The 59,767-nt window shown below is 29.6% G+C and overlaps 9 protein-coding genes across 9 annotated transcripts; 3 read left to right on the forward strand and 6 right to left on the reverse strand.

The window, feature by feature from the left end:
- Positions 1-12,065: 12,065 nt before the first annotated feature.
- Positions 12,066-13,169, reverse strand: OCT59_029932 (uncharacterized protein; the record flags this gene model as incomplete). Its single annotated transcript, XM_066146318.1, has 1 exon — positions 12,066-13,169. One exon carries the CDS (start codon positions 13,167-13,169, stop codon positions 12,066-12,068), a length of 1,104 nt encoding a protein of 367 aa, XP_065994974.1.
- A 155-nt stretch (positions 13,170-13,324) lies between these two features.
- OCT59_029933 (uncharacterized protein) lies at positions 13,325-14,326 on the reverse strand (the record flags this gene model as incomplete). The annotated part of the gene is made up of 4 exons (XM_066146319.1): positions 13,325-13,758; positions 13,826-13,910; positions 13,986-14,115; positions 14,202-14,326. The coding sequence occupies 4 exons, from the start codon at positions 14,324-14,326 to the stop codon at positions 13,325-13,327; spliced, it is 774 nt and encodes a 257-aa protein (XP_065994975.1).
- Positions 14,327-16,217: 1,891 nt separating this feature from the next.
- OCT59_029934 (uncharacterized protein) lies at positions 16,218-20,425 on the reverse strand. The gene is made up of 16 exons (XM_066146320.1): positions 20,222-20,425; positions 19,932-20,081; positions 19,097-19,862; positions 18,970-19,031; positions 18,882-18,899; positions 18,759-18,800; positions 18,538-18,682; positions 18,265-18,457; positions 18,170-18,178; positions 18,048-18,103; positions 17,892-17,990; positions 17,573-17,714; positions 17,172-17,498; positions 17,034-17,104; positions 16,637-16,966; positions 16,218-16,554 (listed from the first exon to the last, which is right to left on the reverse strand). Exons 3-16 carry the CDS (start codon positions 19,535-19,537, stop codon positions 16,519-16,521), a joined length of 1,971 nt encoding a protein of 656 aa, XP_065994976.1. The 5' UTR covers positions 19,538-19,862; positions 19,932-20,081; positions 20,222-20,425; the 3' UTR covers positions 16,218-16,518.
- Positions 20,426-20,544: 119 nt separating this feature from the next.
- OCT59_029935 (uncharacterized protein) lies at positions 20,545-23,795 on the forward strand. Its single transcript, XM_025320989.2, has 9 exons — positions 20,545-20,743; positions 20,828-21,056; positions 21,195-21,678; positions 21,761-22,016; positions 22,105-22,238; positions 22,313-22,375; positions 22,461-22,525; positions 22,597-22,709; positions 22,793-23,795. Exons 1-9 carry the CDS (start codon positions 20,548-20,550, stop codon positions 23,461-23,463), a joined length of 2,211 nt encoding a protein of 736 aa, XP_025170079.2. The 5' UTR covers positions 20,545-20,547; the 3' UTR covers positions 23,464-23,795.
- A 5,897-nt stretch (positions 23,796-29,692) lies between these two features.
- On the forward strand, positions 29,693-30,090 carry OCT59_029936 (uncharacterized protein; the record flags this gene model as incomplete). The annotated part of the gene is made up of 2 exons (XM_066146321.1): positions 29,693-29,816; positions 29,909-30,090. The coding sequence occupies 2 exons, from the start codon at positions 29,693-29,695 to the stop codon at positions 30,088-30,090; spliced, it is 306 nt and encodes a 101-aa protein (XP_065994977.1).
- A 10,616-nt stretch (positions 30,091-40,706) lies between these two features.
- On the reverse strand, positions 40,707-41,330 carry OCT59_029937 (uncharacterized protein; the record flags this gene model as incomplete). The annotated part of the gene is made up of 1 exon (XM_025329404.2): positions 40,707-41,330. The coding sequence occupies one exon, from the start codon at positions 41,328-41,330 to the stop codon at positions 40,707-40,709; it is 624 nt and encodes a 207-aa protein (XP_025170078.2).
- A 516-nt stretch (positions 41,331-41,846) lies between these two features.
- On the reverse strand, positions 41,847-43,016 carry OCT59_029938 (uncharacterized protein; the record flags this gene model as incomplete). Its single annotated transcript, XM_066146323.1, has 2 exons — positions 41,847-42,249; positions 42,658-43,016. 2 exons carry the CDS (start codon positions 43,014-43,016, stop codon positions 41,847-41,849), a joined length of 762 nt encoding a protein of 253 aa, XP_065994978.1.
- Positions 43,017-43,046: 30 nt separating this feature from the next.
- On the reverse strand, positions 43,047-43,421 carry OCT59_029939 (uncharacterized protein; the record flags this gene model as incomplete). Its single annotated transcript, XM_025327682.2, has 1 exon — positions 43,047-43,421. One exon carries the CDS (start codon positions 43,419-43,421, stop codon positions 43,047-43,049), a length of 375 nt encoding a protein of 124 aa, XP_025170077.2.
- Positions 43,422-58,552: 15,131 nt separating this feature from the next.
- On the forward strand, positions 58,553-59,001 carry OCT59_029940 (uncharacterized protein; the record flags this gene model as incomplete). The annotated part of the gene is made up of 2 exons (XM_066146324.1): positions 58,553-58,555; positions 58,801-59,001. 2 exons carry the CDS (start codon positions 58,553-58,555, stop codon positions 58,999-59,001), a joined length of 204 nt encoding a protein of 67 aa, XP_065994979.1.
- Positions 59,002-59,767: the final 766 nt, after the last annotated feature.

Consider the following 59,767-nt stretch of genomic DNA (forward strand, 5'->3'; position numbering starts at 1 on the left):
CTCCGTAGTTTCGGCATAGTTGATCATAAGATTTGCATATAATTACGCCAAGTTACACCAATTAATAATATAATTTAGATGATCAAATAATCTACAGATAAAAGATTAAACTTCAATATTTTACCGTCATTTTAGTTCTTTTAAGCTTTATCTAGTGTTAGAATTTTCATTTCTAACTCCCATATTAATATTATGATATTACACGTTTTTACAGTTTTTTTTTAAGGGACTTATATTCATTAAAGGAAACTGCGTAACATGCATTTAATAAACCCAATTCCGTCATCTGCTTTAACACTGAACTAAAGTTTCTTTTACTTTCTTCCGTTTTCTTAATAATAATATTAATAATAAACTGTTTCAAATGACTGATCACATAGAAAATTCACCCATTAAAATGAAAAATAGAGGAGGTCGGCCACCTAATAGCATTTGGGAAGATATTAATAAAGGAGAAGCTGTTGGTTCTGGCAAATTTGCCGCCTCCTGCAAGTACTGTAAGAATACATGGTCACGCGATAAAGTTTCAAAGCTCGAAGAGCATCTTTCAAACCATTGTCCAGATGCGCCAGCAGCAGTTGTTAGAAGGTATATGACTAAAGTAATGGAACGGCAAGATAAGTCCAAGTCATCCAAAAAAGAAAATACTCTGAAGGTCAAAGTAACATGGATGATTACCGCGATTCAACAGAGCTTAACGAACAAAGATGTACACGAATTAATCGTGCATTAGTTAAATTTTTTATTGCGTGCGGAATTGCGTTTAGAGTAGTGGAACATCCCTTTTTCATCAATTTTATAAAAAAGCTTAATGCCGGGTACAATACACCAACAAGGGAAGTATTAGTAAATCAACTACTTGAACGTGAATTAGCTCAAGTGAACTTCAAAGTTAATTCTGAGCTTGAAAAGGAAACGAATTTAACGTTAGGTTTGTTAAATTAAATAGGCTATCATACGTCATTTATATTTAATCTTACTTACTATATAATATTAATTTATAATTTAGCTTTTGATGGTTGGACGTCTGGTATACATCGTTCAATTTGGAACTTCATTGTAATGATTCCGTCACGTAAAGAATATCTTTATCAACTTTCTGATTTGTCTGAAAATTCGCACACTGCAGAATATCTAGTTACGGTAATTGAAAAGGTTATAGAAGGTATTGGAGAAGATCGAATATGTGCTGTAGTTTCTGATAATGCGGCCAATGTTCGTAATGCACGAAAAATTATACATGAGAATCATCCAAAGATTGAGAATGTGCGATGCGTTGCACATTCTATCAATTTAATTGCATGCGACATCGTCAAGGAGAAGTTTGGGGAACGTTTATTAAAACGTGTTAATATTTTGACAACCTTTTTTAGAAGTTCTCATCAGGCTAATGCAAAACTTGCTCAAATAATTAAAGAAAAAGGAATTAGTGGAGGAGGATTAAAATTATATTGCAAGACACGCTGGACTACTGCTAGTGAATCCGTAAATTCAGTAATAAATTTGGAATCAGCACTAGAAGAAATGGCCAGCGATCACGATAAAGTGCTAACAAATGATAAAATAAAACCGATTATTCAATCGAGAATTTTTTTTCAAATTTACAAGTTCTTGGATTTGTTCTGGATTCTCTAAGAAAAGCGGTACTTTCATTAGAATCGAGAAGAGCTACACTTGCAGATTGTTTCCTGAGCTTGGCAAGACTTGCAGCTACATTAAAAAAGTTACCCAAATCATTAAATCCTGCATTCCGAAGTCATTGTATCAAAGTAATAAATGAAAGATTTGATGAGTTCAATGATGATAAGTATATTACTTGTTTTTTTATGGATCCCAGATTTAGAAACACGCCACTTAAAAAATGCGCCCTCATGAGAATTATCAAATGTGCAGCTTCAATCGGGAAAAATTTAGGTTTTGACCGTTACGAAGCTGAAACTTTATGTGATCAAATACAGAAATATATTAATGAGCAAGAGCCATTTGACCTAGATATCAGTTTTGCTAAAAATAATCCCGTGAATTGGTGGAAATATATTAATACTGAACCAGAACCAGATGCCCTGCCAAGAATTGCAAGTTATCTATTTGCAATATGTCCTAACTCAGCAACTTGCGAACGTGGATTTTCAACTTTAGGATGGCTATTTCATAAACGTCGCTTAAATCTTAATGTGGATAAACTAGAATCCATGTGCAAATTAATTTTGTATTGGAAATCCAATTCAAAAACTGAACTTGGATTTTATGGAATTGATCAAAAAAAGAATACTCGTCTTAGTGATGATGAGATCAATATACGTATTGCAGAAGCTTTTGCAGAAGATGACGATGAGGAATATAATGAGGAGCAAGCTTCTACTCAGAGATTAACTACAAGCAGCGAAACAATACCCGAAGACAATTGCCGTGTAGTAATCGAAAGTCTATGGATTGATCAATTTGTTAATTTATCGCATGATTCAATTACTAGTGAAATTGGCGATATTCCAAGAGATATATTGGATGATTCAGATGAAAATAATGCGGAAGATGATGAAGTTGATGATAGTGGTAATAACAAGAGACCTGGAAAAGGTGACTATGATTATGATATAGATGATGTATTAGGTATGGATGACGGTGATAATAATGACGATAATTATGATGATAATGAGGAATAATAATAATGAGAAATAATTACAATAGTTAATCCAATGAGAATTAATTCTAATATCATGTGATTTAAATAATGATACTATTTAGGAAATAAATGATGTAATTATGCAGGGCAAAATATTCGTGATCAAAGTCCAGTTAACATATAATTATGCAGGCAATGCAGGCAATTGTAATTTTATATTATATTTTAAAACATTGCAATTTAATTAAGGAATAAGGATAAGCATATTATATTTTAAAAATAGTGCAATTTAATTAAGGAATAAGGATAAGCATATTATATTTTAAAAATAGTGCAATTTAATTAAGGAATAAGGATAAGCATATTATATTAGAATCAATAAGTTTTAAGGACTTCATTAATTAAATTTATTACATTAGATCAATAAATTTTAAGAACTGCGTTACAAAAAAAATTTAGAACTGCGTTAATTAAATTTATTATATTAGAATCAAAACTGTGTTTATTTTGTTACAAATACTTTAATTATGTAGAATGTTATTATGTTCATCAGTTCATGTTTTAAACATTATAACGAATTTTAAAATTATTATAAATATTATGAAATTTGAATTTTTTTTTCGCAATTCAAAACCAAATTGTATTTTAATTTTCAAATTGTATTTAATTTTCAAATTTCAAGTTACGAAAAAATCATAAAAATAAAAAATGGCAGCATTAGTACCTTTTGTCCCACCGCCACCACCAGTATTCCAATGGACGATTAACGCAGCTAGGCAATTAATCGCGGAGCGGAGAAACTTACATCAGCAATTCGAAAGAATTGCAAACTGTCATCATGTAAATGCATGGACAATAATAGCAAATAGGATGTTCGTTGCAACGGGATTTGCAGCGACACCCAGGCAATGCCAAACAAAATGGAATGCCCTCAAACGAGGTTATGAAAACCTCAGTAGGATAATAAATAATAATGATGACGACATTCCTATTATAAGCCCAAATAGTTTCGATAGAGCGTGTTTTGCTGATATGAACGATGAATTCTGGTTACAAACCAGTAATTATTATTAATTATTATTTTAAATTAATTTTATTTAGGCAATTCATTCAATTCATTAATATTTTTATTGGATTTTAGATCTGTTTAGACGAGAGTATCAACGGCAGCATGCTGCGCATGATCGACGTCGATATGAATATAGATTGTGAAGGGAAAGAAGAAGGTCGCGATCTAGGTCTCGATCAAGAAGTAGATCAAGAAGTAGAGATAGAAGACGAGATAGAAGTAGAGATAGAAGACGAGATAGAAGTAGAGATAGAAGACGGGACAGAAGTAGAGATAGAAGAAGAGGTAGAAGCAGGTCCCCGCATAGAAGATAAAGATATTATTAAATTTTAATTTTTATTATATTTTTAATCGTGTATTTTATTAGTTTAATATTAAATATTATAAAATAAATATTTACATACAAAAAATCATATTGTCTTTATTCTTATAAATTGTTTAAATGCCGAAACTCTAATTAAATCATATAGAAAGTATTGCCGAAACGCCGAAACAGTTTCGGCAAGTTATGGCAGTTTCGCGATTTTGATAGGTTTCGCAGTTTCAGCATTTCTTGATGATTTTGCGAAACTAGTTTCGGCAGTTTCGCGTACGCCATTCTGCTGAAACCCTCTAGTTTCGGCAAGCAACCTTAGTGACGGGTTAATGTTGGGGATTTTGAAAGTCAATATATACATGTATATGCATTTATATCATATTATTTTGTCTAGAGGTAATCCTATTTGCCTCATATAATAGCATACATTAAATAAGGTAGCATACTTATTCTCCTATATTGAACACGCATTTATATCTGACTTTTTTACACCCATAGTAATACTTCCTATCCATACCCATTTTTTTTTACACTCATAGTAATACTTTCTATCTATATCCGAATTTTTTTTTCATACTATAGGTGTAAATTTTTATTATGTCAGAATTATAATCAGGAAGGCGCGCAAAGGTAAGAAAACAAATTTATGATTTAGATAAGTAAGAAGGGCTGGAGTACATTATTTGTCAACTATCATTCTTGAAGTTCTCAGGCGAAAATAACTTGGTCTACACATACTTACTACTAGGTGTACATTTTTATTATATCAAGATTATAATCAAGAAGGCGCGCAAAGGCAAGAAAACAAATTAGTAATTTTATTAAGAAAGAGGGGACTAGAAAACATTCTAAGAATACGAATTTTATTGATATACTAGAACTATATTTTGAGAGCCCTAGAATGGTGAAATTAATAGGTATTCATTTTTAGCAGCAGAAGGATTCTGAAATACGAATTTTAATAACTTTCTTTCCTGGGGTCCCAGATTAAGATTACTTGGTCTGCCCGCGCCTTCTGCTGCTCGAGATATAATACTGCATATAAGTATAAAGTATACAAATCTTCACTATTTAAAAATACCGTGTATATAATATGGTGTGCAAAATACTGAATGTATATCGTATGTGAAAATACTGTTAAAATACTTTAATGATACTGTAATGATACTGTTCGCAAAATACGGTAATACCGTATGTTAACCGTATCCATATTTTTTATAGGGTATAAGAGTAATGGAATAATTTTTTATCCTTTTACGATTACTGGCTGATAAGTTATTCAACAAAATGTTAAACATCGGCATTATAATATTTCTTGATTTACGTTTACTGCGCCATTTAACATTTTGCCAAATTTCTTTGGTATCTAATAATTATAAAAAGACGATTAATAGTTCATTGGAATCGCCCTATCAAGGCAAATCGAATGGTGGTAAGTTCATCTTTCTGTGATCAATATTGACAGAGTTACTACTTAAAATTATTTATTATTTTTTAATTTCAGAAATTGATCTAGTGATTGGATTTTGGTGTATTTTATATCATTAGATTCGTCTCATCAAGACAAATCAAATGGTAGTAAGATCGTCTCTCTAGAATTAATATTAGCAGAATTATTACATAAAAACCATTTATTATTTTTTAATTTTGGAAATTAATCTAATGATTGGATTTCGATGTATTTTATACCATTAGAACTGTCTCATCAAGACAAATCGAATAGCGGTAAGATCATCTCTCTATGATTAATATTGGCAGAGCTACGATACAATAAAGTTTTAAGCATAATTCTGGCCAAAATTATGATATACAAATATATGAAATTTTTAATATAGTCACATCTCTTTATAATCACCAAATATGGACTATCACTGGTCAAAATTGGTGCTATTGGGTACATATCGGGTACCTAATATGTGTAGTATAAATGTAAAAAAATGGTGACACATCATGTAAACATCATATACACATCTTACACATATCGGGTAGTCAAATATCATTGACATATCTTATAGATATCATACATTTAACACACACATATCGGGTAGTAAAATATCAGTAATATATATTATAGATATCATACATTTAACACACATATATCGGGTAGTAAAATATGTAAAATATTGGTAATATATATTTTTATTGTATACGTTTGACAATTTCATATTAAAACTAATAGATTTATATCTCTTTTTATTTATTTTAATTTGGGCTAAATGAAATTCAATTTTATTAAAATTTATAAATTTATTTACATAAAAGTAATAATACAAATCTTACACTATCTGTTACGTAAAAATCAAATAAAGTTGAACATAATTATACTATGTAATATGTAAAGTTCTACTGAAAGTAGCAATAATAATAAAATTACCTCTTTGCTTGCTTTTGTTATATCTGTTTATTATTTAAAAGAAATATTAGCAACAATATTAGTAAGTGTATTAATTAATAAGAGAAAAAAGGAAATGTTAATAAAAACGTTAGTGGTAAATATAGAAAATATTAGTAAAATGTTAGTAGGAAAAAAGAAAAGTTAGTAAAATAGAAAATATTAATAGGAGAACGTTAATAAAAACATTAGTAGTATTTAATATTAATAGAAAATGTTAGTAATAGAAAACATTAGTGGGAGAAAAAAAAATATTAGAACGTCAATAGAAAATATATATATAAAAAGAAAAAAACAAGTATAATGAAAATATACCTTTATGTTTATTTCTAAATAAAAAATAAAAAAAAAATATTAATAATATTATTTCATAATAACTAAGTAAAGAGTTTGTTTAGTTTGTTTTAAATAATAAAAAAGTTTAAGAGAAAGGTTTTTACGACGGAAAGAAAAAAAAAATAAACACAGTGCGAAATATAAACACTTAAATCATGTGATCAATTGCCTGATTACAATAACAAATTCTGATTGGGCGATTGGGCCATAGATTTTATGTCAATCCGGATTAATAAAAATGCATTTAACGTTCATGCAAACTTTGTACTACTCACTATGCTATTTATACTAGAATTACACTGCAAGTTAAACTCTTTATCACTTTAAATAATACAAAACCCTACTTATATATACCATTACACCCATCCACTAACCATTTAATTTAGGTTTTTTATTAATTTAAAACCTATAATAATGCATAAGATATAATCCTTTATAATTTAGTTAACAATTAATAATTTTATGATGGAAAAGAAATGAATATGTGAAAAAGGGATGAAGTGAATAAAAGTGAATTAAAAGGACAATGTGAAAAATGAAATTGGAGTGAAAGGATGATGAAAATGAAATAGAAGTGAAGAGATGACGAAAAATGAAATAGGATGACAAAAAACAAAATGGGAGTGAAATGAAATGATGTAAAACAAAATAGAATGATGGAAAATAAAATGGAATTGAAGGAGATAATGAAAAAATAAAATGGGAGTGAAATGGGATGATGAAAACAAAATGGAAAAGAAATGAAATGATGTAAAACAAAATGAAACAATATAAAGCGAATTGAGATGATAAAAAATGAAGTGGAATGTTGCAAAACGATATGAAGTGATAAAAAACAATATGGAATGATATGGAGCGATATGGAGTGATGAAAAACGATATAGAGTAGTGATACCTGGCTAAACTCTTTTTGCCAAAAATTTCGGTTTCGTTACCAATTAGTTTCGGTTTCGTCATTGACTAAACTATATAGTAATATTTTTTAAGTTTAAATTTTATTTATATAAAATTATAATTTTATTATAAAAATATATTAAATTATATTATACATAAAATAGTTTTATAAATTCCTTTAAAAAATATTATATTTTAATATAAATTTATTATTTTTTTTTTATAAGTAATTATTATAATTAAAAATCCATGGAAATCTATAAAAAATCCATGGAAATACTATGGAATATTGAATTTCAGCATTTCGTCTTTTAATTTTAAATGTCTAAACTATTTCGGTTTAGTCAAATGACTAAATATTTCGGTTTTGCCCAGGATCTCTAATATAGAGCAATATGGAGTGATGAAAAATGATGTGGAGCAATATGGAATGATGAAAAATGATATGGAGTGATGTGGAGTGATGAAAACGATATAGAGCGATGTGGAGTGATAAAAAACGATATGGAGCGATGTGGAGTAATAAAAAATAATATGGAGCGATATAGAGTGATGAAAAACGATATGGAGCGATGTGGAGTAATGAAAAATGAAGTGATAAAAATGATATGGAGCAGTATGGAGTGATGAAAAACAATATGGAGCGATGTGGAGTGATAAAAAATGATATGGAGCGATATAGAGTGATGAAAAATGATATGGAGCGATATGGAGTGATGAAAAATGATATGGAGCGATATGAAGTGATAAAAATGATATGGAGCAGTGTGGAGTGATGAAAAACAATATGGAGCGATGTGGAGTGATGAAAAACGATATGGAGGGATATGGAGTGATGAAAAATGATATGGAGCGATATGGAGTGATGAAAAATGATATGGAGCAATATGGAGTGATGAAAAATGATATGGAGCGATATGGAGTGATGAAAAATGATATGGAGCGATGTGGAGGGAGTGATAAAAAATGATATGAAGCGATGTGGAGTGATAGAAACAATATGGAGCGATGTGGAGTAATGAAAAATGATATGGAGCGATATGGAGTGATAAAAAACGATATGGAAGCAAAAGGGACGATAATAAATGAAAAGGATAATTAAAAACAAAATAAGAACAAAGTGAATCATGATAGAAAAATAAAATGGAGGCGAAGGGAATAATGAAATAATAAAAACAAAAGGAGTGAAAAAAAATAATAGAAAATAAATGAAAAGAGAGTGAAATGGATATAGAAAATGAAAAGGGAATAAAGTGGATGATAGAAAATAAAAGAAACTGTTAGTATTATTTTCAATAAAGAAAACAATAAAATAGCAAAATACTAGTAATAAAAGTGAGTCTTACCTTAAACTCTTTGAAGTTATTTGAAATTGTTATTTTCTGAAAAACAAGTTAACAAGTTAGCATAAAGAAAAAGAACATTAAACTAGCGAAGTAATAAGAAAATAAAAAAATCTTACCTTAAGAAATTCCAGAAAAAGCTGGCCATTTTGGAAATAATACTACAAGAAAGCAAAAAACTAAATATGTGCTACGCGTTTGTGTAATATGAAATCATCTGGTGAATTTTACTGGGATAAATTTAAAAATTTTGATTAAGGTGAAATTCACCGGAGTCCGGAGAGGCAACGCGAAACTAGGTTCGGTAAGCAACTGAAATCGACACTGCTATATTCGGTTTATCATCATATAAAAAAAAATTCATTTTTTTTTATATTTTCTTTTATTTTTTTTTTGTAGGTCGGACTTTTATTTTTTGTAGAACGTCGGACCCTTAGAGACCAGGACGAACTGTACCTACACAATAAAGGTAATGTGGGAGAAGGAGGCCGGGTTACTGTTTTGTAATTAAGAAACATTTTTAACGTTTCTTTCTTTTTTTTGTAAAACTAGGACGCCGGACTCTTGAAAATAAACCCAGATTTGGATAATGTAAGGAATAGGGAATGGGAATTTTTTCTTTAATATTAAAGAAACGTATTAACGTTTCTTTCTTTATTTTTTTTGTAGGACTAGGACGCCAGATTCTTGAAAACGAACCCGGACTTGGATAATGTAAGGAATAGGGAATGGAAAATTATTTCTTTAATATTAAAGAAACGTACTAACGTTTCTTTATTTTTTTTGTAGGACTAGGACGCCAGACTCTTGAAAACAAACCCGGACTTGGATAATGTAAGGAATAGGGAATGGGGAATTTTTTCTTTAATATTAAAGAAACGTACTAACATTTCTTTCTTTATTTTTTTTGTAGGATTAGGACGCCGGACTCTTGAAAACAAATCGAATCTGGACTTTGAATGTAAGGAATAAGGGAAGGTGAGAGTGGTGTTTTGTAATTATGAAACATTTTTAACGCTTCTTTCCTTTTTCTCTTGTAGGACGCCGGACTCTTACGAATCTGAACTTATGCAGCAAAGGTACCGGGAGAAGGAGAATTCTTTTGATATTAAAGATGGAAACATACTAATGGTTTTTTTTTTTGATCCTTGTAGGTTTTGGCTTGCTGGAACGACACTTTGAATGGGCAAACATTTCTTTAAAGGTGGTGTTTGAAATTGACTTTGAGAAACGTTTTAACGTTTCTTTTTTTTTCTCTATTAAGTTTTAATAGTTGTTTATTGGAATCGAACCAACTGGAACATTGTTCCAAACCATTAACAACAAATTAATGTAAAATAATAAATGTATTCAAAAATAAAATGTATTTAAAATAAATATAAATAATTTTATAAATTGTATACATAAATAACATACTATTGGAGTTTTTTTTCATGTAAAAATTTCAGGTTACCTGATTACCCGAAGTGACCTGAATTAACCTGAATATTTTCAGGTCAGACGGGTCAGGTCAGGTCAGAATAGGTTACCTGACCTGACCTGACCCGTTCGGAGCTCTCGCTCACTCCAAGGAGTCCGGCAACCTAAAAAAACAAGAGAAAGAAACGTTAGTAACATTTCTTTAATATTAAAATAATCACCTTTCCAACTTACATTCTAAAGTTTGAGATAGTCCAAGGAGTCCAGAACCTAAAAAAACAAGAGAAAGAAACATTAGTAACGTTTCTTTAATATTAAAATAATCCGCATCTTTCCAACTTACATTCCAAAGCCCGGGTTCGTTCAAAGAGTCTGGCAACTTAAAAAAATAGAGGTAAGGATATAAAAGGAATATGAAATTTTTTTTATTAAAAATAGATTGATCGACCGGTATGACGGTTAATCAAATTTAGATTATCAAATTCTACTAATAGAATATCGATATCGATATATCAAAATGTATCATACAAATATTAGTACCCGATATATATTAGAAATATATATCATATCGGCTAACTATCAAGATTGGGCCTAATTTTATATAGTAATTTTGATCAACGTTACACCATCACAAATAGTAAAAAAAAATTTTTTTGTGATCAATTTAGCGAACGCACCCTGAAAAAAAAAAAATAATATATTAAAACACGCGTCAAACCGATGAGCACAACCCAAAACCGATGAGTTTGAGTAGCGGAAGACTAGTAATTGGCAATTGGTGTCTCGCGCTTTTGAATATTACCAGTTATTAACTGTAAATAAAGTTAGTTATTGCAAAATTACTTTTTATTTTTTAAATAATATTAAAAACATGTTTATACTTTTTCAGATTTCATTACTACTAATATGTCAAGCACTAATACAAGTTTTGCTTCACTTACAACGTCTTTTACTACATCTACATCAGAATTTATCTGTTCCACTTGTCAAAAAAGATTTAAGAAACAAAGTGGGCTTTCACGGCATTTAAATATTGTGAAAAAATATAATATTCCGCGTAATGACTTGGATAATTTGTCAGAAACAAACAATGAAAAGTTTAGAAGTATTCTAGTTTACTTAATTCACCGCAAACTTCCACATGGATTTAAAAAAGGAGGTCGTCAATTAGTGTCTCTTGCTGTACCGAACATCAGTTTTTTAATATTTTTAAAGGACATATTCATCATCATCATAGTAATAGAAACGTCTACAAGTGTGTTTTCCGAGGATCTTCTGGATATCAAATATTAAGTGAAATCTTGAATAATCCATTATGGGGTCGAAAATTTTATGACAATGAACAACAAACTTATGTTGTTTTATTTAGTGATCCACCTCAGCATTTAAAAAATAACCCATTAGCCATTGCAACTCGTTGTATTACTGAAGGTGTAAACACTAAAAGGCGCAAATCTAAATATAATCCTGGAGAAGTTGTTGTTGAATGGAAAATTAAGGGTGAAAGAGATGCAAAGGAGAATTATTGTGAAGCAGGGTTTATATATATACGTTTTTGGGTAAAACAAATTTAAAACTTTATTGTAATAGAAAAAAAAAATTATATACGTCTATAATAAAGTGTTTTGATATTTTTTTCTATCTAAATATTAACCAAAGATAAATTTTTAAAATTATAAAATGTGAATATTTTGAGGTTTTGGATAGGAAAGTGAGACATTATTTTGAGTATAAAATAGAAGTCGGTTTTCATGTTCCAAAATTTCGCAGATTGCTGATGTTTTATTTTGAAAATTTTCACCATTCTTGAGAGTTTTCTTAAAAAAATAACAAACATGATTGTGGTTCTTTTTTTCGACAGCACTGCACGAAAATGCATTTAATCCCCACCTTTTATGGATAAGCATAAATTCCCAAACATGTGATACTAAACATAAATATATGGGGTTACATCTGATGATCGATAAAGTTTGTTCTAAAATATTATTAGTTTCAGGATCTATCACAGTTTTTTTCAAAAATAATTCATACCATACTTTTGCTTTTAAACGAAAATATTGTGGATCTGTTTTTATTTCTCCTAAAAGGTCATATAACTCAGCAAATCCATTCCACAAACTTTTAATTAAAGCAGCACGTTCTGGATCAAAAAGTTTTGCCAAATTAAAGTTCTGAAGAACACGAAGCTTATCATCCCCCATTAAAGAGGTGTAATCCCAATTCTCAGTACCACGAATTTTCCAAAACTCAAATCGGATTTTTAATTTTTCCATCTCTTTGATTATAATATTCCGAGATATGTCATTAAATAATCCCTCGTTTTTGATTTCTTGTAAAACTAACTCCCACAAGCGGTCAGTTATACGTAACATTATGTGAAGCTTATCAGGAACATGATTTTTAAGCGAAATCATATTGAAAAGTGGTGGTAATTTATGACCTGGGTATGCTATTGGATTTTCATTTAAAATACTCATTGATTTACTAATCACCCAGTCAACTTGCCCATTTCCACGTTGGTTTTTAGTTATCTCACACCATGGACAGAAATAATTGGAGTTTGCGGCATTAAAACCCAAACAGATAGCGAGAAACTTCCAATCTGAGCTAAAAAAAAGCTCAAAATTCCACAAAATATTGTTAATAATCATTCCATTATTACTTAATTCTTGCAATTCTTGAATTAGGGCATTTACTGCAACTGTTAAAGTTGGATAATTTTCTGTTCCTGGAAATAAAACGGTTGTATAATGACAATCAGGCTTGAAAAGATTCATTGAATCATCCAATAGGTGCTACGGTAATCATCACATGCTTCACTTTTCGTCCTACGTTCCGCCCATCACCAGATATTCGAAGATGAATAGTTGGTATTGCAGGATCTAATACTCCTTTTTTAATATAAGATGGTATTATATATTCAAGAATTTTTTTAACACTTTGGTAAGCACTTTCCTGTTGCACTAACAACTTGTTCAATAATTAATGGATCGGTTATATCAGGTTCTTCCAATGGTCCTTCTTGTACAATAGTAGAATTTAAATCAATAAAATTAATGGGTATTAATTCTCCCATACATGCATTAATCTCTTGACGGGTTTGAGAAATAGCATATTCTCGTGGTAATGTTGATTCTACAGCTGCAAGATGGCGATATGCATTACAAGGTATATTTTCTATATCTTGTACATATGCCATTGATTGTAATTTTTGTTTTTTTTTAACACTATCATCATCTTCAAATGTTACATGATATTCTTTATTTTCTATAGTAAAATCCAAAGTTCTTAAAACTACACGATCTTTAGGATTGTAAAAGTTTTTAATTGAATTTTCAAAGTGTATTTGTTCTTTTTTCGCAAGACCTTTTGCACGTTTAATTTGTGTAGTTTTGCTTAATTCTTCATGTAGTTTCAATTCACGTGGTCTTACCTTTGCGATATCTATCAATGCATTTTAATTGAAGTCCAAAAAGATAAACTCCAGAAACAGCAGTCTTCTTATCTGGTGTTATAATCTGATAAAATATGTATAAATTAAAATATATTCTTTTATGATTTTTTTTTAAAATAATAAATGTATAAAAACTTACTTTGTGCAGTTCAACAGAAGCATCAAATGGTGATTGAGCCGAAACAACTTGATATTGTAAATTATCTCCAAAACAAATTAGGTAATGAGGTTTTTCTTCTGCGTAATAAATAGAACATTGAATAGTACGACTTACTATTTCGACCCGACCCCAGGTAGTTTTAATAATATAATTATCAGGTATAGGAAAATAATTAGGTGCTTCGGTATGATTTACAGTTGGTGGGTAGGTACCATTCGAATAACAACATAAGTAAATTTTCGGTCACCATAGTATATTATTTCAGATGAAATAGGGTAATTTTCTTTTTCAAAAGGTTTTTGCTGCTTAGAATTTGACATTGAAAGTAACAGTTTTTTTACGCGTTAAAAAATAGCAGGCATATAAAAAATTGTACAACAGATCTATAAAAATGCGATAAGTATAAAAATTTCTGGTTATTAAAAATTCAATATGAGTCTTAATACCATATTTCTTCTACCACTTAACTTTCGTAACAGTAACAGAAAAATTTACATCGTATGTATAAAAATTTTTTGGCGTCATTAGTGGCGTCATCAGTGTTACCACATAATGTCAGGTGATTTGACTATCGTTATGATTGGTCCATAAAATTTGGGGTTATCTCAAAAAAATTAGGGTTAGGGTATAGATTAGCGCATATGTATATCTGATTATATAGGTGCCCGAAATATACCAGTATATATCAGTGACATATTGGGTACCCGATATATACCCGATATATGTAAATACCTGATATATATCTGATTAGTCACCGATATATAGGTGCCCGATATATACCCGATAGCATAGATTTTGACCAGTGTATCCCAAATGTGTGACTATAAAGAGAGTTGACTGTACTACAATTTTATTGTTAAATATTATTATAAAAATTCTACTTATTTATAACTTATTAAGCTTAATAAAGTAAAAATTATATATAAAATTCTTTGCAAATCTTACTATAATGAAAATTTTATATTACATTATTAAAATTTTTTCTTTTTAGTTAATTAACCAATAGAATTAAAAAAAAAGTAAGGTAAAAATCATTAATAAAAGGCTAATTTTCTATGGTAATTTTTATTATAAGTAAAATCTTGTATTATATTAAAAAATTACTTATAAATAATATTTTTTATATTTTTTTATAAATTTTATAATATAGATCTTGTGATCTACCAGATAAAGACATTGGGCTAGCTATATATTAAATGGTGCATTTCCATATGTTATCTACTTGATTAGTTATTATAACTACCTAATAGTACACATATAGGATTCTGTAGAAGAATAGGGATTAGAACTAGTTAAAGCAGTTAACCAGTTAAGATAATTTAAAAACAGTTAACTGGTTAATTTAACTGGTTAAATTAACCAAATAATTAACCGGTTAACTTAACTGGTTAAATATGAAATGTTGTTATATCAGATAATTTTTTAATTCAAAACTTCTGATATTCCTATATTAGCTAATGGCTAGCTAAAAAAATAAATTGATTGAAACTTTTTTATTGCTCAATTTTTTACAAAATTTTTTTTTTTTATTTTTTATATAACATGGATGATATTGAGTATTGACTATAGAGACATATAAGAATCTCAATCTGAGTCATCAAAACAGCAATTTTCTGTTTATTAAAAATAAATTCAAAGTATTTAAGTTGCTAGCAGCCTAGCACTAATAAGATAAATAAATATCATAATTAATTACTTGAAATGTTATTTATAAAGTCTTTTTAGAGAAAATAAGATAAGAACAACCAATCATTTTCATTATTTCAATTTTATCATTATTACTAGTATTTATATTTACATTATTTATATAAATTATGTATTTACAATTTATCAAATAATTATAAATAAAGTTAAAAAATGTGTTTTTATTATAAATGAAGCATAATTTTAAGAGTAAAATTGTGATAGATTTATCAAATATTCAAATGGGCAAAATAAAACTTATAAATGTGTTAAACATAAAATTTATATCTTTAACCAGTTATTATCTGGTTAAACATTTTGATTAACCAGTTTTTAACTGGTTAAAGTTTTTTTGAATGGTTCCAATCCCTATAAAAGAATAATACAAATTAATAATATTAGCATAATTATTTAGTTCTTTACTTATGTATAATTACTAACATTATTCTAATAAATTTGTAAATGTACTGTGGTTATTAAAAAAAAAAAAATTAAATTTTATAACTAACAAGATTAATGTAAAAATTTCTGTAATAAAGATGTATTTTATTATAATTATATACAATTTTTTTCAAATATACTAATTTGTTGATAATTAACAAATATTTAGATTAAAGATGATTATAAAATAAAAAAAAAATATATAAAGGGTTAAAATTGCATATGTAAAATATAATAACAAAATTTGAAGAATTTAAAATAATCCTAATTACTAGCTTTTTATTTTTTGTACTTTTGTAAATAAATCACTTTTTTTTGAGAACTGTATACATTCCAATATTCCATTTAAAGATCAAAATACAATGTTAAATATTACTATTACATTTGCTTAGAATTTTGAAATATCTCTACCAAAAAGAAATCGCTATAGAAATATGTATGCAAAGGTTAAATTAATACTTGTTATATTTGTTAAAATAAGTAGATTAGTAATTTATTTTAATTACCTTTGACCAATCTAGAGCAAGTAAAGCTCTTGTTCTAAATGAAACTTGTTCACTAAGATATACACTTCTCCATAAATAAACAGCAGACATACCTCCCATCCAAGTCCATCCCGTACCAAAATCAGCTACAGCAGCATTACCAACATAAGCAAGTGAACCAAAATGTGCATATGAAAATGGTGGTAATAGATCATCAACATCGGGCTCAGGTTTATCGGTATCAGTTGAGTAATCCGATGAAGGTGGGTATATTTTTGCGTTATGTGCTGCTGCAATTTGATTTAATTTCTTACCTAAATACTTACCTTGTTGATGGGCTACTTGTGCAGTCTTAATATTTATATAATGGTCAATAAATAATTTAATTTATAATATACAGAAATTAGAAATATCATACCGCTGGTAAAGATGTCAGTTTTTTGTCAATATCTTCCAACATGGCATTTAATTCTTCTAATTCAATTGTACCTAATCAAAAAATTTATTAAATATCTTTTTAAAGTAAATAAATAAAAAAAAAAACTTTTTAGCATACCACTCTTGTCTTTATCATAACTTGCAAACAGAATGTCAGCTTTTTTCAAATGGCTTTTTGTAATAGGATAACGCCTACTAATTTTTTTGGCTAAAACCTGAAATTCATTATAACTCAAACGTCCATTCTTATCTTCATCCGCATCAACAAAAAATTGCATCAATTGATTAACCAGTTTTGGGTTTTCAATGGTTGAACAATCTCCTATCGCATACACCGAAGAGTCAGGCACTCCCTTAAGACGGAGCCTATTATCCGTAATAAGAGCACGTGTATTTTTCTGATCTTCTAATTTTTCCGATATTGTTTTTGTTAATGGATTCATAGCTAAAAATCATAAATATAGCTTAATATTTTAAACTTCATAACGGAAATAATTTATAAATTAATAGTATTCTCACCAATTCCAGTAGACCATAATACTAATCCATAATCATGCTCTTTTACTTCTCCATCTTTCATTTTATACACAATATGATTGGGTTCTATTTTTTGAACTCTTGCATTTGTTATAACATTAATATTGTCTCGCCTGAATTTTTTCTACAAAAAATAGTTATCCTTAATTAATTCAGGTAAAGAAAATTTCTAAATTGACCAAATATGATTCATATTAAACATCAACCCAAACATTATCATAACCTTAAATATTTTTCCTAATGAACTCACTAAAATAGCCCGTGTTAACATATTTCTCTAAACGAAAAAAATCGTATTTACCTCAGCAAAATCACTAATTTTCGCATCATATGTATTCAAAATATGGTCTTGGCCCTGAATAATGCTAACGCGCACTTCATTCCTAAGGATTAACGGAAACTACTATAAAGTGAATATTTTCTTAAGCTTTATATTTTTTTTTGCTAACAAACTTACATATCTAACAACATCTTCTGTTAAAAAGTCATATAATTCTGCTGCAAATTCAACACCTGCAAAACGGGAAAACATCTATATTAAAAATTATAAATAATTCTAGAAAAATGTAAATTCCTTACCGGTAGGTCCTTCATTTAATGAAATAAAAATGAAATTGGTCTTAACTAATTGTTTTTTCACACCATAATTATTATTAACACAAAATTAACCTTACCGCCTCCACAAACAATGAAACTTAAAAGCCTTTTTTTTTCTTCTGGTGAGGTTGTTGGTAAGGATGCCTTTTCAAAATTGTCCATAATTTTTTTCCTTATCCTGCGGGCATCGTTTATTGATTTTAAAAAGTGACAATGTTCAATTCCTTCAATTCCATAAGTAATTGACAAAGACCCTACGGCAATCACAAGCTACAATTAAAAAAAAAATACAGATGATGCTTAAAATAAACTATTGATATTATTTAAAAAGTTATATAATAAATTATTACTTTATCATATGGTAAATAAAATGGTTCGCCTGAATCTGGACTCAGCTCAACTAATTTTTCATTAATGCAAATGTCTGTAGCTTTAGCCTCAAGAAAATGTGCTGATATGCCTTTAATAAGACTTCGAATAGGTTCTAAAATTGACCTACATTCTCAAGTATCAATCTCATAAGAAATTTTTTTGAACATACTATATATAAATACATTGATATAATTCATACCTAGTTTCAAGTGTGCCTACGGTTGCAGAAGGAAGAAGGGGTCTAAATATAATATAAACGAACCAATTTTAACATATAACATCTATTTGAGTTTGGTAAAATAGCAAATAAACAAAATTTTACGTGAAAAGAAAATAATTCCTACATAATGGATTAAAATTTGTGAGCAAATTATTGTAAATATTACTAAATTTGAATAGAGTACACTTACTGCGGCGATACTAATGTAATGTGATACTTGTCTCTCTCCAATGCCTTTATGACTGATATAGCCTGAAAAATTAAACACTAAATAAACTAGAAATTTTCGGGAAAGATTAACTAACAGAATCACCTACCCCCCAACCAGAGCCAAGAATAACTAATCGTGGTTTATTAATATCGGAATCATCTTCATCTATCAAATGATCAGCAACCAGCAAATTTTTTGGACCACCTCTTTTCAAAGAACTCGGAAACTTTTTGCTTTCTTGCTTATTATTTTCAGCTTCTGCATGTTTATGATTTAAAATTGCGAAAATTGTAGTTGCACCTATAATTAAAGAGGACGCGATAACTACTTTTCTCCCAAATTTGGAAGACACTGTTGGTTTTTCAGTATTTACCGTTTCGGTTGAAATAAATTTTCGCGAAATATTTGGATATTTATGTAAATGGCTAGAAATTGCTCTTGAAGCACGATCTGAAGCGGATAGTTGAATTTGACCCGAAAGGAGCAGTCTGTGTTGTATATGCAAAGCTCCACGACTTGCCACCAATTTGCTACGTAAACAGTACATATTTAAATAGTCAGATTTGACAAGATTTCGCAACTTTTTAAAGGAAATTCACTAAGGGTGTTTATTTTGCGGCAGGTTGTATCGCGCTACGCAGTACTACAGTACACAGGAATGACGAAAGCTGGTGCTCCTCATCAGATTTTAATCCAATTAATTAATAAATTACGCTTTTGCTAACTTATTTATACCGTATTTTATTATTAACTTCGTATATAATTATATAATGTTCTTCAAAAATCAGCATAATTCTGATCGGGATACTTATGTTTTCAGATAGGGATTGTACCTACTAGTACATTTATTAAACATGAATATGAAGGTATCACTATAAAAGAGCAAACAAATTAATTATGAGTTTATTAATTAACTGAGCTAAATTCTGTTTTTAAGAAACCTTCTTTAAAACTCCATTTCTATTTTTTTTCATCCTTTATTTCTTCTGCTTATTGCTTTTGAGTTGATAATGGCAACCAAGTCTATGCATTATCTGAGTGTTGAGATGGAGGAAACTTCTGCGATCAAAGCTGCGGCGCCCGGGTCTCTTCTAGTTGATAGATTTGTTTTGGAGTAAGATATTAATTAATCAAAGCGAAGTTGTAGCTTTCTTCTTTAACGTAATAATAATAATAATTAGCACAAAGAGAAATGATATTCTCAAAGCGCGAAAGATATTATTTGTCTTACGTGCTCTTCTTTATATCTTTAAAAGTCATCTTATGATAGATATCTTATTGAATCGATGTATTTTAATACTTTCTTATTATATCCTCAAGAACATTTCAAATAACTATCTCTTCGCGTAATACCACGTTTTAAATAAACCTTTTAACATTCAATAATGAAAAAATTTTTCTTAATTTCTTGAATGTTAAGTACAACTATAGATCTAAATGTGTAAATAAATGCTAGTATTTCAATATAAAAATTTTGATACGTCACAATTTATTTTGTGATCACAACCGCAGTCTAATAAAACGGAAATTACCGTCTCTATTTAACGTTTTAACGCAATGGCTCCTTCAAAAATACAGGACGACGATTCTGAACGTAATAATGGAACCGAAGATACCGGAAAAGATCTTTCAGGAAAATCGAATGTACCTGGTAGTCTTAGTGCCTCTACTGCAAAAGCTACTGTCGCTGTTAGTACAGACCACAAAACGGATAGTCATATAACTGCGTTTCCTGACGGCGATCATTTTTCAGGTATTTTGTCACTTCTAAATTGAAAAGCCTCAACCGGACCCGCAACAAAAAAAGGTATCACGTTAACCTAAAATTTTTGAATAGGAATGACAATTCATCAAGCAGCACAACAAGGGAATTTACATGTTTTGAAAAGCTTAATTGAGAATGGATATGCCGAGGTTACAGATAGTGATTCGCAAAATGTAACGGCTTTACATTGGGCTGCTATCAATAACCATGTAATAGTAGCGAAATATTTGATCGAAAATGGAGCTGAAGTTAATGCTTTTGGTGGTGAATTAGTTGCTACTCCTTTGCATTGGGCGGCAAGGTTTGTTTACTTTAACTTAAATCAAATATTTCGATTAATTTTTTTTTACTGATCTGTTAGAAGAATTTTGAGGATTTAGAATAATTGTGTGGAACTAGCGAATATTTAAAAAGATTATTTGAAAAAATAATATTTTAGAAATGGGCATCTTCCAATTGTGACCTTGTTGATCAATCACGGAGCTGATCCAAACTTACGAGACTCTCAAGGATTTAATGGGCTTCATCTCGCGACCCATTCCTCCAATACTATGCTAGTTTTATACCTAATATATCAGGATATGGACATTGATACACCTGATACGCTTCAACACACTCCTTTGATGTGGGCAGCATATCAAGGAGATCAACTAACACTGGATTTATTAATAAGACTCGGTGCTTCAGTCACAAAAGTTGATACTACAAGTTTTACTCCTTTACATTGGGCTGTTACTAAGGGAAATCATATGTGTTTAAGAAAATTAATAGAAGCTGGCGCTGATATAGACGCAAAAGAGAATAATGGGAAAACTCCCGCAGATCTTGCTCAGGAAATGAGTTCTGAAAAAATTTGGCATAGAGCTTTAAGTGAATCAGGAAGAACAAAGTCTGGGAAAAGAGGATCATATTTATTTGGTCGAGTGAGTAATAAATTTTATTTTATTTATGCTTTAATAAAATAAAAATAAACTAAAATTTATATGATCTCCTATTTTGATATAGCAAGCAACACACGCGATTATATATTCCATTCCATTCTTTGTTCTTTTTTTGGCATTTCAAACATTAGCTCGATATCCATGGTTTATCGGATTACCTTTAGCAATAGGTGAATTTGTTGTGTTCCACATATTAATAGTAAAGGTTCTCATAAAAGCGCAAGTGCCGGATGCAATGATGAGAACTCCCTATTTCACGAGCATATTTCAAGCAAGTGCGTTTTGGGTTGGTGTAACTTGGCTTTTCAGGATTTTACTCGGTATTGTTTTGAAATTATATTATTCGATTTTCTTTCTATTCGATATAATATTAAATTATTAAATAGGAATTTTTTTTTCTTTAAACAGTTACATCTTATTCACTTGTGGCAAATATTGTATTTATTAGTTCCTATGTTGTTGCGTTGTACTCTTTTTATACGGCCGTATTGGCAGATCCAGGGTTTGTTCCAAAATTGACATCTCGGGAAGAACAAAAAGAGGTAACAAGATAGATAACAAAATTTATCCCATTTTTATGTATTATCATGCTAACATTTCCTTTACATTAATCAAGTTGGTAATTTGCCTTGCGAACAAAGGAATGTTAGACGCAAGACATTTATGTATTACATGCTTGGTTAGTATTATTTTAACAAAAGTTGGATCGTAACTTAGATGTTAAGTATGTTAAGTATGTTAAGCTCACTTGAATATCCTTTTAGATTAAGAAACCTCTTCGATCTAAGCATTGTAAAATATGTGATAGATGTGTAGCACGATTTGACCAGTAAGAATTTTTTTTTAATTGGAATATTATGAAAATTTTTATTGATGGCTTTATTAATTTTCTTTCCTTAGTCACTGTCCATGGATATATAATTGTATTGGAGTGAGAAACCATCGTGCTTTTATGATCTTCCTTATAATGATGATTGTATCGATTATCAGCTATGAATATCTTTGTATTCGATGTATTATTATTTTCCATGTATTTTTTTTTGGTAACTTTTTCTATTGAAAAATTTATTTATCAAATTGTTATGTTTGTTTATAGACCTTTTGGATGCAGCACCTACATATTTTCCAAAACCATCTGAACCATGCTTGTTAAATGACATGTTATGTGGATTTTTCCAATATGATACATGGACTATGTCATTAGGTATTTGGGCAGCACTACAACTTACATGGACCATTGGATTGATTTGTATGCAGGCTTATCAGATTGCTTCAGCAAAAACCACCAATGAAATGGCAAATTTCCATCGATATTCATATTTTGGAAATCGAAATGGTGGAAATGTTCGTGAGCAAATTTTGGCTACGCTCGTTGCAGGGCCTGGAGCAAGTGGTGCTGCACAAGTAGGTGATAATGGTGGAGATGATTTGACAGCTACTGAAGATGGAATGGATGGAGGATTTGGAGATCATGCTCAAGAACATCATAATTATCATGAACATAGTAGAATTTTAAGATTATTTGGTGGAAATGGTAAAAGGCGTTCTCATCATCATGCCAGTCACAATTCCGATGGAAATCCATTCGATTTTGGATGCTGGAATAATTGTGTAGACTTTTGGTCACAGGGTCAAGGTGGTATGCTACAAAATGTCAATTGGTATGGACTTTTTGATGTTCCTCTTGTTGAACGAAGGACTAATATGACTTCAAGAAGAACAACTGGTGGATACATGGCCGTAAGAGATGATGAAGAAATTGTATAGAATTTGATTTGATAATTATATTTAAGAATTATTTTGTGCCACTATTAGTACCATTTTTAATCAAAAAATTATACATTGTATCTTTAAATATCTTTAGACAGTTGGGAGGTTAATAAAAATTGGTCCATAGAATAGATTTCTTGGAACATATTAATTATTTTAATAGTTGAATTTAAGGTTTATTAATTATAATTATTATTTATTAACAGATTTTTAAGATGTAATTACATTTTTTAAATAAAAATCTTGTTTTAAAGGCAGACTGTTAGATATTGAAAATATTTATATAATCTGATTTTTATAATGTCTCAATAAAATATCATCGAAAAGATAATATATTGTATATTTATTTCAATTTAGACTTTTTGTTAATAAATATTCTTTACTAAAATGGTTATTTTTTGATATAATTTATTAATATTAATATTATTTTGTAATAGTTGAAATTGTTTTTATGTATTTTAGCAGATTACAATTATTTCACAATTATTTACAATTGTCCATTATCTATTTACAGCACTATTTTTATTTCCATTTATTGTGTATTATTTGATATGATATTCTTTTAATAAAATTTAATATTATTATAAAATTTGTGTTTTTGTGGTATTTGTAATTTTTGATATATTTAGTAATCTGAATTTACAATATGTCCTATTATATGATTTATAACTAAAATATATATATATATATATTTATTTATTTAATTAGTATTTTTAATTAAAAATTTACCAATCTAATTTATTAAAAAATGTTTTATTTAAAGTTATAAACAAATTAATTTCAAATTAGTCTGAGTTTTAAACAATTTAAATTAGAATCAAAATCTATAAGACTAAACTAAAAAACTGATGATTTAATTTAATTTAATCTAATTTTTTTAAAAAAAATACAAAAAATCATATTACTAACCATCTAATAATTTTATAAAAATAATCAATATATCATTAGATTTTTCTTATTAAAACATGTTAAATAGTGATAAAATTATATTTTTTAGTATTAATAGTAAAACTCTAAATAAATTGGATTTTTTTTGGCAAAAAGTCAGTTGTAAACTTTATAAAAGATGTTCAGGATTCTATTAATATATGATGTATTACATCAGGAAATTTGTTTAGGCATAATTTAGTGTAATATTTTGGAGGTGGTGTAAAATTTTGAAATATTACACTAAAAACGTAATATTACAAAAGTTTATGTTCTTAAATTTGAATAATTATAGTAATTTAATAATATCTTGCTATCTACTGATCCAATCAAGACGATCTATAGCTCATTGGAATCAGCTCATCAAGACGAATCAAATAGTAGTAAAATCTCATCTTTTTGTTTGATAAATGACTTTCTATTAATTTAAACATTATTGCATAATATAGAGCGTTCTATTAACTGTAAAAATGCAATTTTACTACCATTCGATTCGTCTTGATGAGCTGATTCCAATGAGCTATAGATCGTCTTGATTGGATCAGTAGATAGTAAGATATTATTAAATTACTATAATTATTCAAATTTAAGAGCGTAAATTTTTGTAATATTACGTTTTTAGTGCAATATTTTAAAATTTTACACCATCTCCAAAATATTACACTAAATTACGCCTGAACAAATTTCCTGGTGTAAATTCTAAGATAATGACTTTACTTTATTTAATAACTAATTCCATCCAACTTTATTTTTTTTTTGTTGACTGCAGCATATTTGGAACCTTTATTAACTGAACTAATACATTGAGATACATGAGAAGTAAAAAAAAAACTAATATTATTAGGAACTAAACCATCCATCTACCACTCGGGGCAACTATATGTGCACTATTAGGTTGAAACTCCGGATTAGTAGAGTAAGTCCACTTTCTAAAATGTTCTTTCTTAGAGAAATGCCCTTCTCCAGGTCTTTGTCCTGTAGACGCCTAATAAGACTCACATTCCATTCAACTTTAATAGCTATATCCTACTTATTTATGAAATAGATTATTAGAAACTTAAGATAAAATGTATAATTAATAATTTTAAAGATTCTATTATATATAAATAAATTGCACCAAAACTCTCTCCATCGATCGTTAAACCAAATTTTCACACCACAGTTTATGATAAAAAATATCACAACTATATATAGAAAAGTCATAAGAAATTGTTTATTTCATACAGTACAAAAGAAGAGAGATTGAAAGATAAAGTTTACTTCTTTACAACAGTTAGAAAGTAATAACGCTTCTTTTTCAAACAAACTCGTAGTTTAATAACTCGAGAATAACAATAGTCAAGAACTGTGCTTCTCTGTACATATATCGTCTCCCAAAGAAACAAATAGACTACTAGCCCAACACTAAACAAGTCAGATAAACAACTGCAACAAAGTTGGACTGTTATTGGAAAAGTTAAACAGTTCCAACTATTTTTTCCTTTAGATATCATTCCAGAACAAAATTCTACAAAAAAAAAAAATTATGTCTATCAGATTATTTCAGATGTACCAAAGTTGAGGACTTATGTTGTTACAACCATAAAAGGTATCAAAGTAATAAAAGTCATATATGATTCAGAAGAATCAGCTCAGAAAATTGCAGGGTGTCAAATCATTGAAAGTAACAATATCAGGTTTAGTAAAATAAATGAGATCAACCAGACAAAAGATAATTAACAATCATACAAAATTTACATCTGAGATGTACCATTGGATATAGAAAAAGATATTTTTGAGCAATATTTACACTTAAGGTTACTGGAGAAACTAGGGGGTTTTAGCAAGTTGGTAAAATGCCAAAATGGTGAAACTTTGCCAAAACTATATGAAAGTCTTATTAAAAAGTTGGTGAAACTCTGGAGAAAAGCGAAACCTGACAAAACCTATTATAAATACTGAAACTGCCAAAACCTTGCCAAAACTATAATAAAACTATAGTAAAATTTTGGAGAAACTAATCGTAGAATTTTGGAGAGGTTTAGGCAGGCAACTTTACTTACACTTGATTGGGAACATAAAGAACATCAAATTCAATATTAAACAACTGTATTACAAGGTAGTAGTAACCTTTGCTGACACATATGTGCCGATTTTTGGAATTAGTCTAAATTAAGATTTTTATAAAAATTTAATATTTTAGTAAGATTAACATTACACAAATCTAAATTAAATATGTGTTACATATTTATGTAACTCAGATTTAATAAAAAATAAAAAAATTTTTTTTAATCAATATTCAAAAATAACGGTAATAACCACTTCTTTTTCCCCATCACTGCCCATCACTTTTCCATCATTTTTCTATTCACTTTTATTAAATATGACAAAAAAGTTTATAAGCAAATATAGCAGTTATTTTTAAGTGGTAAGTAAAAGAAAAAACTTAATATTTTATATACATAGATAAGACATATTTTTTCATAATTTTTAGCTTTAATTTATTGTTTTTTCTTTGTAAAAAATACATGCAAATAAAAAATAATTATGATGTAAAATAGTTGTAAAATGAATAATAAGATATTCTTTTTTTTCAAAATAACTAATTATATATTTGTTTTTTATCTTTTAAAATTATTTTATTAGATTTATTCTACTAAAATCCTTAAATGGCAAATAAAATCTTTTAAATAAAGTAAAAGAATTTGGGATTCTTTTATGAAAGCATTTTTTGGTAAGAAATAAAATTTTCAGATCGGACTTTATGCAGGTGACAAAATCGTGCATTATTATTCCCAAAGATATGCTAACGTCATCATTTTACATTCATTTGAAAGCTGAGAATTTGCTCTATCGTAAGAATCAAAGATCAGGAAAATTGGATTACTGGATGAGGCGTAATTAACGATCAAAGTCAAATCAAATTTAAAAATTAAAAATAAATATATTAGACGTAATTATTCACAATCCAGTGATTCAATTCATTCGATTTTAGGCTTATTAGATAGACCTCAATTTTCTCTTTCAAATGAATATAATTTCATTCGTGTAGCTTGCATCTACAGGTATTTAATAAATTTTTTTATATCAGATTTTATCAAACTTATAAAATTTTATATTAATAATATAATTGATGATTCCTAAACATCTACATATATTAAACGAATTATTTTAAATTTATTTTAAAGATAAAAGTTGGCATCACCTTAGGGAGCAAAGATCATTCAAATTGAATCACTACATGTGAAGTAATTAATGATCAAATTTAGATAAAATTCAATAAATATACTGAACGTGATTACTGAACAACTAGTGATTCAATTCACTTGATTTTAGATTCATTAGATAGATCTCGATTTTCTCTTTCAAATGAATGTAAATTTATTTGTATAGCTTATTTCTACGAAAAATTATCAATGATTTTGTCATAAGAGTTATATTTGATCTTTTAAATTTTAATGATATCTTATATTAAAAAAAATTAAAAATTATATAATTAATTGGTTTTTTTTGCATTATCTAGTATAAATTTATTATTCTTATATAAATGATAATTTATATTTGCTTTAATAAAATTATTTTTGTGTAAAAAAATTAGATTCCAAAGATCGGCCCATATGATCTATTTCTACAAGTAGAAGATGGCTGATTTGAAGGTGATTCTTCATCATCAAGATTGTTAAGTATACTAGAGACTGACCTTTTTCTACTCATTTGTTTAGTGTTTGAATAAGTTTAACTTAGTTTGGCAAAATCCAAATTTGTAAAAAGGCCAATTTTTATAAAATTTGAAATAACATAAAATCTGTATAATTTGTATGTATAATTAATGTAATCCTGGTAAGGTTGCTTGCCGAAACCTAGGGGTTTAGGCAAGATGGCGTTTTGCCGAAAAGCGAAATTCTGCTGAAACTATATTAAAGTTATATTAAAAAACTGGCGAAACTTTGGAGAAAGGCGAAACTGCTGAAACTTATTATAAATGCTGAAACTGCCGAAACTCTGCCGAAACTATAATAAATCTATAGTAAAATTTTGACGAAACTAATCGTAGGATTTTGAGGAGGTTTAGACAAGCAACCTTAAATCCTGGCTTCTATGATTATTTCAATAATTTTTTAGGATTTAATACTTTTTTTCACAAATTTGGCAATTTTATATAATAAATTTGCGAATTTTTTAATTAATATACTTTTAAAAATTGCAATATGATTTTACAATAAAAAGTTTATTTTATTTTAAAATAACTTTTATTTACAAGATAATCACTTTATCATCCCTTTATCATTTTTGGATGCCAAACAAACCTTATCAAAAGAAACTGTAAATTTTAGCAAAAGTTAAAAAGTAACAATTTTATATTAATTGAAGTGGTATTGCTATAATAACAATATCGCTACAGAATCTAAATATACAAGGAATATTTTTGATTTTACTACAAATTTTGACAAAGTATAACTTGCCGCATTAAAGTATATCAAATTTTAACACAGTAGAATGCTAATGATTTTCTTATTATTATTAATTGATTTGACTTTTTAATTATGATTTATAGTTGATTTTCCTCAAGAAATCAACGCAGTAGGACACTAATGATTTTCTTATTAATTAATTGATTTGACTTTTTAATTATGATTTATAGTTGATTTTTTAATCAAGAAATCAACGCTATAGGACGCTAATGATTTTCATAATTTTAATTGATTTGTCTTTTTTAATTATGATTTATAGTTGATTTTTCAATCAAGAAATTAACGCTATAGGACACTAATGATTTTCTTATTAATTAATTGATTTGATTTTTTAATTATGATTTATAGTTAATTTTTCTCAAGAAATTAACGCAGTAGGACGCTAATGATTTTCTTATTAATTAATTGATTTGTCTTTTTTTAATTATGATTTATAGTTGATTTTTCAATCGAGAAATCAATGCTACAGAACACTAACAATTTTTGTAATTTTAATTGATTTGTCTTTTTTAATTATAATTTATAGTTGATTTTTCAATCGAAAAATCAATGCTACAGAACGCTAACGATTTCTTATTAATTAATTGATTTGATTTTTTAATTATGATTTATAGTTGATTTTTCAATTGAGAAATCAACGCAGTAGGATGCTAAAGATTTTCTTATTAATTAATTAATTTGACTTTTTAATTATGATTTATAGTTGATTTTCAATCGAGAAATCAACCCAGTAAGATGCTAACGATTTTCTTAATTTTAATTGATGATTTTTAAATTTATAAATAGGATGATATGACAATATTGAATCCACTTCGATTTTTTAAAACAAATATTGAGTGAATATCAAAATGTCAAATAATAGCAATAATAAAAAAAACAATAAAAAAAATAACAAACAAAAGCAACAGAAATTTCAAGAAGAAACACCGGATGAAGGATCTAATTGTCAACAGGGAAGAACGGAAGAAGAAAGTAATCTGAATTAAACGAGTGATAAGACCAATAGTTGATTAGCAAATTGTTACTCATCAAGTCAAATAAACAAAAACAGCAAAGGTTTCAAGAAGAAACACTGAACGAAGGATCTAAGCGTCAACAGGAAAGAATGGAAGAAGAAAGTGATCCAAATAAGATGAGTGATAAAACCAATAAGTCAACTAGCAAATCGTCACTCACCAAGTCAAACAAACAAAAGCAGCAAAGGTTTCAAGAAGAAACACTGAATGAAGGATCTAATCATCAATAGGAAAGAACGGAAGAAGAAAGTGATCTGAATGAGACGAGTGACAAGACTAATAAGTCAACTAGCAAATCGTCACCCATCAAGTCGATTCTCAAATCTGCAAAATCGACTAAGTTGACTCAAGAAGAGTCTGTCAATGAGGTTATAGAAATTGAATCGCCAAATACAGTTGACTCCCTCTATAGTCATCCCACATATAGTCACTTCTTTCTCTTTAGTCACATGGTGGCTAGACCCAATTTTTTAAATAATAAAACACCTTCTTTATAATCACAGATATAAGTATAATCACTGTCACACAAATTCTTAGAACGATATCATTAGTTGTTATAAATAAAATTATAATCACATTAAATTACGTGATTCATATATATTTGTGAATCTGACAATCTGTGCATATAAACCATTTCTTTTTTACAAAAATATACACATCAAACTATTCCTTTTTTTTATAAAAATCCACACTTTTAATCATTCTTTTTAGAGAAATCTCACACTTCAAAAATTTTTTTTTTGGAGAAACAACATGCTTCAAAATTTTCTTTTTACAAAATTTTTCATGTCAAAATGAATCTTACACTTTCCTTTTTTTACAAAAATCATTTACAAAAGTATAAAGCATAATGCCGCTTACACGTTTATAAAAAACAAAAAGAGAACGAACTGCTATTAATGTTGATATAAAAAAGGAAATATGCGAGTACATATTAGCAAATACTGATATAAAACATGCTAACGTTACTTTATTCTTTAATACAAAATATAAGTTAGATATTGATAGGTCAACCATTACAAAAATATGGCAAAATCGTGAAAAATGATTAACAGCTCTTTCAAATTCAAACATTTTTCATTGTCATTTTATTCAGTTTTCAGAACTCAATAAGGCTTTGCAAATTTGGACGTCACAAGCAGTAGCTGCTGGACTTCCTTTAACTGATACAATATTACAACAAAAAGGACTGGAACTGGCGCAAATGTTGAATATTAGTGAAGATCAGTTAAAGTTTACTAATGGGTGGGTGTATAGGTTTAAAAACGTAATGGTCTTCAAAAGATTAGGTTTTTAGGAGAAGCTAGTAGTGCTCCACTTACAACTCTTCCAGAAGAACAATTAAAATTGCGTAATCTTTTAGCTGCTTATAACGAAAAAGATATTTATAATGCTGATGAAATGGAACTTTTTTTCAAATGAAACCTGATCAAACACAGTCAGACCCCATACAGTCACACCCTATACAGTCACACCTCTTTATAAGAACTCGATTTTGAAAAACGGTTTTAAATACTATTAAATTACCTTCTATAATCACAATTTGACTATAAGGGCCGTGACATATATTAGCTAATATCGCTTTAATAGTAGCGTCTACCCCCACCCCCAGGTAAGATATTTGGTCACGTGCACAATGATCACTTTTCTTTTTAAGCGTTATTAATTAAATAGTTTAATATTTAAATAGTGATTTTTTTTCTATTGTCTTTTTTTTATTTTTTCTTTTTTAACCTTTCCGTTTTATTACATTTTTTTTATATTTTAAATGTACCATAAATTTATAATGTTTAACTATAAAAACTTTTATATTATTATTTTGATTTAAAACTGGTTTTTTTGATCATCGCTCCAATATGCACGTACGACAAGATGTACAGTCGCCACTGGATATAACGAACCTGCCGTTCCAAGCGTTTTGGTTCAGTATATGGTGAATTCGATATATGATATTCATATTATATACCGAACTGTTCGGTATATGAATTTTATCCAATTAAATTATAGCAGCATATACTGTAATATTTAAAGTTCAGATGATTACATGACTTACTATAACAGATAACACTATGTTTTATTTAAAATTTATGTGTTTATCGATTTTTTAAGTATTTACCAGCTATTCAAATGAAAATTTTATCTGATACTAGCAGAAATAATTTTTTCGGTAGTCCATTCTTTTATATTACTAATTAAAGTCACGTGATAGTTCGGTATACTAAATATGTAACTGATATACTTGGGCTGGCTAAAATAAGTTCGGATGCGGTATATAGTAATTTATTATGTGATTTCGTTATATCCAGTGCAATTAATTATAAAAAAATCGGTTCTGTGAAACTTGGTTCAATACAACAAGTTTTCGGTACAAACAGGTTCGTTATAACCAGTGGCGACTGTATAACGATTATAAATGTGCTGCAGCACGCTGGCCTTCGCTCAAATTGCTCGCAATAATTATAAACGTGCTGTAGAGTTTTTTATGTTGTGTTTGACTTATATTTCTACAAAAAATTTATTCATACAAAAGACGCGTTAACATTTTATACCAAATATTAAAAAATGAGCTGTCAAATATTTTTATTTAGTCCTAAATTTAATAAGAAACCCATCTATAATTCACCAGCAAATAAATATCAGGAATTTTCTAATGCTTTTGTATATAGTATTATGGTTATGACTGGAAATGGCACCCTGAACCGTGCTGATGTTTGTCGTGAAGCAATGCAAGAATAGAATAAAATTAAAAAAAAAAGCACAACAGAAATTGATAAAATAATTAAAAAATTCCTGAACACACAATTTAGCTTATATGATATATAAATAATGAGACTAAGGAATCCTGTGCCTAGAGAGCCTAGAGAAGACTTGACCCTCCTCTTCCTACTATTCATTCAAAAGGATTTACGCAGGAAATTCCTGTTAATGCAGCAGCTCAAAAGAAGGCATCAAATGAAATCACAATAGCTGAGAAAAAGCTTACCGAATTTGAGCAAATTTACAATCTTACGACTGATTTTCAACTTCGTCATGATATGTATGAAAAAATAGTAGATCTTCGAGATCAAATAAAATTAAATAAGAACAAGATTGTCAAATTAAAAAGGAATGCAAAGTATGTTCAAAAGTGTAAAGAAAAAAAACAGAAGATACTTCATGAAAATCAGGAAGTAATAAAATATGATAAACCTGGTCAGCTCCCACTCTTTTTCAAACATCTGGGCTTACACGATCATATTCATGATTCAATTGAATTTGAATCAGCTGATGAAAAATGACAGAAAGAAGTTGTTAAGGTGCGGATAATCAAAAATTTGCGCAAAAATCTTGAAGAGAAATATAACGTCTACATGGCGTGAACGACTTTAAATAATTATCTGCTGCCTTGGCAATCCAATTCTATTTCTGCAAGAGCACATCATCATCCAGCATAGATTGCAGTAGCTGGAGTATCACATACTGAAACATGAGACCATCCTGATGGTCATTATTGCCTTGCATCAGTGAAAAGTGCAAAACAATTTACAAATATTTTTGCTGATATATCTGTTGTCATTTCTCATAATGTTCCAATCTGATTAGCTGCTATCCGGATTTTTTGACAGATATCCGAATATTGGCGGTTATACGAATAACGGATAAGTTAACAGATCAGATCACACATATGACAGATAATAATAGATCAGATTTCTCGTATGACGGATAATAACAGATTTATCTGATGGATATCTGACAAATTTAATTTATAATGATTTGAATCCCACCAAATCACGTGACGTTATACAAATTTCCAAAAAAGGAAATTTTGATTTCTGTGAAAATGGGAATTCTTGTTATACAAGTATCCAAAAAAGGAAATTCCAGTGCCAATCAGTTAATTCTGGCTGGAATTATATAATATACAAATTTTAATGGTATTAACGGATAATCCAGATAATCCTTAAGGATGATCCAGATGATCCAGATGATACTTATGCGGATATTCTGGATGACAGATTTCTAATCAGATCGGATAAACGGATGGCAGATTCTAATCAGATCAGATAAAATGGTAACAGATATCTTCAGATTGGAACACTAATTTCTCAAGATAACAAGGCGAAGATAGGTCTTGGAATACCCGCTGTAGATCGATTATTTCACATATTGCAGTCAGTTAACGAGCCTGTTTGTGTGGCTTATCATAATTTTCCTGCAGAAAATGGGCAAAAGTTAATTCCATTTGTTTACCTTATAATCAGACCAAATGAGTCAAATGATGAATTACGAACAGGAAAACTTGCTATTTGTGTACGTCGTCAATGGTTTTTTGGTACATCATCACTCACATACATGCAAGACCTTGAAAGCCTCACATCAGATTCTCAACATGATGATGCATTAAAGATTAATGGAGAAATTTGACCTATTTGGATATTATTAGTAGATAGAGGATCAGATGAGAATCCAAGGCATTTAAAAAACATAAAAATACAGTTAACTTCCTTTATAATCACTCCCGTTATAGTCACATTCTACTATATAGTCACACCAGTTGAATGTTCAAAACACTTTATTATTAAAATCTATCCTATATAGTCACAATCTATCTATAGTCACTATCACACCTATTCTCAAAAATCTTATATTAAAAAGAACTGTTTATAATATATATGCCACCCAAATTATTTTGGGCTGCCATAATTATAAGTAAAATCTCAAATTCAATTATGACATCCCAAATTATTTTGGCACTTTACAAAATTATATATAAATTGAATGAATTACGACATCCCAAATTATAATTATGGCATTCCAAAATAATTTGGGCAGCATGTATAGTTTATAATCACAGTTATATAAAGAATATATTAAATAACTTGGCATCTAATAATCGTACAAAGATGTACCATAGCTTGTTAGAATCGTCTCACTGAGACGAATCGAATGGTGGTAGTTTTATCCTTTCATGATCACTGGCTGGTGAGTTATTTAACAAAATGTTAAGCATCGGCATTATTATATTTCTTGATTTACGTTTACTGCGCCATTTAACATTTTGCTGAATTTCTCGGTACCTAGTGATTATAAAAAGACGATTAATAGCTCGTTGGAATCCCCTCATCAAGACGAATCGAATGGTGGTAAGCTCATCTCTCTGTGATTAATATTAACGGAGTTACTACTTAAAAACTATTTAATATTTTTTAATTTCGGAAATTGATCTAGTGATTGGATTTCAATGTATTTTATACCATTAGATTTGTCGCATCAAGACGAATCGAATGGTAGTAAGATCGTCTCTCTAGGATCAATATTGGCAGAGTTATTACACAAAAACCATTAATATTTTTTTAACTTCAGAAATTAATCTAGTAATTGAATTTTGATGTATATTATACCATTAGAACCGTCTTATCGAGACGAATCGAATGGCGGTAAGATCATCTCTCTACGATTAATATTGGCTGAGTTACGATACAATAAAGTTTTAAGTATAATTATGGCCAAAATTATGTTAATTTTTGGCCGGAATTATTATATACTAATATAAGAAATTTTTTATATAGTCACATCTCTTTATAATCACCAAATATGGACTGTCCCAAATGTGTGATTATAAAGAGAGTTGACTGTATATTGCCAACTTTTTCAAAAATTTAATTTAGATTACTTGACTGTACAAACACATGCTCCAGGACAATCCAAGTACAATCCTGTTGAGAGGGGTATGGCGACACTATCTGGAAAATTGGCAGGTATCACACTACCAATTGATCATTTTAGGACACACTTAAATACGCAAGAAAAAGTCATCAATCCAGAATTGGCTCTTCAAAACTTTAAATATGCCGGAAAGGCACTTTGTGATATTTGGCGTCATGACTTGATTTTTGGAAGAAGTGTAGATGCATAATATGTTGAAGAGCTTGTTAATCCGTTTGAAGACCTGCATTTTGAAGGTACAGATAAGGAAAATGCAGAATAACAAAAAAAAAAGAACCAAGAGAACGAAAATAATTCAACAGAATGTTTTGTGTCGTGATCATGGGTTGAAAATCATTGTAACTTATGCCAATATTCTCTTGATATTAAACGATACACAAATCCAAGTTGTTGTGAGCCATCTCGTGCAAAAGAAGCCATAGATTTTCTTCAATTAAACAATGGCTTTTTGCCTTCAATTATAAAAGCTAGAGATGGGCATTTCTCAAATTCTATACACTGGTCGAAATCAAAACTTTCGACCGTTAAGAGCTTTTGGCATAATTTTTGCCGATTGGTCATGTGATTCGTCACATTTTTTGACCAACGGCAAAAATCGGTAAAATCAATCACAAATCGACTGATACTGATTGTTAAACGAAAACTCATTCAGTCTTTTGGTGAAAAATCGACTTATACCGATTGTTATATGCACTGGTCGAAATCATTTATTTCGTCAATAAGACCTTTCGGCAATAATTTGGCAAATCGATCACATGATTCGTCACACATTCGATTAATTACAAAAATCAGAAAAAATTTGGTATAAATCAACTGGTCGATTTTTTTATTAACAACACGATCGACTTGGAATATTTGGCCTTAATACAAATTGGCCTATATTCGATGATCTATGATTGAATTATGTTACTAGAGCTCCGCACGGGTAAGGGTCAATTCGGGTGACCCGTCGGGTTGACCCGAAATATTCAGGTCAGGTTGTCAAATTCGTGACCTGGTATCAGGTCGGGTTACAGGTTTGACCCGACCCGATTGACCTGTTAACCTGAATACTTTAGCTCAAAAAAAATGTTTATACTCTGAAACGGCGTTTTTTCATGTTACCTTATGAAAAAAACGCCGTTTCGCGTGTTTTTTATAAACAAATACGCCGAAATGGCGTTTTTCATTTTATTTTATGGAAAAATGCCGTTTCGGCATTTTTTTCACTTCTTTTATGAAAAAAATTGCCAAAATGGCGTTTTTTCATATTATTTTATGGAAAAATGCCGTTTCGGCATTTTTTTTCACTTCTTTTATGAAAAAAATCGCCAAAACGGCGTTTTTTCATATTATTTTATGGAAAAATGCTGAAACGGCATTTTTCCCCACTTCTTTTATGAAAAAAATCGCCAAAACGGCGTTTTTTCATATTATTTAATGGAAAAATGCCGAAACGGCATTTTTCCCCACTTCTTTTATGAAAAAAATCGCCAAAGCGGCGTTTTTTCATATTATTTAATGGAAAAATGCCGAAACGGCATTTTTTTCCACTTCTTTTATGAAAAAAATCGCCAAAGCGGCATTTTTTCACTTCTTTATGAAAACATCGCCAAAGCGGCATTTTTTCATTTATCTTATGGAAAAATGCCGTTTTGGCATTTTTTTTCACTTCTTTTATGAAAAAAATCGCCAAAACGGCGTTTTTTCATATTATTTTATGTAAAAATGCCAAAACGGCATTTTTTTTTCACTTCTTTTATGAAAAAAATCGCCAAAGCGGCGTTTTTTCATATTATTTAATGGAAAAATGCCGAAACGGCATTTTTTTCCACTTCTTTTATGAAAAAAATCGCTAAAACGGCGTTTTTTCATATTATTTTATAGAAAAATGACCTGAATACTTTCAGGTCAGACGGGTCAGGTCGGGTCAGAGCAGGTTACCCGACCCGACCCGACCTGATAAAAATTTTTCGGTTCAGGTCAGACAAATTACCCGACCCGACCCGACCCGTGCGGAGCTCTATATGTTACTAATTAAATGTTACACATTATGCGATACGCGTATTAAAAGTTTAAAAAAGGATTTCTTATGCATCCTTTTTTAAACTTTTTAATTTCTTCCTTTCCCTCTCCTTTTCCTTCTTCTCCTTTCCCTTCCTTCGTTCTCCTTTCCCTTTCTTCCCTTTCTTCCCTTTTCCCTTCCTTCCTCCTTCCCCTTTCCCCTTTCACTTCCTTTCGTCCCTTTTTTTTTAATAAAATATATTCTTTTTTACTTCTTTTTTTTTAGGTTCAGCACTCAGTTGGGCTTCTGAAGATTGGAAATCCAAAGAATTCGTAAGTTCTTTGGATTTTTTTTATTTTTTTTTAATAAAATATGAATGGTTAATACTAACCGTTCTTTTTTACTTTTTTTTTAGGTTTGGCACTCGGGTGGGCTTCCGAAGTACAAGAAATCCAAAGATTCGTAAGTACGAATTCTTTGGATTTTTTTTTGTTTTTTTTTAATAAAATATGAACGGTTAATACTAACCATTCTTTTTTACTTTTTTTTTTAGGTTCGGCACTCGGGTGGGCTTCTGAAGATTGGAAATCCAAAGAATTCGTAAGTACGAATTCTTTAAATTTTTTTTGTTTTTTTTTAATAAAATATGAACGGTTAATACTAATAACCGTTCTTTTTTACTTTTTTTTTAGGTTCGGCACTCGGGTGGGCTTCCAAAGTACAAGAAATCCAAAGATTCGTAAGTACAAATTCTTTGGATTTTTTTTTATTTTTTTTTAATAAAATATGAACGGTTAATACTAACCGTTCTTTTTTACTTTTTTTTAGGTTCAGCACTCAGGTGGGCTTCCGAAGATTGGAAATCCAAAGAATTCGTAAGTTCTTTGGATTTTTTTTATTTTTTTTAATAAAATATGAACGGTTAATACTAACCGTTCTTTTTTACTTTTTTTTTAGGTTCGGCACTGGGGTGACTTCCGAAGAATGGAAAAAACCAAGTTTCGTAAGTTCAAAACTTGGTTATTTTTTTTTTTTGTTTAATTTTTAATATTATGAACGGTTATTAACCGTTCTTTTTCATTTATTTTTTATAGGTTCAGTGTCAGGAGGGGCTTCCGAGTTCCGAAGAATGAAAAAAACCAAGATTCGTAAGTATATTATATACGAATCTTAGTTTTTTATTTTGTTTTTTTTAATTATATTAACGAACGGTTACTAATAACTGTTCATTCTTTTTTTTAGGTTCAGTGGACTTCCAAATTCCGAAGATCGGAAAAGAACCAAGATTCATAAGTATATACGAATCTTGGTTTATTTTTTTGTTTATTTTTTTAATTTTATTAATGAACGGTTACTAATAACCGTTCTTTTCTTTATTTTTTTTTAGGTTCGGTGGGCTTTCGAGTTCCGAAGAACAACAAAAAATCAAGATTCGTAAGTAACTATGAATCTTGATTTTTTATTTTTTATTTTTAATATTATGAATGGTTTCTAACCGTTCTTTTTCTATTTTTTTTTTAGGTCTCGGGTGTCTCAGGTGGGATTCCGAAGAACAGAATACCCAAAGATTCGTAAGTACGAATCTTTATACTTTTTTAAACAAAATTTTTTTTTTATTGTATCTTTCTTCTATTTTGTAGATTTCTTTCGGTTCTTGGGCATTGGATATATAGGTGGGTTTTGAAGTGAAACTTCGAAACTTTTTTTTAAAAAAATATTTTAATTTTTTTTCTTTTATTTGTAGGTTTGGCCTTTGGTTCTTGGGTGTTGAATATACGGGTGAGTTTCGGAGTAAAATCTTTGAAACTTTTTAAAAGAAATATTTTTTTAACTGTTTCTTTTTTCTATTTTATAGATTTCGGTTCATGGATTTTGGATATATGGATGAGTTTCGAAGTGAAAACTTCGAAGCTTTTTTTTAAAAAAAAATATTTTTTTTTTTAAATTTATTTTAATTTTATTTTTCTATTTTGTAAGTTTGACTTTCGGTTCTTGGGCTTTGGATATATGGGTAAGTTTCGAAATAAAACTTTGAAACTTTAAAAAAAAAACATTTTTTTAATTATTTCTTTTTCCTATTTTGTAGATTTCGGCTTTCGGTTATTGGGCTTTGGATAGGTGAGTTTCAAAATTTCACTTTTTTTTCGAAACTTTTTTAATAAAAAACTAATCATTTCTTTCCTTTTTTTGTAGGTTTCCACTTCAAACTTATATTTAACAGATCGGGTAAGTTTTATATTTCGAAATTATTTTTTTTTGAAGAAACTTTAACTAATCGTTCTTCTTTTTTTTTGTAGATTTCCACTTCGAATTTTTGGTTAGGTAAGTTTCGAAATATTTCGAAACTAAAATTTTTTTTATTAAAGAATCGGTTTACTAACCGTTTCTTTATTTTTTTTGTAGGTTCTTCTTCGTACTATTATTGAGAAATAGACATGTAAGTTTCGATGTGTTTCGAAACTTTATTTTTTATTATTATTAAAGAAACGGACTAACCATTTTCTTTATTTTTTTTTTGTAGATTTCCATTAACGAATTAAGGGTAAGGGGTAAGTTTCGAATATATTTCAAAACTTTGATTTTTTTTTATCGAAGAAACATTAAACTAATTGTTTCTTCTTTTTTTTTGTAGATTCCTCTTTCGGACTTTATTAGATGGGCGGGTAAGTTTCAAATTTTTCAAAACTTTATTTTTTTATTAAAGAAACGAACTAATTGTTTCTTTACTTTTTTTTGTAGGTTTTCCCTTCGGATTTTATTAGATCGGGTAAGTTTCTTTTGAAACTTCAACTTTTTTATTTAAAAAATAGGTTACTAACTGTTTCCTCCTTTTTTTTGTAGGTTTTCTACAGACTTTTATCAGATTAGGTGAGAATGATGGATGATGAATGGTGGACGGTAGATGGTGTATATAGATGATAGATAGATATTAATTTAATATGTAATTTTTAATAAACAAATTAATAAAATTTAATTAATAAATTATTATAAGAATTTTTATAACCATAACCGGTGGTTAACATTACCGGTGTCACATGATGTTAATAGATCACGTGACGCCGACGAAAATTTACAGTATTTTATTTTTTTAAAAAAACTTATAAGACAAGCAACACTATTACTGAAACAACAATACTATAATGTATTTCTATTTACCTATTGATGTTGTTTGCTACATGTTCTAGCATTATGACCTTTTTGTTTACAAATTTTACATATATAAACTTTTCTTTCATATCTTTGATCGTCAGTATTAGTATCGATTGCATTAAAAGGAATTCTTGATGAAGTCGAAGATGCTTGCTGATTTCGTATTTCACTAACATATAGATTAGGATCAGATGGATTTATTGCACTATTCTTTGTATTAACATGATATGAATTAGATTTAGTTGCTGATTTAATACGCTTGTTTGGTGGATGACCACGTCGTTTCTGAACTACAGGATCCAAAATCTGTACATTTTCATTTTCATTATTTGTATCATTTATTGGTTTTTTCTTCTGATCAATAAACCTATTAATCATATTTATAATTTCATCTTCACAACCTAAATCAAGTGCTAAGTTAAGAGCTTTTTTCATCTTTCCAAATCCATATGCATACTTGACTTTTCTTTGTAAACATTGTTTAATATTAGTTGTAAATGTGTCAGGTATTCTAAGCTGATTAAAGATGTGTAAATCAGCTATTAAAATTTCTTCATTGTTATTTTGTTGGAATTGTGTTACAACTCCAATACTTTCATCTTGTATTGTCTGAATACATTGATCTTGCATATTTTCCATATACCATCGCTTGAAAATAAGACCGATATTGAATTTTGCCACCTTAGAATTCATCATGACTTGAAAAAAATGTGAACATACAAGTCCACAGTTTATTATGGCCAAACAAGTGCATAAATGGCCACCATCTGCTAATAAAATAACATAATGCTTATAAGATTTGGTAAGGCCATAAAGTTCCCAGATTTCTATAACATCAATTAGTTGTATTTCTTCTAACAAAGAAAAGAGAGTAGTCTGCGGCCTATCCAGTTAATCCTCAATAAATCCTTCATTATAATTGCATTGATCGTCATCCTATTTAAGAAATTCAAACCAATTAATTAATTTCAATCATGTGATGTAACGAACTATAATTTCACACGCTCAGTTTTTTTGTTTTTAGCGTTAAGTTTTACTTTCCAGACTTTAAATAAAAACAATACATAATTAAATTCTCACCTTTATTGTACTAATCAAATCTTTAGAAATAGTTTTAGCACGATATAATAAAGAACCAAGAATTTGTTACTGTTGAACTGATAAGATATGTGGCGTTAAATATTTTTTCATTAGTTCAACAATCTTAGGAAATATAGGTTCAATAATTGATGGTGTTTGATTAGTAGGAAGACTTTGAAGATATGCATTATGTCGAGACCACTGTGCTTCATTATCTAATAACTTTTGAATTTGTTCATGTAAATTACATAATGACGAAATACTACTAGTGCCTTCTTTAATTAGACGATTCATAACTTCAACTCTTTGTGTACTTTGAATACCAGCCATAAAATGCTTGACTTGGTAGCATTTTGCCCATGCTTGGCAACAATTATTCAAAGTCCTATTGAAATACTCTTGAGTTTGAGGGTATTTTTCAAGTAAACGTGTCCAACGATGAGAAAAATCATCCAAAAATAAACTGTTTCTGGTATGTAAAAATTCCTTATAAAATGTTTGATATTCTTTTCCTAATTTACCTGCTAAATTTTTTCGTAAATTTTCTTGTATGTGAAAGATACAAAGAAAATGATGAGTTCTAGGTAATTTTGACGCAATAGCATTTGTTAAAGCAGGGTCTGCATCTGAAAATAAACAGACAGGTGGATTATCATTAGTTGCTTGAAGGAAACAATCAAGAAACCATTCATAACTTTCAATTGTTTCATCTTCTGATAGACATTGAGCAATAAGACGACTTTTGGTATTATTATCAATTACAACTAAGAAAGTTAAATACATATCAAACCAATTTGTTTGACATATATTATCTGTTTGTATAACATCATTGTATTGTAAAAGACATTGATGCTGACTAGATGACATCCAAAACAACCCTACAAGCCGATTATCAAAAGGATCAAGTCTTGTATGAATAATCCATCCAGGTTCTTGGTCTTTTAGCTCAAATAATTTATTAATCATATTTTGTGCATCTCCATACCGATTGGTAAGTGGTGATTTAAACTTTTGAATCATATTATATAGATCCCTTTTATGAATATATTGATCAGGAAAACCTGCAACTAACAATGGATATATTTGTTTTGCACCCATGTTTCCTTTAGTAACATAAAAATTGATCTTTTCTATTACATCATCTGATAACCTACGATACTTAGGAATATACAATTGTGCATCAGCTATCATGGAATGGTTGTGTTGTCCAATGATACTTGTAATACTTATCTCCATTGATGACTTGGGTTTGGTAAGATTTATGTGCTAAGGACACATAATTTTTTTAGATGCTCTTTCTCGTTGATGAGTTATATCAATAACTTGATTAGAAACTGGTTTACCAGAAAAGCTACATTCAAATGTTCTACACCATACAACTCCATCTTTATCAGCTTCAACACGCTTTCTTCTTAAAGAGAACCCAGCAAACTTCGCATATTGATTAAGCTTTATTTCTGCATCCTCCCATATAGAAAAAGAATCACCAACTTTAATATCACCAATAGATTCACCAATAGATTCATTTGTTATTGTACCTTCTATTAGAGTAGAACTATGATTTTTATTGTTTAGTTGTTGTTGTTCACTTAGGAGAACGTCAGACATATGTAGTTCATTATATTTATTTTCATTCATCATACTTATTATAACAATGAAAAATATAAAACAAATACGTGTAAAGAGTGTTTAGGATTAAAATTATGTAGGAAGTATTTATGAAAGGTTAGAAGTGTTTAACGAGAGAGTCTCAGAGAGGTGTTTAACGAAAGAGTAAAGAAAATATAAGCCACACTTTATACAATAAACATAGAACAATACATCAAAACGTGTTACTAAAATTAGATAATGCGATAGCCACTTTACGTTAATTATTACTAATTTTGACCAATAAACATGAAATTTAATAATAACAAATCAATATATTGTCATCACGTGACACCAGTGATCTTAACTGCCCGTTATTTGAAGTATTTACCTTATTATAAAATATCAGTTAAATGTACAAAAATTGGTAATAAATTATTAGGTTTATTAACAATCGTCAATTTGATTTTACCGATTTGTTGCCAATTTCTACTGATCGATTTGTTGACAAGTGGCAGGCATTACGGTACAAATCGCCTATAAAATTAGTTGCCAATTTTTTTGGTACTGATCGGCTAAGGTCAGACCGAATTTCGTCCAATATTCGGCAATTTAAAATTTTGCCGAAATGGACTATTCTGACCAGTGATACACTTTTTTAAATATTATAATACTTCTCGTTATCAGGTGACAGTCAGATTACGATAGGTGGGTAACTTGCATCAGATATTCGAGTTTTAGTATAAGAACGGCATTGTGTAAATACACAACTTGTTTGGCAGAGAGCTTTGCAGGTCAGATGGTCGCAGCGAAAGAGTTACATTTACGTTTAAGTTGTTTCTTGACAAAATCTCAGAAACTTTTAATGTTAAACCAAACACCTAAGAAACAAAAAGAAGTCGTCATAGAAATAGGAATAATAGAAATAGAAGGAACTCTATTTAAGGAGGATAATTCCAAGTTAAAGGTAACAGGGGAAGGAGTAGAATTTGAAGTTAAAGGTAACGAGTTGGTAATTAACACATATTTGTTGTGGTTAGCAGAAGTATTATTAATTTGATAAAATTCTTCTGTAATGGATAACATAGATTCCATGCCAGCTTTTGACGAGAAAATAAGAGTAGAGTCATCCATAAATACTAAATTATTGATACGCAAATTAGGGAAAGATACATGAGAAGCGATTAAAGAAGATGTGAAAAGAACATAAGAATCAATCATTTCATTTTTCAAAATGGTAAGTAAAGGGTCAATATAAATAACCCATAAAAGAGGAGAGATAATTTCGCCTTGGTCAATACCAATGCGAACCCTATAAGCAGGAGTAAATCCATGAGCAGTGAAAACACTATTAGTGCATTTCATGAAGAGTGAAAGGATAAATTTGATTGCAGAAGCAGGGAGGCGTATACGTTCAAAAGTGAAACGTAACATTGTTAAGTTGACCGAGTTGAAAGCTTTGGAAATGTCTTGAGAAAGAATCCAAAGTGATTTCTTATTGATATTGGCATCATGGATAATTGATTCTAGAGTGATGATAGGGTCACGGCAAGAACTACCAAGTAGACCAGCGAAATTACCACCTTTTAAAATATCATGTGAAGCCAGGATAGGAAAGGCGATTATAAAAAAGTTTGACAAGAGATTTTCTAATCACTTCAAGTAAGGTGATAGAATGGGTGTTTTTTAATTAACACTTCTATTCATGAGGTTTAGGAATGGAAAGACCATTACTTATCGCCATAAATTGGGTATATCAGCTGCGGAAAGGTAAGATTAAATTAAAATAAGGAGTAAAACTGAGGTACGAGGTCCAAGATGTTTGAGCATTTCATAAGTAATCATGGAAGAACCAGGAGCTTTATCGTTAGGAGTGGAAGATACTGTAGATAACCATTCTTCAAGGGTAGGGAGATTCATTAAAGAATCATAGATGGACGGAGGAGGGCATATCATTCAAGGGTTGATAAGCAGAAGACCATCTATCTGGCAATGCATTGGTAGAGTTAGAAGGAGTAGACTTTATAGGCACAAAGTTTTGGAAATGGTCAACAACAGCATCATCTATGTCCTTAGGATCAGTTAATAGTTGAGGCCGGGTAGGATGGTCAAGGAATACACGGTCCAAGATAGATGATGCGATGACGAGTGTGAGAAAGCGCTGAATCGATGAAAACAGAAAGGTCAGTATTGAAATTATTATTTCTATCATCCAAACAAGCACGAATGGAAGAGTCTTGAAATTCTTTTTCTTGAAACAGATACAATCCTGTAGGGATTTTGAAATAATGGATAAAATATCAAGAAGTGATTTAAAATCGTCTTGTTGACATGATGAAAAAGATGAAGGAACAATGGGAGTGAAAGTAAACACTTTCTTATATAAATGAAAAATATTTTGAAGTCTAATCAAATGAATAGACCACTTATGTTCATGAACAACAGAGTAGGTTAAAGGATATTTGTGCAAAAGACGTATTGAATGCGTTAGGCAATTTAAAAACCGATAATGTTGAGTTAATGTTTCCAGTTCCTTGGGGATCTTGGGAGTGTAATTGTTACCAACTGTAAAAGGCTTTGGCAGCTTTAAAGATACGTAATTGGAGATATTCGTACATTTGATTGATATGCCAGGAGGAAAAGATTGAAGGTGAGACAGGACCCCGAAGAATACATATACAACTCAGATCCAGACCCAAAATTTTAATATAACTTTATACGCCTAATTTTATTAGAAGCTTTATACAAAATCATCACATAAGTTCAAATTTTATTATAAATTATACAATTATAAATCTGAGTTTATATAAAAAAAAATTTTTAAAGAAAAATTTCAAATAAATTTTATTGAAAATTTTAATAAATATTATTAAAAACTATTTAAAAATTTTAACAAATACTTAAAAAATTTTTTTAAAAAAAATTATTAAAAAAAATTATTAAAAAATAACTTAAATAAAATTTTTAAACAAAATTGCATGTTAAAATTTTAAATACCCGATAGATATTGATGCCCAATATGTATAATATAGTAAGTTTTATGCAAAAATTTGGGTGTATACTACAAAATAAAAGAAAATACATTTTGTTATATATCTCACCACCCAGTGATCGTAAAAAGATGAAACACAGCTCGTTGGATTCGTCTTGACAAGACGAATCGAATGGTAGTAGTTTCGTGTTTCTAGGTGTGATAGATGATGAGCTATACCACACATCGGCACTTTGTATTTTCGTCTACTGTGCATTTTTACATTTTATCACATAACTCGGCATCTATCGCGCCTAGAAATATGAAACTACCACCATTCGACTCATCGTATTGAGACGAATCTAATAAGCTGTGTTTCATTTCTCTATGATCACTGGATGCTGAGATATATAATAAAATGTATTTTTTTTAATTTTGTAAATGAATTTTAAAAAAATTTCTTCATTTTTATTAAAAAAATGTCTTTAAACGAACCCTTAAAAACTTCTTAAACAAAAAACAATTTCTATTAAAAAATATTTCAAGTGTTTTTTAAAACAAATAAAAAAACTCTTTATTAAAAAATATCTTAAAAATTTCTTAAACAAAAAATAAAAAAAAACTTTAAAAAATTTTAAACGTATATAAAAAAAAATTCTAATATCCGTTATACAAAATGAAAATCTTACTTATTGTAAAAATCATTATTGTTATACAAATAAAAATCTGACTTTTTGCGTAACTGCTATTTGGTTATACAATTTCAAATATATGACTTATTAAGAAATTACATAGTAAGTTTATACAAAATTGGATCCCAGTATTATATGTATTCTTCGGGGTCCTGGTGAGACGTCACATAAAATGGCAGCTTTGTCAGTGAATTCTGTCCATTGGGAATCAGTAATAGAATCGAATTTGAAGACACGACAGGTTTGGCGTTTAAGTTGTCAAGCGCGAGCCAATTTGGTGAAAGCGAATAGTAAAGACATATCATAATATGTGATAACAGGATTATGATCAGATGTGCAAATGTCATGAGCATCAAAGATGCAGGCAGTAAGAGCAAATCCTTTGAGAAGAGGGCAAGACCATACATAGTCAACACGTGTAATTTGGTCATTGCGATGAAAGGTACCTAAGGAATTGAAAAGATTAATAGGAATATAGTTTTCATATCCATGAGAAAGGAGATGATAAAGCAATCGGTGAATATGCTTAGAAGTAATTTGAGGTTGATTAAAGTAAACAGGGTAATATTTGTCTAAATGCATATTAAAATCACCACAAACAGCATGATAAAAACCAGCTTGTTTAGTAAAAACAAGTTGTTGGATGAGCAAATCAATAGTGTCAGAGCGCACAGCACTTTCAGCAGGAGGGGAAATATAAACAACAAAAATGCGTAATTTCATGTTGCCTTTAAAATATAAATCAACAGAGAGCAAACGCGAAGAATGAAATTTAAAATCTTGAACATGAGAAGCGATAGGATTTTCAATAAAAAGAGAAACACCACCAGAGGAAAGAATTTGTTTGGAAGTATCCAAATCAGAAGAGAAAACAGTATAATGAGAAATTCGTTTGGATAAAAACTTCATTTGTTTAGGGTGGAGATGGGTATCAACGATACCACCAAAAGAAATATGTTTAAGGGAAAAAAAAGAAGAAATTTGTTCTATTTTAGTTTGACCATGCATCTTGAGGCCATTAACATTAAAAGAGAAAATAGTAAATGAATTAGGGATAGGGGAAGTGTTACTGGGAGAAGAAAATAAGGATTCATGTGAAAAAAAGTCAGTAACATTATCAGGGTTGGGAGGGTTTCATACAAAGGTATCATAATTAAAATTATTGTCTGACATTAAAACACAATGATAAAAACAGTCAGGAAGCTAAAATAAAAGGAAGAAAATTAAACGGAAGAAGCTGAATCAGTTTGTCCTGAGGTAGTACCACTAATGGAACTAATAAACTTATGAATACTTCCAGTGAGCAAATCCAATTTGCTTTCAATAACAACTCTACTGTTCTTGAGATTGTTAATTTCATCTTACGTGGAAGAGGTAGGAATGAAGAGAGGAGCATTGGGGGAAAGAAGAAAGGAGGGGTGCGGCATGATGGGAGCAACGGTAGTTGAGGGTGGTTGAGGCCGCGTTAAAATACTTTATGAGGATGAGGAAGATTTAGCTGAAGGCTGAATGTTGAGTAGAACGTGGGATATAGGAGCATCCTCTTACATGAGATCCAAGTCAGGTTCAATGGGTTTAGAAAATGAATCGAGGCCAAGGTGTGATTCAATCTGAGTTATCTGTTGGTCAGCAAGTTCAAGAGCAGAGATGCATTTGTGAAAGTTAGCAACTTCACATTGTAATTCTCGTAAAAGGTTGAGCCGTTGAGGATATTATTGGCATTATCAGGAGATAACGCAGAATTAGGAGTTTGGCGAGGTAAGGGACATGCTATAGAATGAGAAGAGGAGGAAAAGGAGACTGAATGTTCTTTACTATTACGTCGAGCATGGTGAGAGGTATTGGCATTAGTAATGATCTGATTATTAGTATTATTACTATTAATTTTAGTATTATTATTGTCACGTCTCAAAGTAGAAGCTGATTGATCTCGAGATTTAGAGTGAGATTGAGAACGAGAGTGTAGATTAGCATTGGAGTTAGAATGGCGGGATTGATTAATATTGAAGCGTTTCTTAAGTTTTGCCACCAGGTCACGAGTACGTGTACGTCCTTTGGATTGTTTAAGTGAGCAAAAATTTGGGGCACAGCTTAGTTTGCCACATCTGTGATAAAGTTTATTAGAATTGTTAGAGGAGAACCAAGAGAGCATTTTGTCTTGGAAGCTGACAGTTTGTTCCATAGTAACATCCATGGTTTCTTGGGAGTTGAAGGTGACATATGCCCATCTTTTAGATTTATAGGAATTCAGGAAGAGCGGTACGTTGACAGCTTTAGTGCCAAGTTTACGTGTAAGGGGAGCAAGGTTAATATCCTTAACATTAGGGGGAAGTTGAGTGAGGGTGGCAACAAATTGACGGTGCGCAGCCTTTTGGTCTACAGAATAATAGCACAGAGTAATTTGGAGACAGGTGGAGAAGCAGTAAACGGCCTATTGGTCAGTAAATCGGGTGATTGAATCAGTATTATCATATATAATACGGGCTTGTTGTACCTTCGCATTGGATCTAGAAAAGAGGCGGCAAAAAGTAATATTTCCAAATTTTTTGAAATAGGCCATTAGGTTATCTTTTTTAATAAAGAACGGAATATCAGTCACTTGAATAGCCCAGAGATCTTTATTAGATCGGAGTTGGCGAGGGTCATGTGCATGAAATACGAGGTCAGGGAACTCAGGATGAGAGGAACCAGCACATAGGTTTCATGCTTTAGCAGTATGAAAGTGGATAACGAGACGCTTAGCATCGCCAGAACTAGTCATATGCACTTTTCCAGTGTACGACTCATAGATTTCTAAAAAGAGATTATTAACAGCTTCAATAAGAGCCTTATTAGTGGTGAATTTCTTAAGAGTTTTAGAGGCAGCATTCAGTGCAGCTGCAGCTTGGAAATCATCTCTGGTTATGGAAAGGGTCACCACTGGATTGGAGATATGATCGCCAGAAGGAGCACCACTGGTTTCCAAATTGGGTGACGCGTTAGGGGGCTGTTGCTTGTTTTTGTTTAAAGGTGTATGCATGGATGCGTCTACACTATCATGAGACGCGATGTGACTGGACGCAGTTGGCGCAGCAGATTTTTTCGGGAAGGAGGTCGAAGTATTTTCGCTAGAGATATTTTGTTGAGAAAAAGAGGAAGGACCATCTTTTTCAACGTCAGCCGTCTAGGCATCAGCAACGTAATCTTCATTCATAGAATTTTCAGTAATCGTACAGTTACATTTTTGCTGGACAGTGTTTTCACCATAAAAGCTTGAATTATCAGAGTTATTATTATTTTTTTGTTCTTGACGGGAAGCTTTCTTACTGTTAGGGTTATAATTTCTACAGCCTCTCTTGGCATAGTTATCAGACATAGTAGAGGACTTTGGATTGGGAATATAAATTTTAATTAGTTGTTTGTATAATTTTGAAAAAATAAAAATTATTTCATCAGAAAATTTTCGTTTTTGAAAAATTTCAGGAGAGAGTTTATGATATATATCATAATATATTAGGTACCCAATAAGTCTATAATATGTGACCGGTATTTAACTACTTGATGTGTGTAAAATGTATATGTGATATTTACATGATGTGTTACCATTTTTCTACATTTCTACTATACATATCACACTGGTCAAAATTGATACTATCGGGTACATATCGGGTACCTATATATCAGTGACTAATCAGATACATATCGGACATTTATTACATATCGGGTACCCGATATGTAACATATCAAATATACCTAAAAATCAGATTCCCGATATCTAAATGATTAGTCACTGATATGTAACACTGAATCAATCTTACATATATCAGGTACCGATATGCAAAATATTTATTTATTGTATTTGTATTATATAATTCAAAGAGGTATATTAAAATTATTACTAAAAAAAGTATTTTAATATTAAAGATAATCGTTTATTCATATAAAACCCCTTATTTTCAATTTTTTTTTATTTTTTCTGATATCACGAATAACTGACGAAAATATTAAAAATATACATATTTTATTTTAAAATTAATTGGATTGAATGTTCAAATTAATCTTACATACAACTTTATTTTAATCAATTCGTATAAATGCCAATTGATAAAAATAACCTAATAAAAGTATTTAATCATAATATTTAATTATTTTTATGTTTTTTTACCCCCCTTTTTTTGCTTTTTTTGTTTTTTTTATTTTTTATTTTTTTATTTTCATATTCATCGTTATGATATTCGTCACTTTCTTCATCTTGATCAGTATTATAATCATATGTTGGAATTTTATTTGTTGAACGATTAAATCTTTTAAGAGCCTTGTCGGTCAGCAGACACCAATTTGGTGTATTCACTGGAGGCATACTTGTTGTTGTTTTACATCTTTGAACTCTTTTAATTTTTAGAATTCGAGGTTTTTTCCTCAGTTTTTCAACGGTCAGATCAATCCGATCATGTAATAAACGCTGAAGCTTTAATAAATAATTACTATTAATAAATAAAATAAATAAAATAAAAAAAATAATCATAAATATATAGTACATACTGCAGAAGAACGCCACCATGTTTTATATATATGAATTGACATTGTCTTTTCTTTAACAGCAGATTCTTCACCAATTATATCATTTTCTTCATCAGAATCGGTTTCCTCCCACTCCTCTGAATAATAACCAGATTCCTTAAGAATTCGTACAAGCTCCTTCTCCGGGTATCTACGAATGTATTTATCATTATTTTCTATTAAATAGTTTGCCGCTTGAGCTCTTCTTTTTTTTTCTATAATAATAAATAATTATAAAAGTAAATAAAATTAACTAAATTCCCACTTCATATTAATAAAATAGTTACTAACGTCCATAGTTCTTGGATTCTTCTTTAATCTCCTCCTATCCATTTTCACTTTGTCGTCTCCTTGCTTCTTTATATTGCTTACATGATGGCGTGAACGCCAACGTTCATGTAACATCTTTAAGATATCACTATTCGAAACATTATACTTTTTGTTGACTAACTTATAAAGCGGTGGAAGTAATTTTGTAATTATATTTCTTTTTGCTCAAGCTACGTACGATCACTATCGATCTCATATATATCCTTTAATTCAGAATCTACCCAGATAAAGATTTCTTTCTATAAATAATAAATAAACGTAAATATTTGGGAAAATTCAATGACAGATAATAAAAAAATACTTACTTTAATTGTTCGATACATATTTTGATTCAAATGAATAGCATTGTCTGACAACGACGAAGATGAATAGGTAGATGATGATGAGGAAGATGAGGAGGTAGATTCTTGATCACTATCCATCATTGCCTACTTTGATTGCTTTGATTGAGAAAAGGAATTTGTGAAAAAAGATTTGTGAGCAAATTTATAGATTTCGAAGTTGTTGAGATTTGACTACGCGAATGAGTAACGCGAGATACATGAATGAGTGACGTGAGATACGCGAACTTGATTTTGAAGAACTGCATGCGAATCTGATCTAAAAGAATAATTAAACGTTTATTTTATCTTACCAAAAACGTGAAACTGATTTTAAAATAGGAATTAAACGCAAAACTAATCTTAATCTTAAGGAAGAATTGAACGTGTATCTGTTCCTAAAAGAAAGGTTGAACACGAAATTGAAGAATTGAACGCGAACTTGTTCCTGATCCTAAAAAAGTGATTGAAGAACCTGATTTTGGAAAAATTGAATTGATAATTTTTTTGAAAATTTTTTAATAAGCGTACTTCATTTAAGTAATTGTAACCTTAACTTTCTTAGCTATTTCATAAAATACAAAATGAATAATAAAAAAAGTAAAATTAAAACCTTTAACTCTGTGTCTGATTTAGTAAAACACAAAAAAAGTAAAATTGAAACCTCTACCTCTGTTTCTGATTTAGTAAAACCCAGGAAAAGTAAAATTGAAACTTCTGCCTCCGTGTCTGATTTAATAAAATCCAAAAAAACTAAAATTGAAATCTCTACCTCTGTATCCGATTTAATAAAATCTAAAACGGCCAATTCAATAAAATCAAAAAAACCAAAAATGGCCAATTTAATAAAACTCAGAAAAAGGTATTTGTATCTATGCCATTGTATTCGTTGTGATGGCGCAGAGGTTGATTTTTGCACTCAAGAAAATCATACAAATGATGAAAGTTTGTGGAACTCAGAGGATACTAGGAAAAATCAGGAAGATACTATTACAGCGAGAAAACAAAAAAGATTAATCATTATTCAAGATGTAAACCTTACAAAAAAGTGAAAAAGGGCATCAAGTTCTAATCTTGATTCTTCCTAACATAATAGTGGCTTTAATCTTTTCAATGAAGATACTGATTCATTCCAACCAAATAATAATGAAAACATACATACATTATTTTCATCATCACCATTATTGCCAAATCCTTTTTATTTTCATGTTCCAGCACCTGATGAAAATAAGGATAACGATGAATATATATATTACAATGAAGAAGAAGAAAATGATGATGATGAGGATGATGGTGATGAGGATGACGGTGATGAGAATGACGGTGATAAGGATGATGGCGATGAGAATAATGGTGCTGAAAATAATGGTGGTGAAGATGAAGGCGATTATAATGAAGAAGATGATGATGATGATGATGGAGATGATGAGGAGGAGGAGGAGGATATAGAAGAATTTTTTTCATCTCCTGAAATTGGTAATGATGAAGTATTTGTGATGGAAAGTTTAAATGATTCTATAGAAACCGAAATTATTCTATGGGTATTCAAATTTCAACAAAGATTTAGACTTCCAGATATAGCACTTGAAGTATTAATAAAATTCTTACATATTGTACTTACTCGTTTAGATAAATCACAATTTAAAAATTTTCCAGCATCCTTATATCTTGCAAAAAAAATGTTAAATATCTTTCAACCAAAAATGCAGTTAGCTGTATGCAACAATTGTCATAAATTGTATAATGTTAGAAATATTGTTGAATACAAAGAAGAAGGAAAAGCTGCTATTGCAAATTGCTTACATGAAGAATTCCCAGATAATCCAGTACCTAGTCGTCGTAATAAATGCAACAATCCACTTTCTATTCTTAAAAAAAGAAAGGGTGAAATAATTGCTGTACTGCATTGTATTTACCCTAAACCAAGTATTCGTCAGCAATTAAGTATGTTATACCAACGACCTGGGCTTTTGAAAGATATGCTGGAATTATTAGGAATTCTAAGAGAAGGGGTTAATACCTATTCAGATATTTACGATGGTAAGGTATGGAAAACTTACATTTAATGGTGATACTTTGCTACAATAGTAATCCAACAACACCTGGGCCTTCTCTTTAATCTTTCCGATTGGTTTCAACCTTTTACCTATACTCAACACAGTGCTGGTACTATTTACGCGTCTATCTGTAATCTTCTGAGAACAGAAAGGAATAAACCCGAAAATATTATTTTCTTAAGTTTTTTGCCAGGACCGAAAGAAGTAGGGTTGGAACGTATTAACCATTATTTAGCCCCTATTGTGGATGAGCTTTTAGAACTCTGGAAGGGCTGGAGAGTTCCAAAGACCTACCAATATACTGAAGGTTTAGACATAAAAGTTGCATTAATTATTGGATTATCAGATACACCAGCAACACGAAAGTTATTTGGGTATGGCTCAGCAGTAATGAAATGTCATAGGTGTGAAAAGCGTAGTACTTATAGTGAAGTTTATAAAAAAACTCATTATGGAAGAATGCAAGAATATGATAAATGGGTAACAAATCCCATAAATCCTTCATTACATAGGCAATATGCTCATGAATGGTTGCAATGCAATTTGAAGTCCTCCAGAAATACACATTTTAAAGAACATGGTGTAAGGTGGAGCGAGTTGCTTCGCTTACCATATATGGATCCCATAAGATTTGCCGTAGTGGATCCAATGCATTGTCTTTTTCTAGGTATAGCAAAATGGATAATCAAATCCATTTTCATTAATCAAAATAAGTTAAGCATGGAGCAACTTCGAATTGCACAAAAGAAAATGGATTATATTGAATTACCTTCTGATATCGGTAGAATCCCCCAAAGATTGCAATTGGAAATGAAGGTTTTTCAAATTTAACTGCTGATCAATGGAAAACCTTTATTATGATTTATTCCACGCCTATACTATGGGACATGCTAGATAATAATGATAGAAAGATCTTAGGACATTTTGTTCGAGCATGTAATCTTTTAGTAGCAAGATTTATTACAGAAGATGATCTGAGAGAAGCGCAAGAGAGGTTGAAGGACATGGCTCACCTTATAGAAAGAACATATGGGCCGGAATTTATAACAAGCAACATACACCTTGCACTTCATATTCCCGACTATTGCCGTGACTATGGTTCCATATATAGTTTTTGGCTTTTTTTATATGAGAGACTTAATGGATATATTGGTAAGATGTTTGTTGTTATGTTAATATTTTTTAAAAATAAAGAATACAAATAAATCTATTATTATTATCCAGGATCATACCCTAATAGTAATCGACAAATAGAGCCTGAACTTATGCGAATTGTTCTTAAGAATACTTTAATAGATTATCATTTATCTTATAAATGGTCATCTGGTCTTCTAAAAGAATCTCTTAGTCTTATTATGCCAAAGAAAGCTGTGGGTAGTTTGGCATTTACGGCAGAAAAGGATGAGTTACAACACTTTTTGTCTATGAGACATAATACATCTACGTTTTCCAAAATATATGGTACTGAGAAATTACCAGGTCAAATGCTTAATCCTTCGTGTTTCAAAGTTATTATACCTTTAGTATTGCGTAGATTTCTATGTGAATGGTATTCTATATTATATGAAAAAGAACAAAATGAAATATTAGGATTTATGGACCTGGTAATTGATCAACACGCAAGATTACAAATTGGTGCTGAAATATTTGGATCTATGATTTCGGGTCATCAAGAAAAAAATGTAACTATTCTTGCAAAATGGAAAGCGTCTAATGATAAGTCAGTTGATATATACCCAGGAGATGTTCAATATTATTTTGAACATACACTTAGATTACCTGAAGGACCAAGAAAACATCTTCTAGCATATGTTAAGTGGTATAAAAGTGCACCTTCCTCTGATATCCGGTTTAAACATAGATTCATAGAACCAGAGATATCAAATACCGAACTATGGCAAGCTGAATACTTTCAGGAAGATTGTGATTCAATAATAGCTGTTCATAGAATACTATGTAGAGCTACAAAATTCAAAAGTGTGTGCGTAGGAAAAAGGAAATATTTGTCAATAATACCATTAAATAGAAAATTTAATTTATAGATTTCTTTAAAAATTAACATTTCATTGTATTACATTCGATAATAAAGGTAATACAGTCAACTCCCTCTATAGTCACTCCCGTTATAGTCACATTCTACTATATAGTCACACCAGTTGAATGTTCAAAACACTTTATTATTAAAATCTATCCTATATAGTCACAATCTATCTATAGTCACTATCACACCTATCCTCAAAAATCTTATATTAAAAAGAACCGTTTATAATCACAGTTATATAAAGAATATATTAAATAACTTGTCATCTAATAATCGTACAAAGATGTACCATAGTTTGTTAGAATCGTCTCACTGAGACGAATCGAATGGTGGTAGTTTTATCCTTTTATGATCACTGGCTGATGAATTATTCGACAAAATGTTAAGCATCGGCATTATTATATTTCTTGATTCACGTTTACTGCGCCATTTAACATTTTGGTGAATTTCTCGGTACCTAATGATTATAAAAAGACGATTAATAGCTCGTTGGAATCCCCTCATCAAGACGAATCGAATGGTGGTAAGCTCATCTCATCTTTCTGTGATCAATATTGACGGAGTTACTACTTAAAAACCATTTAATATTTTTTAATTTCGGAAATTGATCTAGTGATTGGATTTCGATGTATTTTATACCATTAGATTCGTCGCATCAAGACGAATCGAATGGTAGTAAGATCGTCTCTCTAGGATCAATATTGGCAGAGTTATTACACAAAAACCATTAATATTTTTTTAACTTCGGAAATTAATCTAGTGATTGGATTTCGATGTATTTTATACCATTGGAACCGTCTCATCGAGACGAATCGAATGGCGGTAAGATCATCTCTCTACGATTAATATTGGCGGAGTTACGATACAATAAAGTTTTGAGTATAATTTTGGTTAAAATTATGTTAATTTTTGGCCGGAATTATTATATACTAATATAAGAAATTTTTTATATAGTCACATCTCTTTATAATCACCAAATATGGACTGTCCCAAATGTGTGACTATAAAGAGAGTTGACTGTACGGTCATACAGAATACAACAATAAAATTTCCTTTTATAATAATTAAAATTGATCATCACACCAAAATCATAAATTGCTAAATTTGTTAAGTGACAATATTAAATTTTGCTCGTAGACAAAGTCAAAATTAACCTTATATAGAATAAAGATCTACCGATGATTAATTCGCGATTAATATTTAATTATGCAGATGCAAATTTTTACAATTACTTTACAATTAAAATTGATTGTATGCAAATCATGTATGAAATACATTAACATTATTAAATAACAATCATTGGTATCATATCGCACCGATAATTGGTCGGTGTTGGTCATAATTGTATTTGTAAAAAATAAAATTTAAACAAAGACTGATTTAATAAATTTATAAATTTTTTTCTTGTGACGTTCACTCAACTTGCAAAGAGAATATTTAATTTATTTACGCTAGATATATTATAGTTCTTAAAATTGTTTTCTGTATAATGAATTTAATGATATAATACTTGTATCATTTAATTGTGTAATACCTGTATCAATCAAACATATCAATTTAATTGATTACTTTAAAACTGATTTTTTTAAGAGTATACAAAATTATTTCTCTGATTCGTAATACAGAAATAATAGAAATAATCACAATTAAGATCAAATTATATTATGATTATGCGCAGAAAAGTGGTATATTTTTTTACATAAATAAGGCAATTATCGAATTTTTTTTATTTATCTTTTTAACCTAATTTTTCATCATAATAAATCAATCTTTTTAACCCAATTTTTTATCATAATAAATCAATTTTTTATTTATAATAAATGGCCAACCTTAATATTTTAAACGTCAACATAAATAACGTACTTTCCAACTGGCCGTTCAATGCCACCAGGGCATTAATTAGGTAAATTTGTATAACTGATAAATCTTACAATAAAAAAAAAATGGAAAGTTAAAATGGTAACTTTATTTATACTAATTAGATACCAGTGTTTGTACCATGATGTTTTCGAGGATCGTTCAATCTGAGATCATTCAATAATATGAGCAAGAATAGCGAGGAGAATAAGCAACAATTATAACTTTATTGTCACCCAAAATCAATGCCGCAATAAATGGAGGGCATTGAAGAGAGGTGAATCTTTTACCATTTGTAATTAATTTGTGAATATTAGTAAATACTTTATTAATATATTTAATTAATAATAGGTTTCGAAAATTTGACCAGGATTAATAATGGTTTGTATATTTGAGGTTAACGTTAAATTTCTCAACCAATTCACATAAAACCAATTTTATTTATTTTAGGAAATCCTGATGGTCACCCGATCCACTCTCCCAACAATTACAATATTCGCTTTTTTAATAAATTAAGCGATGAATTCTGGCTGCAAACTAGTAATTGATTTGATCTTAATTATGATACTTTGTATATATTACTGATTCATTAAATTTATATTTACATTTTTTTCTTTTTATTTTAGACAGGTTACACAGGGCGTACCTGCAGCAGAGAGTGGATCGACGGACCTATAGGTATAGAGAACGACGCTGGCATTGTTTCCAAAGCCATAGCAGCAGCAGCAACAGCAGCAGCAGCAGCAGAAGTGATCGGAGGAGGAGAAGAAGAAATAGAAGAAGAAGAAATAGAAGAAGAAATAGGAATTAAGGTAAATACTAATTAATCATGAATTTATAATTAGATGGATATATATCACTAATACGTAAAACTATAATCTTATTCCATGAATTTTGCGAAAAATAGACCCTCCCTTCCTTTCGTTTTCCCTTCCCTTCTTTTCTCCTTCCCCTTCTCCTTCACTTTCGTTTCCCTTTACCTTTCGTTCTCCCCTTCCTCTTCCCCCACTGATCAAAATAGTCCAAATCGGCTAGAAATCGGATGTCCAATTTTAGGCTGAATTTGGTGATAAAGATGGCCGATTTATTAATTTTGGCAAAGTTCTGATTGGCAGGCCGATCGATGCCGATCAGAATATCCAAATTGTATCTGAATTGCTTAGTATTTTTAATCCAAATTGTTTAAAAAAATATATTCATAAATTTACTGAATTTATTCTGAATTATGGTAAATTTGTGGCAAAATTTTCTGAATTGCAGTAATATTTATTCCGAATTGTAGTAAAATTTATTCCAAATTATAGTAGAATTTATTCTGAATTGTAGTAAAATTTATTCCGAATTGTAGTAAAATTTATTCTGAATTGCAATAAAAATTTATTCCGAATTATAGTAAAATTTATTCTGATTTGTAGTAAATTTATTCTGAATTGTAGTAAATTTATTCTGATTTGTAGTAAATTTATTCCGATTTGTAGTAAAATTTATTCTGATTTGTAGTAAAAATTTATTCTGATTTGTAGTAAAATTTATTCTGAATTATAGTAAAATTTATTCTGAATTGTATCACAAATTACAGTAAATATTACATAT

This window comes from Rhizophagus irregularis, chromosome 9 (genome assembly GCF_026210795.1).
Source record: "Rhizophagus irregularis chromosome 9, complete sequence".
In the NCBI taxonomy this organism is placed as follows: domain Eukaryota; kingdom Fungi; phylum Glomeromycota; class Glomeromycetes; order Glomerales; family Glomeraceae; genus Rhizophagus; species Rhizophagus irregularis.

Bases quoted from the DNA above. Each gene is read 5' to 3' on its own strand.
- OCT59_029935 (XM_025320989.2), top strand. From the start codon at position 20,548: ATGGCTCCTTCAAAAATACAGGACGACGATTCTGAACGTAATAATGGA. The intron at 21,057-21,194 runs GTTTGTTTACTT...ATAATATTTTAG, and splicing joins CCTTTGCATTGGGCGGCAAG to AAATGGGCATCTTCCAATTG. The intron at 22,239-22,312 runs GTAACAAGATAG...ACATTAATCAAG, and splicing joins CTCGGGAAGAACAAAAAGAG to TTGGTAATTTGCCTTGCGAA.
- OCT59_029934 (XM_066146320.1), bottom strand. From the start codon at position 19,537: ATGTACTGTTTACGTAGCAAATTGGTGGCAAGTCGTGGAGCTTTGCAT. The intron at 18,458-18,537 runs GTAATAATTTAT...TTTTAATTGTAG, and splicing joins TTTATTTACCATATGATAAA to CTTGTGATTGCCGTAGGGTC. The intron at 17,105-17,171 runs GTATGCTAAAAA...TTTTTTGATTAG, and splicing joins TTATGATAAAGACAAGAGTG to GTACAATTGAATTAGAAGAA.